The 60,948-nt window shown below is 46.8% G+C and overlaps 1 protein-coding gene across 6 annotated transcripts; it reads left to right on the top strand.

The window, feature by feature from the left end:
* Positions 1-12,292: 12,292 nt before the first annotated feature.
* On the top strand, positions 12,293-50,063 carry GCH1 (GTP cyclohydrolase 1). 6 transcript variants are annotated; one of them, XM_063948387.1, is made up of 7 exons: positions 12,293-12,447; positions 15,431-16,382; positions 29,439-29,548; positions 30,369-30,424; positions 37,145-37,176; positions 41,495-41,579; positions 48,796-50,063. In XM_063948387.1, the coding sequence occupies exons 2-7, from the start codon at positions 16,043-16,045 to the stop codon at positions 48,920-48,922; spliced, it is 750 nt and encodes a 249-aa protein (XP_063804457.1). In that variant the 5' UTR covers positions 12,293-12,447; positions 15,431-16,042; the 3' UTR covers positions 48,923-50,063. The 6 variants fall into 6 exon arrangements, with proteins under 6 accessions (XP_063804457.1, XP_063804456.1, XP_063804459.1 ...); XM_063948386.1 differs by lacking the exon at positions 12,293-12,447 and adding an exon at positions 12,827-12,930; XM_063948389.1 differs by lacking the exon at positions 12,293-12,447 and adding an exon at positions 12,836-12,918.
* Positions 50,064-60,948: the final 10,885 nt, after the last annotated feature.

Below are 60,948 nucleotides of genomic sequence, written 5' to 3'. Positions count from 1 at the left end.
CATGACATTTCAGTTACTGCTTATTATATCATCCCCATGGTATACAATGACATTTCTCTGTGTTGTTTTTTTTAAACATATTTTTATTGGGTTTTCTTACAGGATAACAACAATAGTGATCATAACAATAAAAGAGAAGGAAGATTAAGATTAATGAAAAGACAGAATTCATCACGTTAGTTATCATTAAGCCTGTCCAGACTTCAGGTGTGCAGGATTCAACATCAAATGTGATGATATGACATCAATTATGAACATGTCAGAAAATGTGACAGATGATTAAATACAATGTAGCAATGTTACAGAGATGGGCCCTCATTCCGAGTTGTTCGCTCGCTAGCTGCTTTTAGCAGCATTGCACACGCTAAGCCGCCGCCCTCTGGGAGTGAATCTTAGCTTAGCAGAATTGCGAACAAAAGATTAGCAGAATTGCGAATAGAAATTTCTTAGCAGTTTCTGAGTAGCTCGAGACTTACTCCTACACTGCGATCAGTTCAGTCAGTTTCGTTCCTGGTTTGACGTCACAAACACACCCAGCGTTCGCCCAGACACTCCCCCGTTTCTTCAGACACTCCCGCGTTTTTCCCAGAAACGCCAGCGTTTTTTCGCACACTCCCAGAAAACGTCCAGTTTCCGCCCAGAAACACCCACTTCCTGTCAATCACACTCCGATCACCAGAACGATGAAAAATCCTCGTTATGCCGTGAGTAAAATACCTAACTTTTGTGTAAAATAACTAACTGCATGCGCTCTGCGAACCTTGCGCATGCGCAGTAAGCGACTAATCGCAATATAGCGAAAATCGGCAACGAGCGAACAACTCAGAATGAGGGCCATGAGGTGACATTATAATAAATTTCAACAGATAATAATCCTATCTGTCTTTTTTTCATGTATGCACAGAATAGAATATTAAACATACTTCTCTTTTTCATAGAAACTTAGCATATAATCTAACCAGGGGAAGGAGGGGGGGGGGGGGTTATTTGATAGAAGATAGGCTCTGCGTTGAGGCGGTATTTCTTGGTAAAGTTAGGATGGTACGAGTGACTCAAATATTTTAATTTCAATCCAAGTAGGAGGGGGTGGGAGGGAGGAGCGTGACTCTCATCGGTGGGGAAGAGGAACAGAATACACTATGGGTTGCGCCAGGAGAATTCTTTTAGTGGATGAGGTCTGCTAATCATTTGTAATGCCACCAATCAGTGTTCTCATAGAGCTTGAAAATATTGGAACGTGTGATCTCATCAAGTGTGTCAATATATATACCCCATTTTCTATAAAAGTAAATTACCCCTTTTTCCTGGTCTGGAATTGTCGATTCTCTATCGAAATAAAGAATCTTGAGAAGCAAGGCTTTCACTTCACTTAGTGAGCGGGAAGTCGAAGAAATCCAATGTCTCATTACAACCTTTTTTGCAACCGTTACCAGAATTGTGAGGAAAGGGATCATGTTTGGTAACATACCCTGTTGTATCCAGGATTGAAAGTTAGCAAAGAGACAAGGGACTGGGTCCAGTTGAAGTTGTAATCTCAAAGTAATATTAATAAAATTTACAATCTTGTTCCAAAATGTTCTAATTTTGTGACAATGCCATATATAATGTACAAATGTCGCAGATGCAATAGCACATTTCAAGCAGTATTTGAGTTCTGAGGGCATGTAATGTCGGCGTTGCATCTGCGTAATGTAGGCTCTATGTATCACCTTAGTATGGACCTCTTGTAGTAGAGAGGAGCGTAGCAGTTTCATAGAACGGTCATAGTGTTGAAAAATAGTAGCAGTGGAATCTATCACAGGGAGGTCTTTAGACCATTGAGATACTATTGAAGTACAGATCTTGTCTTTGTAAAGTGTTAACAGAGGGAAGTAGAGGAACTTCAATCTATAGGTATGGTGTCTTAGAAAGTGTAGCAATGTTTCTATTTCATCATGAATGGAGCCAGGCGGCGCTAAGCGGTGCAAAGATGAAACAAAGTGTTGAATTTGCATATAGGGGTAAATATGTTGTGAGGTGAGTCCAAATTTCTCCCGGAGAGCAGAAAAGGTATGCAATTTGCCTCCTGGGTCAAAGACATCCGAGGTAGCTCGGATGCCTTTCAAGAAGAGCCTGTGGAAAACGGTTGAGCCTCTTCCTGGATCAAATAGGGGGTTTCCCCACAAGGAAATATGTTTGGTGTATTGATGGTTGCGTTTACATTTTTATTAATCGACAGCCGGAGGTATAAGTGTCTCTAAAGAGCGGGTTGAGGAGCAATCCGAGGGGCAATTTTGCTCTTGGGGTATGGAGGAGGGCGTTAGGTGACATCGGGTGAAATAGTCCAATTCATAGTCAGTGAATACGCTGTGTTCTGGGAGCCAATCAGAGGCATATCGGAAGAAAATCGAGTGGGTATACAGCAGTAGGTCAGGGAGACCCAGACCACCATGTCTGCGGGACATTTGTAGCTTTTTCCTTGCAATGCGTGATTTCCCTCCCTTCCAAAGGATTTTTTGAAAGTGACATTTAAGGACGAAATGTCTGCATGGGATAGACATACAGGGAGCATCTGCATTAAGTACAGCAATTTAGGGAAAATAATATATGTTTTATGACTGCCACCCTACCTAGCAAAGATAAAGGAAGAGACTTCCATCTTTCCAGAGTATTAGAAATACGTGATATTAAAGGAGTAAAGTTCAGTGCATAGAGATCTGAGAGTTTAGCTGGAACTTGGATGCCTAAGTATTTGGAGTGTGTACGTTTGACAGTCATGGTGCATAAAGATGGGTCTGAGTGTATAAAATCCAGGGTTCCGGACAGGGGTATAATTTCTGATTTGTCAATGTTTATTTTGTAACCAGAGAACTTACTGAATCGGGCGATGATATCCATTACTACGGGTAGGGAGTGTTCAGGGTGTGATAAAAACAGTAGCATGTCATCCGCAAATAGACAGACTCTTAGGTCTATGGCGCCTATGCGGATGCCTTGATAAAGAGGAGACTCACGCAATGTGATTGCTAATGGTTCTAATGCAATATCAAGTAATAATGGGGATAGAGGGCAGCCCTGTCTAGTACCTCTCAGTTTGGGAATAGGTTGTGATAGGTAGCCATTGCATGACAATTGGGAAGTAGAGGATAGATATAAGGTTTTAATGATCTCAATGAAGCCCTCTGGAAAGCCAAATTTTGACATGGTGGAGAAAAGATGACTCCAGAGCACCATGTCGAAGGCCTTCAAGGCATCTAGGGAAAGTATGGCACTAGGCAATGGAGAGGACGTTTGGGACGTTGAGAAAATAGCCGAGAAGACCCTTCGAACGTTAGTGACGGAGTGTCGACCAGCCACAAATCCAGATTGATCTTTGTGTATTATGGAGGGTAGGAGAATTTTTAATCTATCAGCTAGGATTTTCGTTAGGATCTTGTAGTCTAGGTTGAGTAGTGATATTGGTCTATAAGAGGAGGGGTTGCTAAGGTCTCTTCCTGGCTTTGGAATTAGTTTAATTATAGCAGAGTTAAAGTATTTAGGGAGAGTATGCGTGGTGATAATTTGATTATATAGAGTTGTTAAAATAGGAATAAGGGAAGGAGCCAGAAGTTTATAGTATTCGGTTGTTAGACCATCCGGTCCTGGTGCTTTACCTGATTTTAGGTTAGAAATTGTATTTTTGACCTCTAATTCAGTTATTGGAGCCGTGAGGAGGTCAGTAGCGGTTTGGGGAAGCGTTGGAACAGGTAGATGTTCCCAGAAGGATTCATCGGTGTTAGTGTCATGTGTTGGGGCAGAGTAGAGTGAGGTGTAGAAATCTGTCATGATCTCAACAATTTGTGCACTACGAGACTCTAAGGAGCCATCAGAAAGTTTTAAGGGGTGAATTACCGTAGGCAGGGATTGGCTGCGTAACAGATTCGTCAGGAGTTTGCTCACTTTGTTCCCAAATTTAAAGAAAAGGTGATCTTTACGGAAAGAGTATGTAGATTCCATTTTAGCAAGTAAGGCATAAAAATGGGTTTTAGCGAGGGAGTAGGTTGATTTGTTGATGGGAAAAGGGTCAGATATTAAATTTTGATAGGAGGTTGTAAGGTGAGACTGTTGAGAGAGGTAATCAGTTGCTAATTTCTTTTTCAAGGAGTGGGTGTAAGCCATACTTGTTCCCCTAAGAACCGATTTAGAGGCTTGCCAGAATAATGGAGGATCAGTGGACTGAGACTCAACGTTGAGTAACGCATATTCTGCCCAAGTAGCCTGAACCTTGTTGCGAAATTTGATAGACATGGCAAAGAAAGTGGGATAGCGCCATTGAATGTAGGGGCCTAAATCTATAGTGGTGTGTAGGGTCAGCCAAACCATGGCATGATCGGATATGCAAATCGGGGAAATCCCCACCTCTTCCATTTTAGAAAACAGAGAGGGTGAGACGAGGATGTAGTCAATTCTGGATAGGGAACCGTGGGCTGCCGACAGGCATGTGTGTACTTTGTCAGTCGGGTGATGCGTACTTCATCCATCAAGCAAATGGAGTTTATCTAATAGTATGGGTATGCCATATTTCTGAGCTGGGTGAGGTCTGTTAGAAGTACCCTGTTTATGTAGGTGTGGGGAGACGTACATATTGAAGTCACCACATATTAGCATAGGTAAATGGGTCTGTTGCTGGATGATGGTAAGAATAGTGGTATAGAATTTTTTGGGAGAAACATTGGGTGCATACAGGTTACAGATAGCATATACTGTCATACCAATTTTAGCTTCTATTAAAACATAGCGTCCCTCAGGATCTATCTTGGATGACAGAAGTTCAATAGGGACAGATCTTTTAGCTAAGATAGCAACGCCTCGTGTTTTTGAGGTGTATGAAGCAGAGTGCAATACTCGCCAGCCCAGGATTTGTAGTCGGAGCACTTCCTCGGTTAAGAGGTGTGTCTCCTGGAGGAAGGCTATATAAATGTGTTGTTTGGTCAGGTAGAGCAAAACTTTCCTTCTTTTTGAGGGTGAGTTTACACCTCCTACATTTAGTGAACCAATTTTGAGTAGCGACATCATCTATCCATAGATAAGTATGTCATGAGGGTAATCCTATCCATCTTAGAAAGAAAGATTAAAGATATAAATACAACCTCGCTAACATGAGCCTGAGTGTAAATAGCTGAGTACGGAGGAGCAAGTCGGGAGCAGACTTGTTCCTGAGAATAACAAAATGTAAACATACAAAACGTAAAACGATATCAAAAGCATCAAGCAGAGGGTGTGGGTCTCTGACTCGTGTCTTTCCGAGTCAAAATCGACCACCTCTGTGATGCGCAAACTTGGGAAGTTGGACTTCCAATGTGCGATACAATGAAAAATAACATAATGAGCTCAAGATAAGCTCCGTGACACCGCCTAGGCGTTGAGAAAGTGGCGTCTGAAAATACAGATTTATGTTGCCACCGGGTGGGGGGGGGGGGGGGGGAGGGAGGGGAAAGATGGGAAAGAGACGGAGAGGAGGAGGGGGGGGGGGGAGAGGGAGAGAGAGGAAAGGAAGGGAGTAAAATAGGGGATGAGAAGAGAAGAGGGTGGGTGCGATGCTGATTAAGACGCTGCATATATTCTGTAATTGGAAGTCCACATAACATGAAGTAGACAAATGAAGCAGTAAACAGTGTAGTCAGATATGTATAAACATTACAATGCTGCATAACCGAGTAAGAGACTATTAGGGATTGAACTATAGGGACGTATCAATCATCATCGTGCTCGGATTGGGCATCTGAATCAGTGTGCAGCTCCTCCAGGTATTGATGTGCATCGGCTACTGAGGTAAAGTCCACGTGTGAGGAGCCATTATAAAAGCGGGGCCGTGCCGGGTATAGCAAGGCAAATTTTTCCCCTTTCTTGATTAAATAAGAGCATACTGGAGAAAACTCTTTTCTAGCAGCTGTCAGCTCTGCCGAATAGTCCTGAAATAGGAGCAGTCTGTTTCCATTCCACTGTAGGGCGCCAAGCTTGCGGGAGGCCAGCCATAGTAAATGTTTGTGTGCGTAATTAAGGATACGACAGATGACCACACAGGGGCGAGCGCCAGTCTGGGTGTGCGTCGGTCCCAACCGATGCGCCCGCTCGATTACCATATCATGGCACTGATCCGATATTTTAAGCAGGTCAGGGAGTGTGATTCGTATAAAGTCATAAAGTGCCAGGCCTTTTACGTCTTCAGGGACTCCCAACAACTCGTAAATTATTTCTGCGCGATCTGTTCTCCAAATCTTGCAATTTATTAATTATTGAGTGTTGAGGTTTCCTCTGTTTAGTAGAAGAGGTTTGAAGATGCAGATGGTATTGAAGGGAAGGTATGCCTTTTTGCAGATGATACAAAGATATGCAACAGGGTAGACACACCGGGAGGGGTAAAACAAATGATTGATGACCTAGGTAGGCTTGAGAAATGGTCAAGAACGTGGCAACTACAGTTTAATGCTAAAAAATGCAAAATCATGCACTTAGGTCTCAAAAACCCAAAGGCTAAATATAGTATCAAGGGTACTATAATGGAAACTACTGAGGAGGAAAGGGATTTAGGAGTCACTATTTCAAGTGAGAAAGGCAAGTCAGATGCTTGGTTGCATAGGGAGAGGAATCAGTAGTAGGAAAAAAGAAGTGATAATGCCACTGTATAGGTCATTGGTAAGGCCCCATCTGGAATACTGTGTCCAGTTCTGGAGACCCTATCTCCAGAAGGATATAAATACATTAGAGAGTGTACAAAGAAGGGCAACTAAAATGGTGCATGGCCTACATCACAAAACTTACCCGGAAAGGCTAAAAGATCTTAACATGTATAGTTTGGAGGAGAGAAGAGAAAGGGGAGACATGATAGAAACTTTCAAATATATCAAGGGTCTTAACAAAGTTCAGGAGGGAAACATCCAGCAAGCTCCGGGCGCCATCTTGGAGGGAGCCTCCTTAGCTCCCTTGCTCTTGTTGCGGGGCATCGGAGGAAGGAGGAAGCGGTCCATGCACCGCAGCGGCTTCTGTGGGGACCACGGGTGTGGGTCCCGGCAGCGTGGAAGCTGTGAAAACAGCCGTGAAATCGGGATCCCAGCGGCGGTGTCAGAGCTGCACTAACGTGCGGCTCTCATCAGCGGGGCCGGAAGCGGAAGTCCATCTTTGTGGGTTTTTTAATACAATTTTTTGGTAAATATATTTGAATTTGCTGTTGCTACATGTAATGTATACTTGGAAGGCGTTGCTTTCACTGGGTGTTTCCTGTGTCTGTGGTATTTTCTATTTACTCCTAGCTCCATCATGGCAACGTCCTGAGGTTCAGGTCACGTGATGATGGAGGTGCAGTCCAGAGTCATCGACGGGGACCCAGCCCGGAAGGTGACTGGCGGAGTGAGCTGGTCTCTTCATTCAGGCCCGGCGACAGGGAGGTCAAAGGGGACATCCATATCGGGCCCCAATGGACTCACAGACAAAAAGCATTGCTTAAATCTGCGAGGAACAAGGCTAAGACGAAATCTAGAGTTGAATTATTGACAGTGGACATTCAAAATAAAGCCCAGTTAAAAATATTGTGTGGTTCATGCATTTAACACTAAAAGACATCATACCAGTAAAAAGGCCAAACGACTATGGCCAATTGTGGCGAGTGACCCCGACCTCAAACAGCTACGTAATACCATGATAATGCCCAGTTATACACGGGGGAGGAACATCAAAGATTTTGTGGTAAAAACAGACATAACCAACTTTTCGATAACCGCCCAAAAACACTTTTTGAGCCATGGAAATGGCTCCTTTAAACGTTTAGGACGTACCACTTGCAATGATATGTCCCCTAGTGACATTATTCTTCATCCCCTCTCATTAATTGGCCTCTGTCATTCCAAATACATAATCTACGTAATTATATGCCCATGCGGGCTCTACTACGTAGGTAAGACGGGGTGCCAATTTAAGGTCCGACTCTAAGGGCGACTCTAAATACGGGCTCTGGTGAATAACCGGTGGTACACCATATTGCTGAATTAAAACATAGCATGGCCACACTTAAGCACGAGAGCCTAACTCAGCCCTGGTCGCTTCTCTGTGAATTTGCAGAGATCTGCGGTCGGATAGTTGCCGCCCAGACAGAGTGAAAATCCGCCCTGTGCAAGTCTGCGTACGCCGTGCAAAAAGCTTTGCAAACGCCGGTCACCTGCAAATCCGTTCACAACTCACTCACCATGGAATGATGTTTCCAGTCTGTGCAGTGTGTGCGTAGCCCAGGACTTACTCCTACAGTGCCATACACACAGGCTGATCGGGGCCGGAGCTAACGTCACACACCCGCCCTGAAAACGCTTGGGAACGCCTGCGTTCTTTCTGACACTGCCAGAAAACGGCCAGTAACCACCCACAAACGTCCACTTCCTGTCAATCAGCCTGCGTTCTTCCTGACATTCCCAGAAAACGGGCAGTTACCACCCACAAACGTCCTCTACCTGTCAATCACATTGCGAACGCCTAGCGTTTAAAAAAGTCACTGGATTTTTATGCAGTTTGGCCTCACATCTGCGCTTTATGATCCGTACGCATGCGCAGTTGTTCGATAGTCGCCCACTGTGCGATTTCGCACAAAAGCGATCAGGTCTGAATTAGGCTCATTGTTTGCTGTATTTTAATATGATGTCATATTGATCACTACTGCAACGATGGAATTTTCTATTTAAACACGTTTTCTATTACGCAATATTCATCTCTCTGTATGAAGTTTAAGCGTACATTTAATACACTGATAAAGGCTGAATAAGCCCTTCTTGATAAGAGGACAGATGTAACAAGTGCAGAGAGAGTTAGATTTGGGTGGGTTATATTGTTTCTGTGCAGGGTAAATACTGGCTGCTTTATTTTTACACTGCAATTTAGATTTCAGTTTAAACACACCCCACCCAAATGTAACTCTCTCTGCACCTGTTACATCTGCCCCTCCCCTGCAGTGCACATGGGGCCTAATTCAGACCTGTTTGCTTGCTAGGGTGTTTTTGCAGTCCTGTGTTCGCCGTCTACAGGGGGAGTGTATTTTCGCTGTGCAAGTGTGCGATCGCATGTGTAGCAGAGATGTACAAACAGATTTTGTGCAGTTTCTGAGTATCCCAGGACTTACTCAGCCGCTGCGATCACTTCAGCCTGTCCGGGGCCGGAATTGACGTCAGACACCCGCCCTGCAAATGCCTGGACACGCCTGCGTTTTTCCAACCACTCCCTGAAAACGGTCAGTTGACACCCACAAATGGCTTCTTCCTGTCAATCTCCTTGCGATCGCCCGTGCAAATGGATTCTTCACACAAATCCATCGCTGAGCGGCGATCCGCTTTGTACCCGTGCGACGCACCTGCGCACTGCGGTGCATACGCATACGCAGTTTAGACCTAATCGCAGGCTGTATGAAAACGCAGCCTAGCGATCAGGTTTGAATTAAGCCCATGGTTTTGCCAATCTGCTAACAAATTTGCTGCTATGATCAGGTCTGGATTAGGCCCAAAGTCTTTTGAGGTTGCGTGAGTCCAAAGTAATAAAATTGTACAGGCTACCAAGTGAGGCCAAGTGTATGTATTGTACAGCCTGACGAAAGAGTAAAGGTGTGTACACATCCTGAGACCTGAAACGTTGTAAATCTGTGGTGGTGAGCAGCTGATTTTCTGATGTTACAAGCCCTGTGAGTGCTGCCTGTTCTATAGGAAAAGAGGATAGATATAGATAGACAGATAGATAGATAGATAGATAGATAGATAGATAGATAGATAGATAGATAGATAGATAGATAGATAGATAGATAGGAGATACAGAGATAGATAGATAGAGAGATAGAGAGATAGAGAGATAGAGATAGATATAGATAGAGATAGATACAGAGATATAGAGATAGATAGATAGCGATAGATAGATAGATAGATAGATAGATAGATAGATAGATAGATAGATAGATAGATAGATAGATAGATAGATACAGAGATAGATAGATAGATAGATAGATAGATAGATAGATAGATAGATAGATAGATAGATAGATAGATAGATAGAGATACAGAGATATAGATAGAGATAGATAGATAGATAGATAGATACAGAGATATAGAGATAGAGATAGATAGATATAGATAGAGATAGATACAGAGATATAGAGATAGATAGATAGCGATCGATAGATAGATAGATAGATATAGAGATAGATAGAGATAGATACAGAGATAGAGATAGAGATAGATAGATAGATAGAGAGAGAGAGATAGATAGATAGATAGATAGATAGATAGATAGATAGATAGATAGATAGATAGATAGATAGATAGATAGATAGAGAGAGAGAGAGAAAGAATAGTGAAGGAATAAATCCGGCACTCTGCTTTGAAGCTTTGGTACTAACTTGCTAGAGGACCAGGTTCACGACCAAATAAAATTATTTATGGTCAATGTAACAGACAAAACCAGAGCTGGTGGCTTCCAATCATACACTTTGTGTACAAACGGAAGCGACTCCTGCCCTCACCCCATATCTGAGCCCAAGGATGACATAAAAACCCAATTTACTTCATTTAATCTTTTTTTCTGAATTTCTTAGTAAGAAACGTTTGGCCTAGGGGTGCAGTGATAAAAATTCTGATGCTCTAGGGGAGCCGTGATTCAAAAAAGTTCAGGAACCACTGGTAGGGGATGTGATCAAGCCGAGAGTGACAGTTTTACCACCAGAAAGATGACATGGTAGAAATGTTGACATCATTAATGCTGACACCTGGAAAGTGTTGACATTGGCAGAATGTCTCCGTATGAAGTGTCGACACTGTCAAAATGCCGACATTTGCATTAGATTTAGGGATAGAATCAGAGTAAAAACAAAGTGCTGACATTTCAGCAATGTAGATATAATGAACATGACAGTATAGCGAGTCATACGGACATTCTGACCGGTCTACCCATTGCCCTGAGAGCAGGATCGTTAGGGATTAAATAAAACATTTTTTTTTTAATGAAACACGGTTCATTCATTATGGAGATAATATAAACCTATTGCAGGGGGTTCAGCACCACAGACAGCGCAAGCACTCATCCACCCCCGCGTCCCAGCCTCATCTGTTGTGCTGAAGACACAGGCACTCCATACCGCAGAGAGTACCGGCGTTCATACAGGTGACGCAGCACCATGTAACCACATAGGAAGCAAGCACTACATTACAGTATGAATGTTCTGCAGGAAACGAGTTGCTGAGTATCCAACGGGAATTCCGCCAAATCTGCAGAAATACATGACCAGTGCCCGTGTGGGGAGAAGTGCAGGTCGCACTCATAGGCGTCCACAGAACATTTTCTACGTGGGTGTGTCTAGCACCATCTACTGGACGTGTTGCCTATTGGCACTCAATGGAATATAAACCACCTACCACAAGGGGTGTGGCCACTGCAAATAGGGGCGTGTCAACATGGCACGCCACCTGTTTCTCATCACTCTGGGAGCATTCCTTTCCATTCCATATGCACCTTACCTATATGGTGGTTTCTCACAATGGGGAATCTCTGAAGAAATGTCTACCCTGGGCAGACAGCGTCTTCAGTCAGTAATCACCAGGGACGGACTGGGGACAGAATTCGGCCCTGGCATCCTCATGCTCGCACTCAGCAAACCGTCCGAAGCTCCTCACGCTTGGGTATTGTACGTCTAGGGGGCATGGTGGTGGTATATATCTCTGGGGCCAGGGGGTAGAGTGGGTATTGTATGTCCCCAGGGCCTGGGAGGTCGGGTATATGGGATGAAATACTGACGCTGGAATCTCGACATCCGTAGGAATGCCGGCAGTCAGAATACAGACTGACGCCTGGAATCCCCACTTGGGTGGTGGTCCGTGCCACCACCCGAGGGGGAATAGATTACTGTGGTGATCAAAGGTCGCCACCAGGCACGAAGGGTAGCGGACCCGCGCGGATATGCGCTGCACTCTCTATTTCGACCGCCAGGATTTTGACAGTCGGGATTTAATCGGGAACTCAGGGAATAGGGTATGTTCTGATCTGTCTGCCCCTCACCATGGGAGCAGATCTCTCATCCAGACCCCCTATGTGTGCATGCCCCTGCGATGTCATACTAGTAATTTCTTTCCGTGCCTCAGGGCACTATCTCAGGAACTCCCTCCCAGCTCTCCCCCCTTCTATCCTCTTACCAGCAGCTGCTGACGCAGACAACGCCCCAGCCAACCAGTGGCCTCTAGGAGGAGGACCAGAGAGGCGGCTGCATAAAAGTCGGTACAGATCAGAGGGCAGTGTTGCCAAGTCTGCTTATAACAGGTGGAATTGGGTTTGTTTGTTTGTTTTTTAAGTTGCTTTTATTTTTGATGGTTGCTTGTTTTTGGGCTTGTTCTTTTGTCTTTTTCAGTTTTATTTGTTACAGTTGCGGCAGAGCAGCGGTGGAGAATTCATCGCTGCAGGAAAGAAGATTCAGCACAGGTAAAGTGTATAAAGTGTGAACTGGGGAGGGTGTGGTTAACAGGGTGTAAATAGAGCATGCATGGGGTGTGAATGTAGGGGAGGCGGGTGTACTGGGTATGTGCTAGGGCAGTTTATAATAGTGTGAACTAGAGGAAAGCGAGGGTTAAAAAATAATAACAGGGTGATATAGATGTACATTTTTATTACAGAAAATGCCTAGTAATACATTGTATTGTCCTGCTTTACTATGGAGCTCTAGCCGCTCCACTAGACTGGGCTTCAGGGCCTGAAGGAGTTAATGCAATCAGGGAGAGAGAGGCTCTGCCTAAGCTCAGAGAGGAGGACATGGATTGGACAGTGTAGAGCCAGAAGGGAAAGGAGGAGTGTTGAATATCAGCCTGTGTGTGTGTTGAGATAGAGCAGGAGTGAGAACGAGTGTGAGGAGAGACGAGCAGGAGTGAGGACGAGTGTGAGAAGAGACGAGCAGGAGTGAGGACAAGTGTGAGGAGAGACGAGCAGGAGTGAGGACGAGTGTGAGGAGAGACGAGCAGGAGTGAGGACGAGTGTGAGGAGAGACTAGCAGGAGTGAGGACGAGTGTGAGGAGAGACGAGCAGGAGTGAGGATGAGTGTGAGGAGAAACGAGCAGGAGTGAGGATGAGTATGTGGAGAGACGAGAAGGAGTGAGGACGAGTGTGAGGAGAGAGGAGCAGGAGTGAGGACGAGTGTGAGGAGAGACGAGCAGGAGTGAGGACGAGTGTGAGGAGAGACGAGCAGGAGTGAGGATGAGTGTGAGGAGAGACGAGCAGGAGTGAGGACGAATGTGAGGAGAGACGAGCAGGAGTGAGGATGAGTGTGAGGAGAGACGAGCAGGAGTGAGGATGAGTGTGTGAAGAGACGAGAAGGAGTGAAGATGAGTATGTGGAGAGACGAGAAGGAGTGAAGACGAGTGTGTGGAGAGACAAGCAGGAGTGAAGACGAATGTGAGGAGAGAGACGAGCAGGAGTGAGGACGAGTGTGAGGAGAGACGAGCAGGAGTGAGGACATGTGTGAGAAGAGACGAGCAGAAGTGAGGACGAGTGTGAGGAGAGACGAGCAGGAGTGAGGACGAGTGTGAGGAGAGTCAAGCAGGAGTGAAGACGAATGTGAGGAGAGAGACGAGCAGGAGTGAGGACGAGTGTGAGGAGAGACGAGCAGGAGTGAGGACATGTGTGAGAAGAGACGAGCAGGAGTGAGGACGAGTGTGAGGAGAGACGAGCAGGAGTGAGGACGAGTGTGAGGAGAGTCAAGCAGGAGTGAGGACGAGTGTGAGGAGAGACGAGCAGGAGTGAGGACGAGTGTGAGGAGAGACGAGCAGGAGTGAGGACGAGTGTGAGGAGAGACGAGCAGGAGTGAGGACGAGTGTGAGGAGAGACGAGCAGGAGTGAGGACGAGTGTGAGGAGAGACGAGCAGGAGTGAGGACGAGTGTGAGGAGAGTCAAGCAGGAGTGAGGACGAGTGTGAGGAGAGACGAGCAGGAGTGAGGACGAGTGTGTGGAGAGACGAGCAGGAGTGAGGACATGTGTGAGAAGAGACGAGCAGGAGTGAGGACGAGTGTGAGGAGAGACGAGCAGGAGTGAGGACGAGTGTGAGGAGAGTCAAGCAGGAGTGAGGACGAGTGTGAGGAGAGACGAGCAGGAGTGAGGACGAGTGTGAGGAGAGACGAGCAGGAGTGAGGACGAGTGTAAGGAGAGACGAGCAGGAGTGAGGACGAGTGTGAGGAGAGACGAGCAGGAGTGAGGACGAGTGTGAGGAGAGACGAGCAGGAGTGAGGACGAGTGTGAGGAGAGTCAAGCAGGAGTGAGGACGAGTGTGAGGAGAGTCAAGCAGGAGTGAGGACGAGTGTGAGGAGAGACGAGCAGGAGTGAAGACGAGTGTGAGGAGAGACGAGCAGGAGTGAGGACGAGTGTGAGGAGAGACAAACAGGAGTGAGGACGAGTGTGAGGAGAGACGAGCAGGAGTGAGGACGAGTGTGAGGAGAGACGAGCAGGAGTGAGGACGAGTGTGAGGAGAGACGAGCAGGAGTGAGGACGAGTGTGAGGAGAGACGAGCAGGAGTGAGGACGAGTGTGAGGAGAGACGAGCAGGAGTGAGGACGAGTGTGAGGAGAGACGAGCAGGAGTGAGGACGAGTGTGAGGAGAGACGAGCAGGAGTGAGGACGAGTGTGAGGAGAGACGAGCAGGAGTGAGGACGAGTGTGAGGAGAGACGAGCAGGAGTGAGGACGAGTGTGAGGAGAGTCAAGCAGGAGTGAGGACGAGTGTGAGGAGAGACGAGCAGGAGTGAAGACGAGTGTGAGGAGAGACGAGCAGGAGTGAGGACGAGTGTGAGGAGAGAGACGAGCAGGAGTGAGGACGAGTGTGAGGAGAGACGAGCAGGAGTGAGGACATGTGTGAGAAGAGACGAGCAGGAGTGAGGACGAGTGTGAGGAGAGACGAGCAGGAGTGAGGACGAGTGTGAGGAGAGACGAGCAGGAGTGAGGACATGTGTGAGAAGAGACGAGCAGGAGTGAGGACGAGTGTGAGGAGAGACGAGCAGGAGTGAGGACGAGTGTGAGGAGAGTCAAGCAGGAGTGAGGACGAGTGTGAGGAGAGACGAGCAGGAGTGAGGACGAGTGTGAGGAGAGACGAGCAGGAGTGAGGACGAGTGTGAGGAGAGACAAACAGGAGTGAGGACGAGTGTGAGGAGAGACGAGCAGGAGTGAGGACGAGTGTGAGGAGAGACGAGCAGGAGTGAGGACGAGTGTGAGGAGAGTCAAGCAGGAGTGAGGACGAGTGTGAGGAGAGTCAAGCAGGAGTGAGGACGAGTGTGAGGAGAGACGAGCAGGAGTGAGGACGAGTGTGAGGAGAGACGAGCAGGAGTGAAGACGAGTGTGAGGCAGTCAAGCAGGAGTGAGGACGCTGGTGCTGGACTCGGTTTGGGCTAATTTTTCACTCATCAGTTGCTTTTTTATTTTTTTATTTTAGAGTTATCAACACTGCCGGAGGGGAGGGAGCGACTTGCGTGCGATTGTGTCTGCCGCTGAGTGCCTGTGCAGGCGAGAGAGCTCTGGCTGCACCCTGAGGAAGGTCTACTCTTTGCATTGCCAGCTCTGCAACCAGAACACAGACTGCCACAGTGCACTCACTGAGTGCGTCCTCCACTTCCAAGTCACTGTATTTCCTGACTGCCACAGCCCACAGACCTCCATTGCACTGTCCAGTGTATGGACCTTTCCCTGCTCCTGCTACCTGTCAGCTCTCAGCATTGGAGCCCATCCCCTAGACCTGCACACTATGCCACTGAATGGTAAGAGTGTCCCATAGAGTCTGTGCTGTGTGCAGTTGGACTGATCACCTGATGCGTCTCTCCTGACAGCTCTTTAGTTGTATTTGCCTGGAGATAGCAGGTGACATTGCCTATCGGTGTGCATCCTGATCCTATCACATGTTTTCAGGTACTTGCTACCTGGCCATGAACTTTCCTAAGTGACTGAGGAATTGTCACCTGAAGGGGGGCATCTTGTTGAAGAGTGGTTCCCAGCGGGGAGCAGAGATCACCGTTCTGCATTAAGCCACCAGTAGTACAGCTCTACAGTCATGGATCCTGCCAAGGCAAGGGCATTGCCAGAGAAGAAGCCAATGAACTGCAATGGTTTCGTGGCAGAGGAGGAGAAGAAGAAGGACTCTCCCACAGCATTGAGCCATGTGGAGCGGGGTAGATCTGGGGTCAGCACACCACCACTGGACAGCTGGAGAGAAGAAAGGACCCGCAGTGAAGAAGACAACGAGCTGCACCTCCCTTCACTGGCAGCAGCCTACAGCACCATCCTGAGAGCCCTAGGAGAGGACCCTGGTAGGCAGGGGCTGCTGAAGACACCATGGAGAGCTGCCACTGCCATGCAGTTCTTCACCAAAGGCTACCAGGAGACCATATCAGGTGAGTACTTCACCTAGGACTACCTCAGGCAACCTGTGTCTCTGCAGCGGGTGTGGGACTGCAAGTTCCAGCACATCCTGACAGCTGCCAAAGGGCACAGTTTGCCTAAGCCAGCCCCAGGGAATATACCACAGTATTAAATGAAAAGAATATAAAGTAGAATGTTATTTTAAAAGCATTGAAGGTATTTTCATGGATGTCTTGTATTGCTAGTTCATTACGTCTTGCTAATTACCATATGTGTAAAACCCCAACTATATCTTCTTTTTACTCAATATATGAATCTTGCGGTTAGTCACACAACAAGGACATGAACAGGTCACAAAGAAACTTTGCTCAGAAGTTTTGTGCAGTTGGTGCCCTAGTGTATCGTGATATTATTTTATTATTTCCTCTCCAGCAAGCGATATATAAGCTGCTATTCTATGTGTAAAATGCTGCCACTATATAGCATGGTAGTAAATATAATAGTAATTATAACATTATGCAAATATTGCAGCATGTAGCCAAGGTACAGCCCTCAAAACTTAAACACCTTTCATATATTCTCCTTCCATCATCTCTATGCTGAATGCATACTGGGCACTACTGTATGAATGGCTGACATTGCCCTATAATAATTGTGCGTCTTACATGCTAACATCACCCACCGCCATTCATTTACAGGAGAAACAAAATCATTTGTGTGGTTGGTAAAGTGCAAATAGTAGAAGAATAAATATGTTCCATAAATTAGGATGAGGACAATTATATGCTGCCCCTGCGTGTGTCTAGATTGCCTAAACCTGTGATTCCAAACCTCATTCCGCAAGGCACACTAACATGCCAGGTTTTAGTGATATCCATGCTTGAGCACAGATGATTAAATCAAAATAAAGTCACCTGTGCTCAAGTAAAAAACGTAAAACCTCGTTAGTGTGTCTGAGGACCTCATTAAACATAGAAACCTAGAATTTGACGGCAGATAAGAACCACTTGGCCCATATAGTCTGCCCCTTTTTTACCATATTTTTACCTCAAACCTTATTTGATCCTTATTTCTTTGTATGGATACCCTTATGTCTATCCCATGCATGTTTACATTGCTCTGCTGTCTTAGCCTCTACCACCTCTGATGGGAGGCTATTCCACTTGCCACCTACCCTTTCTGTGAAGTCATTTTTCCTCAGATTTCCCCTGAACCTCCCCCCTCCAGTCTCAGTGCATGTCCTCGTGTCCTATTGCTTCTCTTCATTTGGAGAATGTTTCCCTCCCAGACTTTGTTAAAACCCTTCATATATGTGAAAGTTTCTATCATGTCCCCCCTTTCCCTTCTCTGCTCCAAACTATACATATTGAGATTTTTTAGGCTTTCTGGGTATGTTTTGTGATGTAGGCCATGCACCATTTTAGTTGCCCTTCTTTGTACGGCCTCTAATGTATTTATAGCCTTCTGGAGATATGGCCTCCAGAACTAAACACAGTATTCTAGATGAGGCCGTACCAATGACCTATACAGTCAATGCCTATTGGTTGGAGGGAGGGGTGTGGTACCAACAGGCCTCTGCCAACCAACCAATTATTATGGCCTTAAATTGACAAAATAAATTGACAACAGAGGTGACGTCATTGGGTGTTATTGACATACGTCATGACGACTGTTAGGGGTAATCATTCCCATTTTTAGGATCACTTTCTCTGAATTCTCTCAGTGGACACACGTGATGCAATTAGTACAAAACAATATGTTTATTTAGATATGTTCCAAAAAGTCAGCTACGGGCATATTTATGATAATGTGCTGTCTGCACATTATAGGAAGGATTCTGTGGGGGGTCATTCAGAGTTGATCGCTAGATAAAAATGTTCGCAGCGCAGCAATTAAATGAAAAAGTGGAACTTCTGCGCATGCGTATGCGGCGCAATGCGCACGCGCGACATACTTTCACAACAGCCGATGTAGTTTTACACAAGATCTAGCGAGGCTTTTCATTTGCAATGTCCGCCGCAGAGTGATTGACAGGAAAGGGGCATTTCTGGGTGTCAACTGACCGTTTTCAGAGAGTGTTCGAAAAAACGCAGGCGTGCCAGGAAAAACGCAGGCGTGGCTGGGCGAACGCAGGGCGTGTTTGTGACGTCAAATCCGAAACAGAACAGTCTGAAGTGATCGCAAGTGCTGAGTAGGTCTGGAGCTAGTCTAAAACTGCACAATTTTTTTTTGTACCGTTCTGCGATCCTTTCGTTCGCACTTCTGCTAAGCTAAAATACACTCCCAGAGGGCGGCGGCATAGCGTTTGCACGACTGCTAAAAACTGCTAGCGAGCGATCAACTCGGAATGACCCCCTGTGTCTCTGCAAATTCAGGGATCTTTAGGTATTGGGGCTTGTAACAGCAAGTTGTGGAAAGTCTGCCCTTTATTCCGAATGGTAGCATAGAACGAAAAGTTTATGGATCAAAGATGTAACGTACACGCTAATGAATCCCATAACTTCAGGGCACGTTATGGACGTCTTTTTCTTTTCCCAAGGTCTATAGGGGCAAAAGTTTCCTTGAGGGTTTATTATGTAAATCTAAACCCTACCCTATATTTATCCACTTTCTTTTAACACCTTCCCTCATCAGAAGTTCCAGCCATGTCTGGGAAGTTGGCTGCAGTTCTCAGCCTGTGGCCAGTTAGCCCCATCCGCCATGTCCTCTTTCCAGCGCATTCCGAATGAACGGAGTGGTGCAAAAAATCTCTTGTTGTGAATACGATCAAACGTGATATTGATTTTGTGATGTGTGGCCAGAATCCGAACAGGGGCCAAAAAGACTCTGAAGCTGGCCACAAAGATGGAGGAACATCAGAAGAGTATGCGCTATATGTCTTCTCAAGAGAGTATAGACAATGGTTGAATATTCTATAGGGGATATAAGGTCTATTTTCTACATAAAGCCTTTGGAGAAAAAAGCAAAAACGCCACCTAAATGGATTTATGCTTTAAAATTTAATTTGATGTCTGGGAACGTACAATGAAAGCATTTTTAATTGAAGACTAATATTATTAATGTTGTCATAAATATCTCCAGCTTTTTACATTCTGGCCGTATATAAATTTATGGTCCATATTTCCTTAAAAGAAGATTTCCGGCGATAGGCCTTTTTTTAACCAAAGTCTTATAAGCTTTCCCTGCAGACGACATAGAATTACTCGTTTTACTCGTATTACTCGTTTTTCCTCAGGGCTCAAAAAGATTTTGTTGTGACGTGATACACGAAAGGCCCACATAACGTTGTCTATGAGAAACATTCCCACTTAGGTCAACTCCAGAAGCGTTAAGTGTCTGTCCCTCTACTTTATTTATTGTCATACCATAGCAGACTACTACCGGGAAGTGGATTCGTTTGAAATTAAATGGCAAATCTGATGGAATCATTGGGATTCTCTGTATTAAAACCGTTTCTCCAGTGCCACAGCCAGATAAAATAGTTGCTTCAATAATTTTTTTTTCCAGTTATTGGCGTCCCATTGCATATCTTCGTCGGGTTTAGATTACGTAATAATACAATAGGAACCCCCACTTTCAAAATCAGTTTGTGTGTATGGGCTGAGCGCCGCGTATATTCTCACACCAGCCGGTCTCCCATGCGCCTTACAATTGTCCCCTCCCCCATCCTCTGCCGGTTTGGCCTTCACCTTTTGACTTACGTTCCTATTGACGTTAGCTGTAAAACATATAGAAAAGCAAACATTAAAAATGAGTTTTACTTGAGGAAAAAGAATAGTTTTTCACATAAATTAAATAGGGACGGAAAATAAAAGGGAAAAACTGAACCTTCCTCGATAAATGCTCTATAGAATTGTGAAAAACGCATCAAAATCCATCCAGTGGTTCTTGAGATTATCCCGAACAAGCAGACAGACGCCTACCGGGAGACCTTTATTTTATACCATGTATACAGATAATGTGGAGGAGACATGAAATCAGGGGCGCCTCTAGAGAGCAGGAGGACCGTGTGCAGGCTCTGTCTAGCCGGAAGTGCTCCTCTCCTCTCCTCCCCTCTAGCCGGCAGCGCTCCTCTCCTCCCCTCTAGCCAGCAGCGCTCCCCTCCTCTTCTCCCCTCTAGCCGGCAGCGCTCCTCTCCTCTCCTCCCCTCTAGCCGGCAGCGCTCCCCTCCTCTCCTCCCCTCTAGCCGGCAGCGCTCCTCTCCTCCCCTCTAGCCGGCAGCGCTCCTCTCCTCCCCTCTAGCCGACAGCGCTCCCCTCCTCTCCTCCCCTCTAGCCGACAGCGCTCCCCTCCTCTTCTCCCCTCTAGCCGGCAGCGCTCCTCTCCTCCCCTCTAGCCGGCAGCGCTCCTCTCCTCCCCTCTAGCCGGCAGCGCTCCCCTCCTCTCCTCCCCTCTAGCCGGCAGCGCTCCTCTCCTCCCCTCTAGCCGGCAGCGCTCCCCTCCTCTCCTCCCCTCTAGCCGGCAGCGCTCCTCTCCTCCCCTCTAGCCGGCAGCGCTCCTCCCCTCTAGCCGGCAGCGCTCCTCTCCTCTCCTCCCCTCTAGCCGGCAGTGCTCCTCTCCTCCCCTCTAGCCGGCAGCGCTCCTCCCCTCTAGCCGGCAGCGCTCCTCTCCTCCCCTCTAGCCGGCAGCGATCAGCGCTCCCCTACTCCCCTCTAGCCGGCAGCGCTCCTCTCCTCTCCTCTAGCTGGCAGCGCTCCTCTCCTCCCCTCTAGCCGGCAGCGCTCCTCTCCTCCCCTCTAGCCGGCAGCGCTCCTCTCCTCCCCTCTAGCTGGCAGCGCTCCTCTCCTCCCCTCTAGCCGGCAGCGCTCCTCTCCTCCCCTCTAGCCGGCAGCGCTCCTCTCCTTCCCTCTAGCCGGCTCCTCTCCTCCCCTCTAGCCAGCAGCGCTCCTCTCCTCCCCTCTAGCCAGCAGTGCTCCTCTCCTCCCCTCTAGCCGGCAGTGCTCCTCTCCTCCCCTCTAGCCGGCAGGGCTCCTCTCCTCCCCTCTAGCCGGCAGCGCTCCTCTCCTTCCCTCTAGCCGGCAGCGCTCCTCTCCTCCCCTCTAGCCGGCAGTGCTCCTCTCCTCCCCTCTAGCCGGCAGTGCTCCTCTCCTCCCCTCTAGCCGGCACTGCTCCTCTCCTCCCCTCTAGCCGGCAGTGCTCCTCTCCTCCCCTCTAGCCAGCAGCGTTCCTCTCCTCTCCTCCCCTCTAGCCGGCAGCGCTCCTCTCCTCCCCTCTAGCCGGCAGCGCTCCCCTCCTCTCCTCCCCTCTAGCCGGCAGCGCTCCTCTCCTCTCCTCCCCTCTAGCTGGCAGCGCTCTTCTCCTCTCCTCCCCTCTAGCTGGCAGCGCTCCTCTCCTCCCCTCTAGCCGGCAGCCCTCCTCTCCTCTCCTCCCCTCTAGCCGGCAGCGCTCCTCTCCTCCCCTCTAGCCGGCAGCGCCCCTCTCCTCTCCTCCCCTCTAGCCGGCAGCGCCCCTCTCCTCTCCTCCCCTCTAGCAGGCAGCGCTCCACTCCTCCCCTCTAGCCGGCAGCGCTCCTCTCCTCTCCTCCCCTCTAGCTGGCAGCGCTCCACTCCTCCCCTCTAGCCGGCAGCGCTCCTCTCCTCCCCTCTAGCCGGCAGTGCTCCCCTCCTCTCCTCCCCTCTAGCCGGCAGCGCTCCCCTCCTCTCCTCCCCTCTAGCCGGCAGCGCTCCTCTCCTCCCCTCTAGCCGGCAGCGCTCCTCTCCTCTCCTCCTCTAGCCGGCAGCGCTCCCCTCCTTCCCTCTAGCCGGCAGCGCTCCTCTCCTCCCCTCTAGCTGGCAGCGCTCCTCTCCTCCCCTCTAGCCGGCAGCGCTCCTCTCCTCTCCTCCCCTCCCCTCTAGCCGGCAGCGCTCCTCTCCTCTCCTCCCCTCTAGCCGGCAGCGCTCCTCTCCTCCCCTCTAGCCGGCAGTGCTCCCCTCCTCTCCTCCCCTCTAGCCGGCAGCGCCCCTCTCCTCTCCTCCCCTCTAGCCGGCAGCGCTCCCCTCCTCCCCTCTAGCCGGCAGTGCTCCTCTCCTCCCCTCTAGCCGGCAGCGCTCCTCTCCTCTCCTCCCCTCTAGCCGGCTCCCCTCCTCTCCTCCCCTCTAGCCGGCAGCGCTCCTCTCCTCCCCTCTAGTCGGCTCCTCTCCTCTCCTCTAGCCGGCAGTGCTCCTCTCCTCCCCTCTAGCCGGCTCCCCTCCTCCCCTCTAGCCGGCAGCACTCCTCTCCTCCAGAGAGGTAAGTATTAAAAAATGGGTGCAGGGTGTGCGTTGTGTGCCCGCCCCTGGACTCTGGGGGCCCATGTGCACCGCACCCACTGCACCCATTGTAAGTACGCCAGTGCATGAAGGGCAGCTTGCAACTTCTGCTCAGCATGATGGGATCTGTAGTACCTTGTGTAATAGACAAATAACCCGTTTGTACAGGGGACTTTGTACATGCTGCCACACTACAATCCCCACCGTCTTGTAACCAGTGTCTGCTTTGCAGAATTCATAGTCACTCGTCAACCTCCTGCAGGTTGTAGACCTCTGCCCTTGATCAATAGACTTTACTCATACAAGATCTACATCAGAGCTAGTTACATTTTAACCTAACAAATCACAAGCGTGAGCCGGTGATCGATACAGTAACGTTCTAGGGCTGTTTTGTATAGATTTCGATAAAAGTAAACATTACTGCATTATACGGGTGACAAGTGACACCGTCCGCAGGATTCTGAAGGCACGGATCTAGATGCAGGGATGGTCCAACTCTGGGCTTAAGTTTACGCTGAAAAATAGTGTTGCACACAAAGGGGGTAATTCAGACCTGGTCGCTCGCTAGCGTTTTTGCAGCACTGCGATCAGGTCAGAACTGCGCATGCGTATGTACCGCAATGCGCAGGCGTGTCGCACGGGTACAAAGCGGTTCGTTGCTCTGCAATGGGTTTGTGCAAAGAATCCATTCGCATGGGCGATCGCAAGAAGATTGACAGGAAGAAGGCGTTTGTGGGTGTCAACTGACCGTTTTCTGGGAGTGTTTGGGAAAACGCAGTCGTTCCCAAGCGTTTACAGGGCGGGTGTCTGACGTCAATTCCGGCCTCGGACAGGCTGAAGTGATCGCAGCGGCTGAGTAAGTCCTGGGCTACTCAGAGACTGCACAAGATCTTTTTGTACCCCTCGGCTGTACATGCGATCGCACACTTGCACAGCTAAAATACACTCACCTGTAGGCGGCGACTACCTGATCGCAGCAGTGCAAAAACCAGCTAGCGAGCGATCAGGGCTGAATTACCCCCCAAGCCCTGTACTGAGACCAGTCGCAGATGTATCAGATGTACAGCACATACGCTTCCAGACAATGGCTATTAGGCATCAGTATAACTGCTAAGACAGCAGAAACAAGTCTCTCATTTATAATAATAATAATTGTAAAACAATATGGTGCCATAGGCGTCCTGTGATACCTCAGCGGTATCTCTGTGTAGTGCTGTAGGTAGCAGGCTGGGGACCAAGCTGGGAAAATGACATTAGACAGGCAGGGGGAGGGAGACGTGCTCTGGTGAGAAGGGAGGGGGTAGGTAGGAATGGTGTATACAGCAGAGAAAGGAAAGACTGTGATTTGGATGGACACACATGAAGATGTTAGTACATACTATAGCTCCTTCCAAACAGCCACCACTAAATATATATACAGTAGACATCCACAGGTGCGGCATTCGGATCAGTGGCGAATTCCACTGATACAATAGCCATAAATCAACGTTTCAGTATACTGGGCCTTAATCAGCTTTAGTCGCAAAATGACAAAATCACAAATCGGGCAATTATCGGCAGACTGCGCATGCGCTGCAAACGCATTGCGCGTGCGCGAAGGTCGAGATGCAATCGCAGCCTTAGTGAAATGCGATAACAATTTGATTGACAGGAAGTGACCGTTCGTGGGTGTTAAGTAACATGGCGTTTTTCGGGAGTGGTTGGAAAAATGCAGGCGGGTGATGGCTTTGCTGGGCGTGTATCTGATCGCTTGCGATTGAAAACATGGCGCAGGTGTGACTTCATTCTCATTATTCTGAGTATCCCTGAGTCATCTGCAACTGTCTATGGAACTCAGATTTTACGTTTGCGTCGTAATTCTGCTGATGCATACGCAGATTTGCAGTTGCATCAGTAAGTGTTTTTTTTTTAATCTTTGTGGGCGGATCTTCACATGCGATTTTCAGCAGTAGCGGTTTTGAGACGATTGCAATTAATGTCTTAATAGCGATCTATGGTGAATTAGGCCTTTGTATACTATTTTCAGCATAGTATTAATTATACTGATATGTTGATTTAAGGCTATTGTGTACAGTACCGTTTCTCACTGATCTGAGTGCTGCATCCTAGGTCTCCTATTTATCTATTTGTGATGGCACCAAATCCAGACATATATTGATTTCTAGGAGTATCTATCTATCTATCTATCTATCTATCTATCTATCTATCTATCTATCTATCTATCTATCTATCTAATCTATCTGTCGCCAATGGAGTGGGAATAGATCCTGAGCCTGCAAGGTGACGGCATTCTGGCGGGCGGAATGCCGCTTTCGGGATGTTGACAGCTGGCATGTCATCTGCTGGAAATACATACGGAACCCATGGCACGGTAGCCACATGACTAGCGGAACAGGAGAGTACTGGACGGAACAGTTTTCTGTTACATACAGAAGAATCTGCTTCATTAAAAAGCTGCGTCCAACAGACGTGGGCAGACTGTGGAGGTCTGGCTTTAGTAGAACTACTGAACTCAGCATACGCATTCCTAAATTCATTTTGCTGATGAAAGAGGCAAAATCTTTTGCATTCTGTGCTTGAACAGAAAATGATTTTAAACTATACCTACTCCCCAACACTTTGCCTTACGGGTATTCTTTTGGGGCTCACATTGCTCAGACACTCCCAGGGATGTGTTTCTACAGAGAGAGATGTATGTAAATCCCCCCTCTCTCAGATCCTGCATCAGCCCATCCGTCTCTCCGCGCGCCCTTTCATCCTCCTGTCACTTCCCAGGCAGCCTTTATAAATGGCTTTGTGTGCTCTGTGCCTGGCACCTGGTGTTTGGCTAATACTGAGAGATGCCGTATTTCTGGCTGGATGTATGCAGGTGGAAGCTCTTAGCACATCCTGATAACCAGATCAATGGGTGACGCAAGCAGCGACATTATCCATTAACAAGCACGTGTCCTAACAGCATTTCAGTACTAATCATTTCACTTTCATCTTAAAGCATGATGGACGCCATCTGGACTTCTGCCCTACGGCCAATGGGGCCTGCCAGACGTGATTCTCATCCCTGCATCCGCATCCCTTCCATTGTTTGGGAGAACCGTAGTATTGCTCAGTTTTCCGGGTGGACTATCAGAAATCCGGGAGACACGCGGATTGTCGGCATTTGTATCTAAATGATCATTTCAGTTGTATCCCACTGCTTAATGTATTGCCCCTCTGCATATGAAGATGGCGGAAGCCCATTGTAGCCTACGGGCTACTCATACCAGATGCAGCTGGTAGAGGCTTCCCCCAGAACCCGGATGTCTGATGTTCCTCCGCCATTGATACCTTTTCATTGGCCGGCCACACACAGCGCATAACTCCACCGCCCCAATACAAGACTTAGGGTGACATTTACTAAGCAGTGATAAGAGCGGAGAACTGAGTCAGTGGAGAAGTGGCCCCATCAACCAATCAGCGGCTCTGTATCATTTTATAGTATGCAAATTATAGATGTTACTTCAGTGCTGATTGGTTGCCATGGGCAACTTCTCCACTGGATCACTTCTCTGCTCTTATCACTGCTTAGTAAATGTCCCTCTTAGGGGTCTATTTACTAAGCCTTGGGTGGAGATAAAGTGGCCGGAGATAAAGTACCAGCCAATCAGGGCTTAGTAAATAGACCCCTTAGCCACTGCTCCCCTTCCATGACTGGCCTGCCATCTTCCAGGTATGTTCATCGATGGTACAAACTGGAGAAGGCTTCTTGCTATTTTACAAAGATCGATTTCCATGCCTGATACGTCACCGGTTTTGGATCGAATTTAGAGACCTGTTGTTTTAATAGAATCAATGAAAAAACAGCAGCGATATAATTCCGTGTTCCCTGGCGCCTCTTGCTTCCTGTGCATGCAAAGGCGCATCTCCCGCTCCAGTGTGCATGCATTCGTATCTACTGTAACAGCGCAGGCGCAATATAAATGTAATACCTAACGGCGCATGTGTCAAAAATAAAAGCGATCTTATAGAAGATTGATATTATGTTACCAATCTTATCTTCTGCATTAAACACAGACCTGGCAATCCAGAATCTATCCAAAATATTGATGCAGGGACCCCTAATTCACTATCTCTACCCCAGTGGTACCGTTGATGGTGAACCAGTCAATGGTCATCCCTAATTACCTTTACTGGACAGCCCTGCTTCTCATTACATGTTTTATTATTATTATTATTATTATTATTAAAGTCCAAGGTGTATGCAGTGCAAAACTGTCCTGAGGGCTTGGGACTTTGGACCCTCTCCAAAAGGAGACGGGCCTGTTTCTCCCCATCCCCTCAAAGATAAAAGGCCCTTCACTGAAGCTACGGGAGAACCCTTGACATCCTCGAACCCCCGGAGCCAAAAGGCCACTAAGGGGGCAAGGGTCTTTCAGGTTTCCCTTTACATAAGGCTCTGGGTCACAACCTTTTCACCCCAGTGTTGGCTGAAGCTTCCCCCCTGGGGAATAGAGTCTTCAGCTATCCCTACAAGGAGAGAGCCTCAAGTAACTTGGAAAAAGGGTGGCCCATAAGGGTCTCGCCCAAACCCCCTCAAATGTGAGACAATCATGGGGGGAAAAAAAGTGTTGTAAAAAGTGCAAATAAATAAATAGACCCCAGACTTTCGTTCAGGAGTATAAAAAATTGCCCTTGCCCCGGCCAGATGCCTAGGCCAAAGGAAATATAGTGCCACCTGAATAAAAACGTAAAATAAAGTACCATACTAGTGCAGAGGTGTGCTCCACCAATAATGCATTTCCAGCCTCAGGTTTTGGGTAACTGGCCTCTTTGCCAGGTGACGGCCCATTCCAATAATTATGTTTATATGCAACCTTTCACCTCTTCCCAGAGAGATCATAGAGATTGCAGATATACTTCTAAGGCGTCACGATTATCTGCAAATCCAGTGTCTCTGAAATGTTACCGAATGCTGATGACATTACAGAAACGGCATCTGGCAGTGGTCTGAAGCCTCCTTTAAAAAGTAGGAGAGGAGGAAATATTCCACACTTTAGGGAAAACACGCAAACCATCGAAGGAGGGACTTCTGAGATATTCCCTTATTTTGCAATAGTTGTTTTCAATTACTATGTTAGAATAAAAATAAAACTTTGCTGACATTTATAGGAAAGCATCCCATTAATTCACAAAGAACCAGTGATCTGGAGGCACGAGGCACAAATGGTGTCTTCTGGCTACAAGGCGGCTCATTGTTTTTTTTAAACACTGTTAGTACATCTCGCCCAATTTTATTTAATTTTACTTCTTGACGCTGCCGTCTGTGACATTCCCAGAATCCCCTCTGCACTTCCCCTTATCCAGCCCGTACGACAGGCGACATTCAAAGTGTGATTAACTTAATGAGAGAGAGCAAATGACGCAAATTTGCGTTACCACGGTTACCTGTGCGAGGCAGACAGGACACAGGAAATTAAACCGTCCTGTTATCACATTCTGTGCTGTATATAGATCCCATCGCAGAGGCAGGAAATAACAAGCTGCCGAAATAGCCATAAAATATCAAGAGTCAATATTGTTCCCTCGCTCCCCCCTCCGTCCCCCTCCCCAAACCAGAATCCAACATCTGTTCTGTGCAATTTGCTGGCTGGGGGGACTGTACATAAACAGGGAGGATGGAACCGACAGCAAGGGACACCATCGTCATTCTGGCCTGGATGGATGACATGAGATGACAAGCGAAGATCGTTATAATTGAAGCCATGCTGACAAATGAGTATACAGGAGTATTTTTGTATTTCTAAACGACATGAATATCCTGCCATGCAATACATCACTGCCTTACTCTACATACAGATTGCGTAAATAGCGCACGTTCTACAGCAGAGGACACTTAGGGGTAAATTTACGAAGGTGGGAGGTTTTTTAAGAACTGGTGATGTTGCTCAAGGCAGCCAATCAGATTTTGCTTAACATTTATCTAGCTGCTTCTAGAAGATAATGGATTCCATTCGGACAGTCGTTGGGTAAGATTCTCATTAGGAAAGAGCTGTACAGTTCTGTGCTGGAAGAGGGGTTTTGAGGTGCTTTAAAAAAAAATTAAAAATTCTATTACAGCTATTGTTGAACTTCATACTCAGCAGAGGCCATGTCCCTCCTGGTGCTTGTAGTTCCACAAGCGCCTGCAAACACAAACAGTCCGGCTGCCCAAGGATTCTGTGGCATATTGCCTCTCCAGTAATACTTATTTCTAACAGTGACCCCCCAGCACCCTCCAGTGCTAACAGGAGTGAGGGTACAAAGCCTTGGTAGCACCAATTCTTCTAGGAACCAGGCATAACTAAGCTCCCCCTTATTGCCATACCTCTCAAATAGGATAATTCACCATAATGTGCTGTAGCCACCCCACCACAACTAGCCATGCCCCCTCACCCCCCAGTATACAAGCCCACACAATAAGGTGGCCACCCTTGGTGTTACCCATCATGGGGCTGGTTGGCTTTTGGATTTGAAGCTTGCTAGTTCTAAAAAAAAAAAAAAGCAAATCATCAATGTCATCTCAACCCTCCCCGGGCCCCTCGTGCAGAACATCTTCCAGGGGTCCATGTAGTTATTGATAATGATTGTTGCATCCTTACACCAGAGTTTTTCCATCACTTTCATTGTGGGTTCCAGCACAACATTAAGACCTCATTGCATGTATACAAACACCCCCACCCCACAAATGTAAGACACCTTGCCCTTTATGCCTGCTACGTTTGTCCCTGGTCACGGGTGAGGTATGGTGGGCGGGTGACCTTTGTCATAAATGGCCTCTGCTCTGTCTGCAGTGTCCACTGTCCAGTTAGCACTGATAATTTCTCCAATTCCCCTAATCTCTTGCAGACGTGCTGAACGACGCCATCTTTGATGAGGACCACGATGAGATGGTGATCGTGAAGGACATCGACATGTTTTCTATGTGTGAGCATCATTTGGTTCCCTTCGTTGGAAAGGTAAAATTTAGGCACCAGAAGGTTTGGTACCTTTGGAGTGGGTAACGCAGCTCCGTAGACGCACCCACCTCTCCCCAGCCCCCTCAAAGCGACGTGATTTAGTAGACCCAGTCACTTATGGCAGCGAGGTCAGAGAAGACTAGGAACATCCCTTGGGAATATTTCAGCCAATATTTCAGCATCCTTGTTGGATTTGTACCAAACAATCATCTGACAGGATTTTTGGTCAACAGACTCCAACTCTTCCACGGTTTCTGTCAGGGGCTGTTAGGCCCAGATTTATCAAGCCTTGGAGAGTGATAAATTGCACCAGCCAATCAGCTCCTAACTGTAATTTTTTCAAACCCAGCCTGTAACACGACAGTTAGGAGCTGATTGGCTGGCACTTTATCGCCGTGAAATTTATCACTGTCCAAGGCTTGATAAATCTGGGTCTGAAATCCTCCACTCTCACCGCTCCTGACGCTGTGTTCTAAATCCTTTTATCCAACAGACAGAGCCTGGGGATGTGCTCTGAGGTCAGTGTGAATAAAGCCGGGCAGACCTGGTATCGGGGCTGCCAATTATTGTGTCTCATAATTCTCGCTGCACAAATGCACAGGCCGGCGGCGTTTTTATTTATTGCATAGAATTAGAAGCAGAAAGCAGGTCGCCGGGTTCTATTCTCTATAGAACGTGTTACAGTATAATGTACATCAGTCCCTCCGCCTGTTATGTCATTATTGCTCCTCTTTCCACCCATCTGTATCTTTCTATATGGCCGCGTGTGTGTTATGGTAGGTTTGTGGCACATATTCACCGCCTGTCTCTGTCTCCACAGGTGCACATAGGCTATCTGCCAAACAAGCAAGTGCTGGGGCTCAGCAAGCTGGCCAGGTGAGTGGGGACTGCGCATTAAATACATTTATCAGACAACGGGGAAAGCCGGCTAGGAGCCCTGTAGTGACAAGAGGCAGCCGGGGACGGTGGTCAAGATGAATAGATGGCTCCTGAGTAATAATAAGCAGTGATATTGATTATTATATAACAGAAACCTGCTGGACGGCACTAAGGAGCAAAACTATATATATGTATGTACAGGAGACATAGCCTGTCAGAACCCAGAGCAGCCTGCCAGAAGATGCAAGATGGCCGCCACCCGCCTGAGTCAGCAGCACTGCAGTCAGGGACATGCAGGCGATGGGCAAACAGTATTAGTTCCCACAGCGCCTGCACCTCGCGACACTGACTGGTGCCCTTTCTGCCCCCGTACCAGCATGCGCCATTATGTGCCCCATTACCCATGTGTGACGCTGACCCAGTCCCCATTACCCATGTGACCCCCGCATTACCTACTCTGTGGCTCTATGACAGACGATTCGAAGTGTTGATTATTTTGTTTGCTAATTAACATGATAGCGAATTAATTCATATTGTAGCCTATGTTTCTTTGTTTAGCCAACCCAATCAAAATCGGTTCAGTGGATCTCGAGTTTATTGCGAACATACAGTACATACAAACAAACGATTTTATATATTTATAAACAATAGGCTTTAATCCACGGCACACCACCATCTGCGGTGCTGAGGTATGTTATCACACCATTTAAATAAAAAATAAAAATAATAATAATATTAATTATATATATATATATGTAGAAAATGAAGAATAGCGCCTAGGACAGTCCTAATAAAAACACACGAGTAAAGAAATACGTAGAATGAATCTACCTAAAATCATTCAACACCCCCCATCGATCAGTGGGTGGCAGCTCCTGCCCAATAGTGAGGTAAAAATGTAGAAAATGGAGTGCAAAGTGGCGCCTACTGGTGTTTAACGTAAAGTAATTTATATGTGATAATTCACCATGTGAGATGTGGAGAAAGTGAAATATTTAAGAGAACAACTTATCTCTACGCACGTCTTCAGTTCTGATGACACTTTGAAGCATGTAAATGAAAAAAGACAAGAGAGGAACATAGGGGGTGATTCCGAGTTGTTCGCTCATTATTTTTTTCCGCTACGGAGCGATTAGTCGCAAACTGCGCATGCGCAATGTACGCAGCGCGCCTGCGCCAAGTAAATTAGCTCAAAAGTTTGGTATTTTACTCACGGCGTAACAAAGTTTTTTCATCGTTCTGCTGATCGTAATGTGATTGACAGGAAGTGGGTGTTTCTGGGCGGAAACTGACCGTTTTCTGGGAGTGTGCGGAAAAACGCAGGCGTGTCAGGGAAAAACGCGGGAGTGTCTGGAGAAACGGGGGAGTGGCTGGGCGAACGCTGGGCGTGTGTGTGACGTCAAACCAGGAACGAAACTGACTGAACTGATCGCAGTGGCAGAGTAAGTCTCGAGCTACTCAGAAACTGCTAAGAAATTTCTATTCGCAATTCTGCTAATCTTTCGTTCGCAATTCTGCTAAGCTAAGATACACTCCCAGAGGGCGGCGGCTTAGCGTGTGCAATGCTGCTAAAAGCAGCTAGCGAGCGAACAACTCGGAATCACCCCCATAGTGTATACTGTATAAAACAAATGCTCCTAATTAGGAACCCTGCTGGTCCCAAAAATCAAATGAAAGCATGGTTATATAAAAAGTAAACAAATGTAATATACAGTCCTGAGGCAAATGCAGGTAGCAAACGTACAGGATAAAAAAAACATAAAAACAGCTTATCTGTCCACTCTGGGAAGTTCATGGCTGAGCAGCAAGTTCCTTGTCCCAACGCGTTTCGTCCTATTGCAATGGACTTCATGAAGTTATTTGCAATAGGACGAAACGCGTTGGTACAGGAACTTGCTGCTCAGCCCTGAACTTCCCAGAGTGGACAGATAAGCTGGTTTTTTTTTGTTTTTTATCCTGTACGTTTGCTACCTGCAGTTGCCTCAGGACTGTATATTAAATTTGTTTACCTTTTATATAACCATGCTCTCATTTGATTTTTGGGACCAGCAGGGTTTCTAATTAGGAGCATTTGGTTTATAAAGTATACACTATGTTCCCCTCTTGTCTTTTTTAATTTACATGCTTCAAAGTGTCATCAGAACTGAAGACGTGCGTAGAGATAAGTTGTTCTCTTAAATATTTCACTTTCTTCACGTCTCACATGGTGAATTATCACATATAAATTACTTTACGTTAAACACCAGTAGGCGCTCCTTTGCACTCCATTTTCTACACACACACACACACACACACACACACACACACACACACACACACATAGTAGAAAAACAAAAAGGCATTGGAACGCAGTAAAGTATATATGTTCAGTACGTGTACAATATGTATAGTGCCAATAGGGAATCATCGTCTTTACTATTTGTCACTTTACACCACGGAAAATGCAATAAATTAAATGACACATTTTCCCAGCTTTATTCACACATCATACACTCAACAGAATCTTACTAAAATGGCATTAGTAAATGACCTGGTTTGGATAAGTGTTTATACGTACCCTGAGAAACCATTATAAACTTTCTCAGTTATAACCAATGAGCTACCAGATGACAGAACATGCCAGTTGGCCACCACCTGACAACAACTATAATGGATCTGATCCCACTACCAGTAGTGCCTGATAGTGCAAATAATTCACCATAGATGGACAGGTGCTTTCTAAAAGTGCTCCAAGACACCGCTGTGGAAAGGCACAAGCTAGGAGAAGGAAACAAAAACAATTTCAAGGGCTCTTACTCTCCCTCTATGCAACGGGCAAAGCATTATTAAGTGTGGGCATAATGAATGTCTGTATTTTGACCGTCGGTGTTGGCGCAACCAACAGCAGAACTTCTCATTAGATAAAATGTGTAAATATAGCTGGAATAAATTAGATTTCATGTACAGATGGGTCCACATTTATCTTGACTTCTCTGCTGCGCCTAGGCACACCATGGTATATTAACATAAACCCTTCATCTATTGTTCTCAGCTGCAATACAATACAGAGAACAATACATCACGGGATTAGGTCATTACAGCAGGGGATTAAGTCTGATTGACCTGGCTCAATTAATCCTATTAAAGGCCAAGATGAAGATGGACCCATCTGTATGTTATTTTCCAGGGTGCAATGTAATGTAAGGCCTTTGACAAGTTATGATAATTATCCATATGCACTCTGGGGGCCATTCCGACCTGATCGCTCGCTGCAGTTTCTCGCAGCGCAGCGATCGGGTCAGAAATGCGCATGCCATCCGTTGTTGCCTAGCGATTGCCTCTGAGGCAGAGGCGGTCGCTGGGCGGGAGGGGGCTGGACGGCGGCGTTAAGCCACCATTTAGGGGGCGCGGTCCGGCCATCGCAGGCGTGGCCGAACCGTTGGGGGGGCCATGACGTCACACGCAGCCGCTGCAGGCCGGTGAGCGACGAGTAGCTCCCGGCCAGCACGGTAAAGCTGCGCTGGTCGGGAGCTACTCTTGAAGTGCAAAGGCATCGCCGCTGTGCGATGCCTTTGCACTTCTGCGGGGGGGAAGGGGGGGGGGGGCGGCACTGACATGCGGGACGGGATAGTCCTGTGCTGGGCGCCCCCCCGCATGTCAGTGTGAATGATCGTAGCTGTGCTAAATTTAGCACAGCTACGATCAACTCAGAATGACCCCCATGATTTTGCCCAACTGCTAACAAATTTCCTAATTCTACAATGTCTGTCCTGAGTCAGATCTGCATAGCGGGACCCTTGGACATAACTAGCGTCATTCTTGTTCTGATTAATACCTAGTATGGACCTGTCCAACACCTCCCCATCTCTAGGTGCAAATCTTTCTATCCCCACAGACTCTGCTATTGTGGTCACCCTAAAGAGAGCTATTCTCCGGAGGGGAGAAACAGCCGGGCACGTCGGAGGGTGGGCCTGAGCGTCTAGGACAGTATACCTCACCCCCATTACAGTAAATCACACAAATTACCTTTTAGTCCACCCCCTCCGGCCTCCATACAGACTTGCGATTTTCTGAAGTTGCTCTATATTCTGCCCACTTCACTAGAAAGTGGGTGGGATGCAAGAGGCATACCCACTCTTCTGGGGGTGTGGGGAACTACCCAAAAATTGGGGGTTACGAGTGTCTTCCAGGAGAGTAGGTAAGTATAGAGTGAGCCCTTCGTTTATTTAAAAGACAGTGGTGGCAGCCGTAGTCATGAGAATGCGTCCTATCAATTTATTAGGAACCAATTTCATCACTGTCAATTCAGCCTATCAAATAATCCCGAGCCATGCCCTAGAATAGCCTATAGAGCAATATTCTATACAGAGAGGAGCCATTTCATCCTGCAGCACCACCCACTGGTCTGAAGTGGTATTGCAGCACGGTTGTTTCATTCCCAGACGAGTTAAATTTTTGACCCTGCGAGAATTTATTTCACACTGTCCACAGAGACTTCCACCATAGGAGAGTATACACTGACATTATCCCTTAACAATGGTTTATAAAGGATTACTTGCAAATATTTTTTTAATTTATTTAATTCTACATTTTATCCTTCACAGTGTAGACCTTTTATTTCCAATTACATTTGACATTTAATACCACAGAGGTTCCTGGCGATGAAACTAGCAGGAACATTTATTGTGGATTTGATGGAAAAGTAAAAAATAAAATAAAATTATTTTGAAATGTAATAACCAAGGGTCAGATATCTGTAATGCGTATTTACACAGACATAGGAAATGCGTACACTAGGCGACAATGGTGGTCATTCCGAGTTGATCGCTAGCTGCATTCGGTCGCTGTGCAGCGATGAGGCAAAAAATCAGCACTTCTGCGCATGCGTATGCGGCGCAATGCGCACGCGCAACGTACTATTACAACGACCGATATAGTTTCACACAGGGTCTAGCGAAGCATTTCAGTCGCATTAGTGGCCACAGAGTGATTGACATGAAGTGGGTGTTTCTGAGTGGTAACTGACCGTTTTCAGGGAGTGTTCGGAAAAACGCAGGCGTGGCTGGGCGAACGCAGGGCATGTTCATGACGTCAAAACAGGAACTGAACAGTATGAAGTGATCGCAAGCGCTGAGTAGGTATTGAGCAACTCTAAAACTGCACAAAAAAACTTTGCCGCCGCTCTGCGATCCTTTCGTTCGCACTTTTGCTAAGCTAAAATACACTCCCAGAGGGCGGCGGCATTGCGTTTGCACGGCTGCTAAAAACAGCTAGCGAGCCAACAACTCAGAATGACCACCCCTAACCCTTAACATAACCCTCTACTGTTGACACTGTGAATTGCTGACATTCTGGCGTCGATATAATGACTACATACCCCTAAACCCACAAACTTTCACTACACCGCACCAACCGGACAGATAGAAAGTCTCTGATAACTGCGCCCAAAGCACAACAAGCTGCAAAACATATCCATCGCTGTAATTAGCCGCACGCCGGCGGAAACTGCTGCGCAGGCGACAGAGTAAACGGGTGTTTCCTCACAGCACCTTTTACTTCTGCCCCCCCTTTCAGCGCAGCATGCTGTTACCCAGGTGCAAAGTTACTTTATTTCCAGCTGAGAATCAGGCCTGTGTCTGCCAGCGGTACGCATTAGAAAACGAAAGCTATGCCCGACTGGTTTCTGTAGGTTAAGCACCTATTATACACAGCGGCTTATGCGTAGTGTTCAGCTCACATGATTAATCTGTGTCACTCGGCTAGCCTGGCGTGGGCATAATCTGTGGTGACTCAGTTTATTGTTCTATGGAACGTCCCAGCTGACATCACAGAGCCTTGCGTCACCTGCCAGCTCACTCAATGACAGGCTCCAATAAGGGATGAGGTACTTTGTTATTTATCATGTCCCCCCTGTCACCTTCCCAAATAATCTGACAGGTACCATAACCCATTCAGAGACATTTTTAGGTAAAGGTCATGCTGTACTATGCAGCACCCTCTGGCAATATTATCTGTATGGTTTGAGCTTTGGGGAATGTTCTGGTTATGAATTGACCTGGTTGGGAAGAATACACTGTGCTGGGTTACACTGTACAGCAGATTCTCAGTGCATCCCTTTTTACAGTGGACTTAAATGATGATTTAAATCCATTATTCCCCAGAGAGGACAATTTAAATGCAGTTTCTGAGTCTGGACTTACTCAGCCGCTGCGATCACTTCAGTCTTTTTGGTCTCAGAATTGACGTCAGACACCCGCCCTGCAAACGATTGGACACGCCTGCGTTTTTCCAAACACTCCCAGAAAACGCCCTCTTCCTATCAGTCTCCTTTCGATCGGCTGTGCGAATGGATTCTGCGTAAGATCCATTCCGAGACCGGACAGGCTGAAGTGATCGCAGCGTCTGAGTAAGTTCTGGGCAACTCAGAAACTGCACAAAACTTTTTGTACCGCTCGGCTGCACAGGCGATCGCACACTTGCAAAGCGAAAATACACTCCCCAGTGGGCGGCGACTATCTGATCGCAGTGCTGCAAAAAATAGCTAGTGAGCGATCAACTTGGAATGACCCCCTTAATCCCCTGCTGTGTTGTTCTGTCTGTATGGTATTGCAGCTGAGAACATTAGATGAAGGGCTGATGGTAATAAACCATGGTGTGCCTAGGCGCAGCAGAGAAGGCAAGATAAGTGTGGACCCATCTGTAACTAACCTTTGTTTCTTTTTCTTTTTTTTTCTAAAGGATTGTGGAAATCTATAGCCGGCGGCTGCAAGGTAAGGGCTGGACACTGTGTTTAATTGCTTTTGACATCCCTAATACACTGGCAGCCAGTCACTCAGTTGTTCTAAATATCACCGGCCCATGGATAGCGACATACAGTGTGTCCGTGTGTGTATAGTGAGTCAGACAGAATCGTCTTATGATAAAGGTCACCATTGCTGCCGCTGCAGAGTATCTCGCAGTATATTACCTAGTGCGGACGCGGCGTCTTCTGCTGCAATGCCCTTTATGTGGACATGAATTATTCCGACAACTGCCCTTTACATAATGACTGGGTACAGGCGCACTAGTAAAGATCACGGGGGCTTATGGGAAGGTCCCGCTGTTGCACGCAGTCAGCCCGGGTGCCATTATTGTAAAGGTTTAGGTAACTTTCTGTTATCGCATGTCATCCCCTGTATGCCTCTGACCCCCACAAAGTTTTACGCTGGACGGGGATTGGATCATTTGTAGCCAAACAGATCATTGGAATGCTGACAGCGGCATAAAGTATTTTATGAGATGAGATAACAGATTTTGTGACGGCTAGCAGAAGTGCAAAAAATCCTATATTATAAGAGGCTAGCGCTGCTCCTCACCTCTAAGGGGAGAATTCAAGTGTTTTCAGCGCCGGCGGCCACTAGATGGCACCCAATGGAGCCATTCAAGCCGGTGATGACATTACTGTTCCGTCATTTTGAAAGGCTGAGAACTATTCTGAATTACAGTATAACCTCAGAAACAATTAGGATTTTTATTGTTGTAAAAAACAAATCATATATATTTAAAAAAAACAACAACAACAACAACAACAACAACAACAACAACAACAACAGTACAGAGCGTAACGGGGGCTCCCAACCGCCCCATCCCCCCCCCCAACAGTGGGTGAATTGGCGGCACACTGTCCAAAAAGAGTAATTGTCCCGAAAAATTGGGACGGTAGGAAAGTATGCATGATGTGAGGTGGAGAATGGAAGCAGCAGGAAGCCACAGACTGAGAGTTATATAGTGGGAGGAGCAGGGTCCCCAGCAGCACAGAGTATATCAGGAGATGAGTGATGTGTCAGTGAGAACAGGGCTGCATGTGACAGGGGCAGTGACATGATGTGAGGAGGGGAATGGAGGCAGCAGGAAGCCGCAGACTGAGAGTTATATAGTGGAAGGAGCAGGGTCCCCAGCAGCACAGAGCATATCAGGAGATGAGTGATGTGTCAGTGAGGACAGGGCAGCATGTGACAGGGGCAGTGACATGATGTGAGGAGGGGAATGGAGGCAGCAGGAATCCACAGACTGAGAGTTATATAGTGGGAGGAGCAGTGTCCCCAGCAGCACAGAGGATATCAGGAGATTAGTGATGTGTCAGTGAGGACAGGGCTGCATGTGACAGGGGCAGTGACATGATGTGAGGAGGGGAATGGAGGCAGCAGGAAGTCACAGACTGAGAGTTATATAGTGGGAGGAGCAGGGTACCCCAGCAGCACAGAGTATATCAGGAGATGAGTGATGTGTCAGTGAGGACAGGGCTGCATATGACAGGGGCAGTGACATGATGTGAGGAGGGGAATGGAGGCAGCAGGAAGCCACAGACTGAGAGTTATATAGTGGAAGGAGCAGGGTCCCCAGCAACACAGAGTATATCAGGAGATGAGTGATGTGTCAGTGAGGACAGGGCTGCATGTGACAGGGGCAGTGACATGATGTGAGGAGGGGAATGGAGGCAGCAGGAAGCCACAGACTGAGAGTTATATAGTGGAAGGAGCAGGGTCCCCAGCAGCACAGAGTATATCAGGAGATGAGTGATGCGTCAGTGAGGACAGGGCTGCATGTGACAGGAGCAGTGACATGATGTGAGGAGGGGAATGGAGGCAGCAGGAAGCCACAGACTAAGAGTTATATAGTGGGAGGAGCAGGATCCTCAGCAGCACAGAGTATATCAGGAGATGAGTGATGTGTCAGTGAGGACAGGGCTGCATGTGACAGGGGCAGTGACATGATGTGAGGAGGGGAATGGAGGCAGCAGCCACAGACTGAGAGTTATATAGTGGGAGGAGCAGAATCCCCAGCAGCACAGAGGATATCAGGAGATTAGGGATGTGTCAGTGAGGACAGAGCTGCATGTGACAGGGGCAGTGACATGATGTGAGGAGGGGAATGGAGGCAGCAGACACAGACTGAGAGTTATATAGTGTGAAGAGCAGGGTTCCTGGCAGCACAGAGTATATCAGGAGATGAGTGATGTGTCAGTGAGGACAGGGCTGCATGTGATAGGGGCAGTGACATGATGTGAGGAGGGGAATGGAGGCAGCAGGAAGCCACAGACTGAGAGTTATATAGTGGGAGGAGCAGGGTCCCAGCAGCACAGAGTATATCAGGAGATGAGTGATGCGTCAGTGAGGACAGGGCTGCATGTGACAGGAGCAGTGACATGATGTGAGGAGGGGAATGGAGGTAGCAGGAAGCCACAGACTGAGAGTTATATAGTGGGAGGAGCAGGGTTCCCCAGCAGCACAGAGTATATCAGGAGATGAGTGATATGTCAGTAAGGACAGAGCTGCACGTGACAGGGGCAGTGACATGATGTGAGGTGGAGAATGGAGGCAGCAGGAAGCCACAGACTGAGAGTTATATAGTGGGAGGAGCAGGATCCCTGGCAGCACAGAGTATATCAGGAGATGAGTGATGTGTCAGTGAGGACAGGGCTGCATGTGACAGGGGCAGTGACATGATGTGAGGAGGGGAATGGAGGCAGCAGGAAGCCACAGACTGAGAGTTATATAGTGGAAGGAGCAGGGTCCCCAGCAGCACAGAGTATATCAGGGGATGAGTGATGTGTCAGTGAGGACAGGGCTGCATGTGACAGGGGCAGTGACATGATGTGAGGAGGGAAATGGAGGCAGCAGCCACAGACTGAGAGTTATATAGTGGGAGGAGCAGAATCCCCAGCAGCACAGAGGATATCAGGAGATGAGTGATGTGTCAGTGAGGACAGAGCTGCATGTGACAGGGGCAGTGACATGATGTGAGGAGGGGAATGGAGGCAGCAGACACAGACTGAGAGTTATATAGTGTGAAGAGCAGGGTTCCTGGCAGCACAGAGTATATCAGGAGATGAGTGATGTGTCAGTGAGGACAGGGCTGCATGTGACAGGGGCAGTGACATGATGTGAGGAGGGAATGGAGGCAGCAGGAAGCCACAGACTGAGAGTTATATAGTGGGAGGAGCAGGGTCCCCACCAGCACAGAGTATATCAGGAGATGAGTGATATGTCAGTGAGGACTGGGCTGCATGTGACAGGGGCAGTGACATGATGTGAGGAGGGGAATGGAGGCAGCAGGAAGTCACAGACTGAGAGTTATATAGTGGGAGGAGCAGGGTCCCCAGCAGCACAGAGTATATCAGGAGATGAGTGATGTGTCAGTGAGGACAGAGCTACATGTGACAGGGGCAGTGACATGATGTGAGGAGGGGAATGGAGGCAGCAGGAAGCCACAGACTGAGAGTTATATAGTGGGAGGAGCAGGGTCCCCAGCAGCACAGAGTGTATCAGGAGAGGAGTGATGTGTTAGTGAGGACAGGGCTGCATGTGACAGGTGCAGTGACATGATGTGAGGAGGGGAATGGAGGCAGTAGAAAGCCACAGACTGAGAGTTATATAATGGGAGGAGCAGGGTTCCCGGCAGCATAATCCTAATGTTGTGTGGCAGTTGTGGTGACAGACGCAATTTATATGACATTAAGTTTGTACATTTTAACTTGTTTATATATTTTATCATACCTCACTAAAGTTGCCTGGACCATGAAAGAATCAGAAAGTGGGTGTGGCAGTGTGGGTGTGATTGGGGTGTGATTTGCAAGAACAATAGGTGGGGTTTCTGTTGTATTGTATTAGGTTGGACAATTTACTCATAAACCAACATTAGAGTCTGCAATGCTACATAACAGGCATAGGGAAATTGTCTTAAACATGTTTCCCTTTCTACTTTATGGAATTACAGTATATGGATGATATATTTCCAGCTATCCTGTATTTTGATGGACACCATCACATGTTTGCTCAATCACAAAATCTCTGGGCCATGGAGCTCACGCTCTGTAAAGGCTATGCAAGTGCAATTCTCCCTGTTAAAGCAACACTGCCTGTAATACAAAGTACAAGTCACACCTGACACAATTTTGCTAAGACGCAGAAGAAGTGAAGTGTCATGTATTTGATCCCTTTCTTTTCGGAGACATTATTTTGACTGATAGAACAGAAATACGTAGAACATGTGACGTATCAGGTTGGGGATTTAGCACAAATCACATTGTTATTCTTATGTCATCAACAGTGCAGGAACGCCTTACTAAACAGATCGCCATTGCGATTACAGAAGCCTTAAAGCCTGCCGGAGTGGGAGTGGTCATCGAGGCTACGTAAGTCTGGCTGTCTCTTTATTTCTATCCCCTGAATGAGATGTCGGCATTTAGGGGTCTATTCATGAAGCAGTGAAAAGAGTGGAGAAGTTGCCAATGGCAACCAATCAGTGTTCAGGTAACATTTATAAAGTGCATTCTATAAAATTATACGTAGCAGCTGATTGGTTGCCATGGTCAACTTCTCCTCTGGCTCACTTCTCCACACTGTTCACTGCTTCATATAAAGACCCCGTAATATCTAACCGACGTTGCATAATGTTTCCAAATTCACAAGGCATTCCCGCTACGCTGGCCACGAGTGCAAGCATTATGGATAACGTATAGTGTAACGAACTCGCCCGACGATACACAGATGATATCGCAGACCCGATGTGCTTTGCGAACCCAAGTGCTGGTAGTGATAACTATCCATCCAAACTGAGAGGTGTTGGAGATTGGGCGTTCATACCCACAGTCACTGAGCTCCGCCCCTTTCTATTGGATTGCAGAGAGGGACCCCAATCTGTTCCCCTGGCCCCTGCAGAGCAGATACACAACCTGAAATCGCCTATGTGCAGTATCACTGCCGGGAGAAACAATGCGGATACCACTGAGTATTGCTCCAGTGACTTTAGGTCATGAATATGAATTGATCCCACTTCACAATCAGGTTCTCCTTCCAATAGGACGGAGCGGGGGTCAGTGGGCAAATGCCATCTGAAGATGGCAGTTGTTCCTGCAGGCAAGGACTGAAAATTCTCAGAAGACTTATGCTGGGCATACATTATACAATTATCTGTCCAATCAGCCGAATAACTGCGGATCACCCAGAAACCTGTACAGTCAGGGGCGTAACTACAACTTTGTGGGCCTTATAGCAAAATTTGGTTAGGGCTCCCATTCTACATAGAGGGGAGGTACAGGGTGACACACACACACACACACACACACACACACACACACACACACACACACACACTGGGGGTGCAACGTGTCACAAACACACAGGGGCTGGGGGTGTACTGTGGGTCATACATGAGGGGGTAGGGGGGTACAGGGTGTCATACACAGGGGTATGGGTTTTACAGGGGGTCACACTCTGGAGGGCGGGGGGGTCCGTGGATACAGTGGGTCACAAACAGGAGGCGGTAGGAGGGTACAGGGGATCACACACCGGGGGTGGGGTGGGGGGTTAGGAGGGTACAGAAGGTCACAAACGGGAAAACGGTATGGGTGCACAGGCAGGGCCGGATTAAGCCTTAGGGGTGCCTGGGGCACTTTAGACAGGGGGGTCCTGATGGAAGGGGGGGGGGGGGGCTGTATATAAGATTGTGCATACCTCCCAACATGACCTAACTTCCCTCTTAATATATGGTTGGCGTCACCTGTGTTGAACTATTTAATTGATGAGAAAGGTGTTTCAACACAGGTAATAGCAATCATAAATTAAGAAGGAAGTCCAGGTAGAGAGCATTTTGTCCCTCCTGGAATGGGTCGGGTTGGGATGTATGGATTGTGTATATTAAATTTAGCCGAACGGTGTATATTAGATTTTTACCATTAGTTTAATAATGCCTGGGTACTGTTTATAGCTCCACCTAATTGAAAGAGAACTATTTTATAAAATGTTCTTGTAGTTGAACAATTAAACAACCTTAAAACACACATAGAAAAATAAAATCTATAAGTTATCTTGTCACATGCAAAAATATAATCAGCCTCTGTACTTACACACTGGGACTGGACTCAGGAGGACTCTGTGTGTGTGTATAATATATGTGTGTCTTTAGACCCTAATTCATAGCAAGTTACATAGGACTCTAACACCCAGGTGTCGAGAGAGCTGTACGTGACCCACCCTCCTATCTCTCCTCTGATTGGGAAGCTCCATTTATAGTTCATGAAATCTGATATTCCTGTGTCTCTGTCTGCATTGCATTCTGTCCTGCTCACATTCTGGCTGTTTCATGTCAGTGTGCTTTGGCCGGGGAGCCCCCAGACAGAGGAGAGCCCTGGGTACAGTATGCCCTGCATCCCCTGGCTATGGTTACAGGGGGTCACACACTGGGTGGGGGTTAGGGGGTACAGTGATCTCCGGTCACTCACCGCTCTGTGCTCCAATCCACATCGGGGTGAGCTGCACCACAATGTAATGCCCCCCCCCCCCACACTCTAGTGCATCCACATTATACCACACTGCAGTGCCCACACGTTATACCACACTGTAATGCCCACATATTATACCACACTGCAGTGCCCACGCGTTATGCCGCACTGTAATGCCCACACATTATACCACACTGCAGTCACCACACATTATGCCGCACTGTAATGCCCACACATTATACCACACTGCAGTCCCCACACATTATTCCGCACTGTAATACCCACACATTATACCACACTGCAGTCCCCACACGTTATGCCGCACTGTAATGCCCACACATTATACCACACTGCAGTCCCCACACATTATTCCGCACTGTAATAACCACACATTATGCCACACTGTAATACCCTCACATTATGCCACACTGTAATACCCACATATTATACCACACTGTTATGCCCACACATTATGCCACACTGTAATGCCCACACATTATACCACACTGTTATGCCCTCACATTATACCACACTGTAATACCCACACATTATACCACACTGTAATACCCTCACATTATGCCACACTGTAATACCCACACATTATACCACAATGTAATACCCACACATTATACCACAATGTAATACCCTCACATTATGCCACACTGTAATACCCACACATTATACCACACTGTAATGCTCCACATTATACCACACTGTAATACCCACACATTATACCACACTGTAATACCCTCACATTATGCCACACTGTAATGTCCACATATTATGCCACACTGTAATGCCCACACATTATGCCACACTGTAATACCCACACATTATACCACACTGTAATGTCCACACATTATACCACACTGTAATACCCGCACATTATACCACACTGTAATACCCACACATTATACCACACTGTAATGCCCTCACATTATACCACACTGTAATGTCCACACATTATACCACACTGTAATACCCACACATTATACCACACTGTAATACCCGCACATTATACCACACTGTAATTTCCACACATTATACCACACTGTAATACCCACACATTATACCACACTGTAATACCCGCACATTATACCACACTGTAATACCCACACATTATACCACACTGTAATACCCACACATTATACCACACTGTAATACCCTCACATTATACTACACTGTATTACCCACACATTATACCACACTGTAATACCCACACATTATACCACACTGTAATACCTATACATTATGCCACACTGTAATACCCACACATTATACCACACTGTAATACCCTCACATTATACCACACTGTAATACCTATACATTATACCACACTGTAATACCCGCACATTATACCACACTGTAATACCCACACATTATACCACACTGTAATACCCGCACATTATACCACACTGTAATACCCTCACATTATACTACACTGTATTACCCACACATTATACCACACTGTAATACCCGCACATTATACCACACTGTAATACCCACACATTATACCACACTGTAATACCCACACATTATGCCACACTGTATTACCCTCACATTATACTACACTGTATTACCCTCACATTATACTACACTGTATTACCCACACATTATACCACACTGTAATACCTATACATTATGCCACACTGTATTACCCTCACATTATACTACACTGTATTACCCACACATTATACCACACTGTAATACCTATACATTATGCCACACTGTAATGTCCACACATTATGCCACACTGTAATGCCCACACATTATGCCATACTGTAATACCCACACATTATACCACACTGTAATGCCCACACATTATACCACACTGTAGTGCCCACGCATTATACCACACTGTAATGTCCACACATCATACCACACTGTAATACCCACACATTATACCACACTGTAATACCCACACATTATACCACACTGTAATACCCACACATTATACCACACTGTAATACCCTCACATTATACTACACTGTATTACCCACGCATTATACCACACTGTAATACCCACACATTATACCACACTGCAATAGCCACACATTATACCACACTGTAATACGCACACATTATACCACACTGTAATACCCACACATTATACCACACTGTAATACCCACACATTATACCACACTGTAATACCCGCACATTATACCACACTGTAATACCCACACATTATACCACACCGTAATACCCGCACATTATACCACACTGTAATACCCACACATTATAACACACTGTAATACCCTCACATTATACCACACTGTAATACCCACACATTATACCACACTGTAATACCCGCACATTATACCACACTGTAATACCCGCACATAGTACCACACTGTAATACCCGCACATTATACCACACTGTAATACCCTCACATTATACCACACTGTAATACCCGCACATTATACCACACTGTAATACCCTCACATTATACCACACTGTAATACCTATACATTATACCACACTGTAATACCCGCACATTATACCACACTGTAATACCCACACATTATACCACACTGTAATACCCGCACATTATACCACACTGTAATACCCTCACATTATACTACACTGTATTACCCACACATTATACCACACTGTAATACCCGCACATTATACCACACTGTAATACCCACACATTATACCACACTGTAATACCCACACATTATGCCACACTGTATTACCCTCACATTATACTACACTGTATTACCCTCACATTATACTACACTGTATTACCCACACATTATACCACACTGTAATACCTATACATTATGCCACACTGTATTACCCTCACATTATACTACACTGTATTACCCACACATTATACCACACTGTAATACCTATACATTATGCCACACTGTAATGTCCACACATTATGCCACACTGTAATGTCCACACATTATACCACACTGTAATGCCCACACATTATGCCATACTGTAATACCCACACATTATACCACACTGTAATGCCCACACATTATACCACACTGTAGTGCCCACGCATTATACCACACTGTAATGTCCACACATCATACCACACTGTAATACCCACACATTATACCACACTGTAATACCCACACATTATACCACACTGTAATACCCACACATTATACCACACTGTAATACCCTCACATTATACTACACTGTATTACCCACGCATTATACCACACTGTAATACCCACACATTATACCACACTGTAATAGCCACACATTATACCACACTGTAATACGCACACATTATACCACACTGTAATACCCGCACATTATACCACACTGTAATACCCACACATTATACCACACCGTAATACCCGCACATTATACCACACTGTAATACCCACACATTATAACACACTGTAATACCCTCACATTATACCACACTGTAATACCCACACATTATAACACACTGTAATACCCGCACATTATACCACACTGTAATACCCGCACATAGTACCACACTGTAATACCCGCACATTATACCACACTGTAATACCCTCACATTATACCACACTGTAATACCCGCACATTGGCCCTCATTCCGAGTTGTTCGCTCTGTATTTTTCATCGCATCGCAGTGAAAATCCGCTTAGTACGCATGCGCAATGTTCGCACTGCGACTGCGCCAAGTAACTTTACTATGAAGAAAGTATTTTTACTCACGGCTTTTTCATCGCTCCGGCGATCGTAATGTGATTGACAGGAAATGGGTGTTACTGGGCGGAAACACGGCGTTTCAGGGGCGTGTGGCTGAAAACGCTACCGTTTCCGGAAAAAACGCAGGAGTGGCCGGGGAAACGGTGGGAGTGCCTGGGCGAACGCTGGGTGTGTTTGTGACGTCAACCAGGAACGACAAGCACTGAACTGATCGCACAGGCAGAGTAAGTCTGAAGCTACTCTGAAACTGCTAAGTAGTTAGTAATCGCAATATTGCGAATACATCGGTCGCAATTTTAAGAAGCTAAGATTCACTCCCAGTAGGCGGCGGCTTAGCGTGTGTAACTCTGCTAAATTTGCCTTGCGACCGATCAACTCGGAATGAGGGCCATTATACCACACTGTAATACCCTCACATTATACCACACTGTAGTGTCCACACATTATACCACACTGTAATACCCGCACATTATACCACACTGTAATTCCCACACATTATACCACACTGTAGTGTCCACACATTATACAGCACTGTAATACCCGCACATTATACCACACTGTAATACCCACACATTATACCACACTGTAATACCCTCACATTATACCACACTGTAATACCCGCACATTATACCACACTGTAATACCCACACATTATACCACACTGTAATACCCACACATTATACCACACTGTAATACCCGCACATTATACCACACTGTAATACCCGCACACTTGTGTGTACGCACAGCAGGCAGTTACAGCCTCAGAGTGAGTCACTCCCAAGAGGCTGCGGCTGATCTCCATGGTCAGAGGAGCATGTGACGGGCTCCTCCAATCAGAGCTCAGCACATGCTCCTCTGACCCCTCAGCGCAGTCTCATGAGAGTTATTGCCCAGTAGTGCACTGCCCCAACCGGACCATCCCATTACCTGCCCGCAGCCGCCGCCGGATAATTTCTACTGGGGGGCAGTGACAGGGGGCAGGGGGTGCTCTTGGCCCTTTAGTCAGTCCGGGCCCCATAGCAGCTGCATCCCCTGCACCCACAGTAGAAACACCACTGTGTAAGGTGTATTAGAGCCACCGGCCACATTATCAGTAATGTCTGCTGCTGTGACAGAGTATGCCCAGCATTACATATGAACAATTTGACAGGTATTCTATAAGTTAACTACAACATTGTTTCAATGGGTTGGGTTTGATTTGCCGGCGGTTGGGAAGCCAGCGGTCAGAATACCGGCCGCGACATCCCGGAAATCGTAATCCAGACAGGGGAAGGTAAGTATACTCCCCCCCCCCCAGCCCCTTAACCCTCCCTCCTCGTAGCCTAACCTTAAACCCCCCCTCCCTTGCTGCCTAACCCTTGGCGGTGGTGCCTAAACTTCTCTTTAAAAGGTGCTATAGCATATGTGATACCCATGCATGTTCCAGATGTATATAACAATCGATGTTGTCTTGTTGTGTTTAGACATATGTGTATGGTAATGAGAGGGGTCCAGAAAATGAACAGCAAGACTGTGACCAGCACTATGCTTGGCGTATTCCGAGAGGACCCCAAAACCAGAGAAGAATTCCTGACGCTCATCAAGAACTAATTCCAGTGCCAAAAAGAGTCCGACGTTTACTGTAGAGATTGTGCCGCCTGCTGGACCTGTCTGTCCGTGTCTACATCTGGTTAAACCGCCTTCGCTTAGTCTATTGTACAACCACGTCTAGGGAAACCGTGATTCATAATAAGCGTTTTTGTGTAATGTTTAAGTGTTTCGGTGTTTACATTTCTGAGGTGACCTATCAGAGGAGGGCCGGTAACTAGATCAGGTGGGGGGAAGGGGGGGGGGCAAACACAAGTATATATGGGAGGTGCAGCCTCACTCATCCACATGTTTACATTAAACTGGTCTCATTTGGAGGGCACTATCGACTATCTGCTAGCTGCTGTACCCATCTGCTGGATAATCTTGACGGTTCCAATTCCCCTTTCCGTGATGCCCACAGGGGTGAATGTGCTGTGCGATTTCTTGTATGGCCAACTGCTGAGGCCTCAGACATGATCCGTGGCATGAGAAACCTACAGGTGAGGCAAAGCCTCCATAGTGGAGCAGTGGTGGGTAAGGAAAGGCCTTCACAGAGAGTTGAAGCTCTAACAACAGTTAATATGATGGATAACAGCCCCACCTCTCTCATCAATATAGCCAGAAGCCACATAGGGGGGCAATTGCCAGTCCTCACCTTTAAAGTACTGGTATGTGAACAGTGTTTGAGGGAAAATCTCATCCATGGAAAATAATTTTAGCTGAAAGCACAGCGAGCCTTTTCATTCCAGTCATACATGTGTATATGCACAGCTGTGAGGTAAATACGTTCAGCAGACATCTCCGAAGAGCCAGTGCGTACTGTATCTCATAGCTAGTTGATGTCTCTGTGACCTATCACATGTTCCGAGCCTCACTACTTTATTGTTCTGCTTAAACAAACACGTCAGGACATTTATCATCTTAAGTAATTCCCTCACTTTATCATTGCCATAAACGCAGACAACGCCCCGCCGCTGTTACAGTGACTTGGTGAATTTGTTGGCAGAAATATTTTTGTCAAATCGCAAAATGGCCGGCTCCACTTTGCAACCAAACACAAAATGGCCAGTACGACTGTGCAACCAACCACAAAATGGCCAGTACCACTGTGCAACCAACCACAAAATGGCCAGTTCCACTGTGCAACCAACCACAAAATGGCCAGTTCCACTGTGCAACCAACCACAAAATGGCCAGTTCCACTGTGCAACCAACCACAAAATGGCCAGTACCACTGTGCAACCAACCACAAAATGGCCAGTTCCACTGTGCAACCAACCACAAAATGGCCAGTTCCACTGTGCAACCAACCACAAAATGGCCAGTTCCACTGTGCAACCAACCACAAAATGGCCAGTTCCACTGTGCAACCAACCACAAAATGGCCAGTTCCACTGTGCAACCATCGACAAAATGGCCAGTACCACTGTGCAACCAAACACAAAATGGGTAGTTCCACTGTGCAAACAACCACAAAATGGTTACTTCTACAGTGCAACCAACCACAAATGGCCAGTTCCACTGTGCAAACAACAACAAAATGGCTACGTTCCCAGAGTGCGAGAAAGCAACAGTATAACAGTTTGTGCTTGTAACAGGGCAATATGAAGAGATGGATTTAAAAAAAAAAGACAAAACCAAAAAATACATTTGTCATTTCAGCAATTAAGGGTGGAATTCAATTGCCCACAGTGATTTACCGTGGTCTAATTAATCCCTCAGGGCTATACAATTAGCCATGAAGCGGTGGAAGCTATTTTCAGGGATTATTGGGGTTATTCAGAGTAACCAAAAAGTTAGCTGCACTGCAGGTGGGGCAGATGTAACATGTGCAGAGAGAGTTAGATTTGGGTGGGGTGTGTTAAAATTGAAATCTAAATTGCAGTGTAAAAATAAAGCAGACAGTATTTACCAGGCACAGAAACAATATAACCCACCCAAATCTAACTCTCTCTGCACATGTTACATCTGCCCCACCTGCAGTGCACATGGTTTTGGCCAATTGCTAACATTTTTGGTTTGCTATCAATTCTGAATAACCCCTTTTGCCAGATTACTAGGCTTTTTTCGCAAATTAGGTTAGCAAAAACACTGTGAATTTATCATAGATTCTATGGGCCAAATGTAATAGAGCGAGAGTTTCAAAAAGTGAGAGATTTGGTAAGGTTTTGCAGTTTTTTTTTAAAGTGGAAATCATTTACACAGCAAGATCAACCTGGTTTTTCAGTGTAAATGATTGCCACTTAAAAAAGAAAAACCTCACCAAATCTCTCACTTTCTGAAACTCTCACTCTATTGCATTTGACCCTATGTGTTTTAAAATAGCTATTTTTCAGGCAAGGAAAATGGGGGCTACTGTAATTGTGTAGCCCTAAAAAAAAAAATTTAGACAAAATATTGTGGGTAATTGAATCCCCCCTTAATATTTGAATAGCTTTATGTATTTTTGTGGTTTTCTTTTCATTTTTCTTTTGCATACAACCTTCATTTCAGAGCCACAGTGTTTCATTCTTTAAAACAGTAATGACTAGTAAAACATGGAATTCTGCCATCAGTATACTCTGCATTTCCCCACACCGTGCCGCAAAATGGCGACTTTCGCACAGTGCGTCCAGCAATATCCGGCAGACGGTAGTGCTGTAGATTGAGGGTGGGGGATGGGCTGGGAAGTGCTGTGGGGATATATTTGAAAACAAATGTTAACCTTGGTATTTGGAGATGGCGTGTAGTAGCTTCTAAGTTATAAATGCGAGGTGGCCTTTATTTAAATTTTTAAATACATATCTATATATTCCAGTATATATCTATTTTTTATCTCCAGACTAATTTTATTCTGCCTCTGCAGTGTTAAGTAGTAAAATATTTATTTGCTCCGTCTATTCTCTTATTGGATGGAATGTATTATTGCAAGCGAGTTTGGAGATGTGACATTATAAAACTACTTTCTGTCACTGTAAGAAATGTCAATTACATTATTATTCTTACGTGCGATTTCTGTCCCCCTCCAAATTCCATTACCTGTGTGTTACTAATGGGATACAAACACATTGAGGTGCTTCTCTATGTGAGGGCATTTGAGAGGGGATGTATAAATGTATGTGACCTGAAGGCTACAACAAGATAGCTGCCATCTAAATAGATATTTGTAAGTAGTGTTCTGGGGTGTGTTGTTGTTTCTTTTTGGGGCGGGGGGGGGGGGGGGGGGATTCACATATGAAGGCACTGAACAATTCAGGCATCGCCAGATGGGAGAGGAAGTTATAAACCATAAATGTTTATTCAAAGAAGAAAATGTAATTTATCAATGTGCTATAAATGTGTATGGGACCTGTGGCAGTGACGCACAATGGTGCAAATGTGTTGATCTGATCCCAACTGTACTGTATAAATCTTATGTTCAGCACAATTAATAAAGCACAGTTAATACCAACAAGTGTTATGTGTACACATTCTAATGTAATAGTGGGGCCTATTTACTAAGAGAGATAAAGTACCAGCCAATCAGCTCCTTACTGCCATGTTACATGCTATATGGAGCCCATTTATCAACGAGTGATAAAATGCATTGTGGATGATAACTGGTGCGCCAGCCAATCAGCTCTCAGCTGTCATTTTTAGGAGCTGAACATATGACAGTTGAGAGCTGAAAACATGACAACTGTGAGCTGATTGGCTGGGGCACCATTTATCATATGCAACGAGTTTTATCACTTGTTGATAACTAGGCCCCTGTGTTTGAGTGCTTAGTACATAGACCCCAGTGTCACTATGAAGTTACTTTCCATCTGATTATGACGTGATGTGATTATTCAGTAAAACAGATCATTCTGCGCAGACTGTATAAATTATTCCCTGTGTACGTGCATTTATTATACTGAGTGGGCGCTGCGGCCGTGATCTCTCAGTTTCGGGGATTTAGAGCCGTCTCCATTTATTGAATGGCAAAAAGCAATATTACTGGTTGGAATCGTCCCATACCTTTAATCCAGCCAAGGTAACTCAGCGGTTGCCCTGTAATGGCGTGTCTGCTCCTTTACACTCCCTATGTTTGTGGATCTGTATCTGGTCCTGTAAAACTAAAGTCAAGTGTTTATTTGCAGGTATACAGCATATTACGTTTGCACGTTTGTATACTAGAGTGTTAAGGTTGGTGTTCTGTGTAATTGACAGACTTTGCACAAACCTCATTACCTGCCCCATAAACACATTGCTGATATGCTGCTTCCAGTCCATGCAGAGACACCACTGTCAGCCGTATTGTGCAAACTACAGGGATCCCGTTTATAACCCAACAGTTTGGATTTCCTGTGACCTTCCGAGCCATAGAGGACAAAAGCAGATCCAGGTGTGTCAGATTTCTGCCATGATATTTTAAAACAGGAATGCTAGGTATCACTACCAGCCACAGGACACAGACCCGCAAACAGTCATACATCCCGCTGCCAGCCACAGGGCACAGACCTCACCGACAGTCATACATCCCGCTGCCTGCCACAGGGCACAGACCTCACCGACAGTCATACATCCCGCTGCCAGCCACAGGGCACAGACCTCACCGACAGTCATACATCCCGCTGCCTGCCACAGGGCACAGACCTCGCCGGCAGTCATACATCCCACTGCCAGACACAGGGCACAGACCTTGCCGACAGTCATACATCCCACTGCCAGCCACAGGGCACAGACCTCGCCAACAGTCATACATCCCACTGCCAGCCACAGGGCACAGACCTCGCCGACAGTCATACATCCCACTGCCAGCCACAGGGCACAGACCTCGCCAACAGTCATACATCCCACTGCCAGTCACAGGGCACAGACCTCACCAACAGTCATACATCCCACTGCCAGCCACAGGGCACAGACCTTGCCAACAGTCATACATCCCACTGCCAGCCACAGGGCACAGACCTCGCAGACAGTCATACATCTCGCTGCCAGCCACAGGGCACAGACCTCGCCAACAGTCATACATCCCACTGCCAGTCACAGGGCACAGACCTCGCCAACAGTCATACATCCCACTGCCAGCCACAGGGCACAGACCTTGCCAACAGTCATACATCCCACTGCCAGCCACAGTGCACAGACCTCGCAGACAGTCATACATCTCGCTGCCAGCCACAGGGCACAGACCTCGCAGACAGTCATACGTCCCACTGCCAGTCACAGGGCACAGACCTCGCCGACGGTCATACATCCCACTGCCAACCACAGGGTACAGACCTCATCGACAGTCATACATCTTGCTGCCAGCCACAGGGCACAGACCTCACCGACAGTCATACATCCCGCTGCCTTCCACAGACCTCACCAACAGTCATACATCCCGCTGGCAGCCACAGGGCGCAGACCTCACCCACAGTCATACATCCCACTGCCAACCACAGGGCACAGACCTCGCCAACAGTCATACATCTCGCTGCCAGCCACAAACAACGGGCGTAGAATTCTCATCTCTGACATGTACTTAGCAAACCCAGCAGCCGATGGTTGGTTGCATCATGGGAGAGATTGAATTTATACCAATTTATCGCCTGGGAATCCCTGACCAGGCGTCTGTGTCTCCCCTGCGTTTGCACTTCTCTATATCTCATATGTATTAAGAAAGAGAACTATAATAACCCACAGCGTCTTTGCGCCTCGTGGCGTTAGTCACAACCGGTGACATACACAACTCCAGGAATTAGGGGGGGAGGCTGCAGCAGACTATGACCTGCAGATAACACAATCAGCTAATGTGTGATAACACAGCTGAGAAGTGTCAGCAAAGGGAACAGGGTGATCGGATGTTATTTTCCTCTTTTCTCCTATTGTAGTAAATGCAGTTTCTTTCACTTTCTCCCCAACTGCTTTGTACTGTTTGGTGCAACTCTGGGATACGATTCTTTAGAATAGAAGGAAGATACAGATCTGCTGCTTGTCATACAGACGCTATGGCACGTTGTCACCGTACACACAGGTGGCATCTGGATGTATGCGTGCTCTTTCCGTGAGCTGGATTTTTAATGCACACACCATCCAATCACACAGGCTTGACTTAGAGCGAGGACTATGCAGCTGACGCACTGTCACACTGCGCAGATTTGCTTGGCAATGCCAGTTATAACTGCTTGCACCAGGATGGTTGGCGCTAGCTGGAATGCTCATGGTTAGGCCAGGTAGTGTCTTTGACACTTGACAGGTCAAAGACACATTTACATCGGATGAAATACATGAAATTTGGCTTGAGTGCCAAGAGGCCACCTCTGTCCAATCAGACCATGATGTATCTTTGGAGAGAGATAACGTGGAGAACCAATCAGCATCTCTCATTTTTAAGAATGTGCTAGATAAAATGACAGCTACATACTGATTGGTTGTTTTTGACAAATTGTCCACTTTATCTCTGTCCAAGCCTTGATACATCTCCCCCGCTATGTATCAAATCGTCCACAGACCCAGCCACACTGTGCTGGAATCCTGGGGTTTGGGATTTGCTCAGGACGACTGGAGCAAAGACGTTTGCAGGATAAACCACAATGGGAGATGGGGCAAAAAAACGATTCGCTGCGACGGTTCTATAATCATTGGCTTGGCGTGATACGCGGCCTAAATATATTAAGCCTTAACAAGAGATAAAATGGAGACGGATAAAGAGAGATACATGACTAGCCAATCAGCTCCTGTCATTTTTCAAACACAGCCAGTGACATGGCAGCTACGAGCTGATTGGCTGGTACGATCGCTCTTTGGGGTCTATTCATGAAGCAGTGAAAAGAGTGGAGAAGTGAGCCAGTGGAGAAGTTGCCCATGGCAACCAATCAGCTTCTCCATACAAATGTATAGTATGCAAATTATAAATGTTACTTCAATGCTGATTGGTTGCCATGGGCAACTTCTCCACTGGCTCACATTGCTGGGTAGTAAATGGGATGCAGCAGATCCACCCACGATCTGAAAAATCGTGAGTCTCATGCAGTTTCTGGGGGAGTAGGTCAGTATGGTTACAGGTTCTAAACAAATACATCTGACAGCAAAGCAGGAAGGCGCTGGGGACCGCAGGTTAAGGCTCCAAGGCCGCTTGTTGACGTTATGTGCAGGGGTCTACGCAGTGACTGCTACAGATATTGGGTTTATTCATGAAGCAGTGAAAAGAAAAGTGAGCCAGTGGAGAAGTTACCCATGGCAACCAATCAGTGTTGAGGTAACATTTATAAAATGCATTCTATACAATTATACAGAGCAGCTGATTGGTTGCCATGGGCAACTTCTCCACTGGCTCACTTCTCCATTCTTTTCACTGCTTCATGAATAGCCCCCATTGTGCATTATGGTTCTGCAAGTTACAAGTGAGGATTGATAGATTATCACCGTCCTTGGTCACCTCTATAATCACTGTTGGCTCAAAACTTCATCAAGATGAAGGCTCTGGGTGTAATTGTCCAGAGGTTGTTTGAGGCTAATGGGCCCTACAGACTCGGTGACCCACTGCCGAGCTGCCGACTGCCGATACGGCAGATGGGCGACCCGGCGGCGGGGGGGGGGGGGGGGGAGTGAAGTTTCTTCATTCCCCCCCCCCCCGTCACCTGGCTACAAAGCACTGCATGCTAATATGGATGAGATTGTCCATATCGGCCTGCATGCATAAGCGAAGGGGCACCAACGATGAATGAACGCGGGGCCGCGCATCGTTCATCGCTGGTGCCTACACACTGAAGGATATGAACGAGTTTTCGTTCATTAATGAATGAGAACGTTCATATCGTTCAGTTATATCGCCAAGTGTGTAGAGCCTATAAGTAATAAAAAGCTTTCAGCGTTGTGCCACATAATAATGTGCTGTGTATCACCCCACAAACACAACATGTACAGAGTTATCTATAACCAATATACAGTCTGTGTATCACACTGAAGTCATCTGTCAGGAAATAACAGAATGGGACAATGGGGCCCAAACAGAAAACCTGTGAGCTGCGAGAAGCCGCAGGATCTCTGGGATTCAGCCGCTAGATTCACAGCGCCAATTTGTTTTAGAAGTCCAAACCAATCTGGTTTCCAGAGCAGAGAAGGAGAGAGGGATGGAGTCTCTCTCTACAGCAGCGATCTGCAGACGCATTTCACAAGCGCAGCCATTTGAACATTTAACAAAAACCCTTTATATGGTGGATTCAGATTGTTATTGGTGTATTAGTGCTTATTATACACCAAAGTCGGTGTGCCTACCCGGTGCTGTGCTGTCCATGTCAATGTGCCTACCCGGTGCTGTGCTATTCATGTTGGTGTGCCTACCCGGTGCTTTGCTGTCCATGTCGATGTGCCTACCCGGTGCTGTGCTATTCATGTTGGTGTGCCTACCCGGTGCTGTGCTGTCCATGTCAATGTGCCTACCCGGTGCTGTGCTATTCATGTTGGTGTGCCTACCCGGTGCTGTGCTGTCCATGTCGATGTGCCTACCCGGTGCTGTGCTATTCATGTTGGTGTGCCTACCCGGTGCTGTGCTGTCCATGTCGATGTGCCTACCCGGTGCTGTGCTATTCATGTTGGTGTGCCTACCCGGTGCTGTGCTGTCCATGTCGATGTGCCTACCCGGTGCTGTGCTATTCATGTTGGTGTGCCTACCCGGTGCTGTGCTGTCCATGTCGATGTGCCTACCCGGTGCTGTGCTATTCATGTTGGTGTGCCTACCCGGTGCTGTGCTATTCATGTCGATGTGCCTATCCGGTGCTGTGCTATTCATGTCGATGTGCCTATCCGGTGCTGTGCTATTCATGTTGGTGTGCCTACCCGGTGCTGTGCTGTCCATGTCGATGTGCCTACCCGGTGCTGTGCTATTCATGTTGGTGTGCCTACCCGGTGCTGTGCTATTCATGTCGATGTGCCTATCCGGTGCTGTGCTATTCATGTTGGTGTGCCTACCCGGTGCTGTGCTGTCCATGTCGATGTGCCTACCCGGTGCTGTGCTATTCATGTTGGTGTGCCTACCCGGTGCTGTGCTATTCATGTCGATGTGCCTACCCGGTGCCGTGCTATTCATGTTGGTGTGCCTACCCGGTGCTGTGCTGTCCATGTCGAGGTGCCTACCCGGTGCTGTGTTGCCCATGTCTGTGTGCCTACCCGGTGCTGTGTTGCCCATGTCGGTGTGCCTACCCAGTGCTGTGCTGTCCATGTCGGTGTGCCTACCCGGTGCTGTGCTGTCCATGTCAGTGTGCCTACTCGGTGCTGTGCTGTCCATGTCAGTGTGCCTACCTGGTGCTGTGCATGTCGGTGTGCCTACCCGGTGCTGTGCTGTCCATGTCGGTGTGCCTACCCCGTGCTGTGTTACCCATGTCGGTGTGCCTACCCAGTGCTGTGCTGTCCATGTTTCCTGTATATTTTCTTCCTTAGGTAATATTTTTATTTGAATGACACAGGTTCTGGGGCTGCTGACTTCCTGCCTGCACTTCACCTGGTTGTACTCAGCCCCAGAACCTGTGTAATCCATGTGTGTCCCGGTGTAGGGGGACAGTATGGTAAGGCGTACTATAAGTCTGTGGTAATTGACAAGACATCTAATTTCCAGCTAGCAGAATGAGTTTGTATCACACCCAGATATATATACACCCGCTAACTGCACCGGATGCATTGTCTCTTCAATTATAAGCACAATTATCCAGATTGTTCAGATATACTGCAGACATATATGATGATGATGATGATGATGATAACCAATGCATCCCTTAGCAGTCAGCTGTTAGAAACACAGCTACAAGATATAACCAGTGAGTGAGCAGACTGCAGCCCTATACATATGTATAATGGTGTTCCTGTCTCTCACAGCTGGACATTTCCTGTCAGGACTCCGAGAGGAGCTACAGGAAGATGGCCGCTCCCGGGGGAGACGCTGTGATGACAGCCTCTGGGAGCTATTACTGAGCTATAATGGACAGTAAGAGACACTGGGTCTCACCAGGACATTTCATAGTCCCTGCACCTTCACTCGTGCATTACACAGATCACCACGGCAACACCATGAGGATGACGTGCAGGATGCCCAAGAATCAAAATATAGGAACATTTCATTTTGCCAGCCAGAAGAGAGTCACAAGGGTTTATGTACTAAGCCTTGGAGGGAGATAAAGTGGACGTAGACTGGCAACCAATCAGTTGCTTTGTATAATTTTATAGTATGCAAATTATAAATTTTACTTCAGTGCTGATTGGTTGCCATGGGCAACTTCTCCACTGGCTCACTTCTCCACTCTTATCACTGCTTCTTGAATAGACCCCAAAGTACCAACCAACCAAGGGGTTCCAGTCTATAGATAGACCGTTAAAAGATAGACAGTAATTAGGTAGACACTATATGGTTGACAGTCAAAAGTCAGACAGGGGCGTAGCGAGCCAAATTTGAGTTAAAAATGTTTAAAAACACAAAGAACAAAAACAAAAATATTTTTTTTGTGTCTGACTTTTGACTGTTGACCATATGATGTCTACCTAATGACTGTCTCTCTTTTAACTGTCTATGTGCTATACTACACCCGAACCAAGACCTAAGTGTCATTTTTCAAACACAACCTGTAACATGTCAGAAGCTGGTACTTTATCTCTCTCCACTGTACCTCTCTCTTTATCTCTTGTTTTTTTTAATACTTAAATACTTTTCATTGACAATTTTCAATTTTTATTAGCTGTCAGTCAATATACAGACAGTTGGAGACACTGGGGTCTATTCATGAAGCAGTGAAAAGAGTGGAGAAGTGAGCCAGTGGAGAAGTTACCCATGGCAACCAATCAGTTTTGAGGTAACATTTATAAAGTGCATTCTATAACATTATACGTAGCAGCTGAGGAGATGTTTCTCCAGCACATACATGTATCAGTAAAATGACAGTTGGAATCAGAATGAAATGTGATAAGAGACTAGCTTCCACCACTATCTCCGTCCACTTTCTCTCTCTCCAAGGCTTAGGGAGATATTCAATTACCCGCACCGACTGCGGGTGTAAAAGTATCGTCGGGGGGGCTATCTAATTAGCCCCGTTAAGCCGACGTGTGCCGCGGCTAATCGTGGATTTTGTTTCACCTGCCTCCAGCACTCCCGATATTTCACCCGAAAACACACAGGTTTCACTGAACCTGTGTATTTTCGGGTGAAAAAGCACTTTTTAACGGCCGGTCAAATCGAATAGGCCGATCGCAAAACTCAAAGAAACATCGGGAGTTTTTACTCCCGATGTCTCTTTGGGGGATAATTGAATATCCCGTTTAGTACATAGGGTGCCTAACTAACCTGTGGCCCTCGGTCATCACTGGAGGAAGCGCCATTCTGGATCACAGAGCCGATACGTATACACCCATCAGGATGCAGGCAGCGTTATAAGATTGCTCCGGGCATATGTGCAGTAACAGCGCAAAAGAGGATTTATTGACATGAAATACATAATTTTACTCAAACGTGACAAATAGAAATTAGATATAACGTGGTCAGGGGCAAACGCAGGATTTCTGGAGGGGAGTTTATACTGCATGTAGTGGCTGCAGGCTAGGGGTGTTTCAGGGTAACTGGATCCCCCCCCTGAATTTATCCATGCTGGTGCACAACTGTCTAACCTCGATAAAAACTAGATAAGCGCTATACAGTTTGGTCATTGGCCCCGATAATAATTGTTTAGTGTGCACGCTGCACCAGGGCCTGACGGTCGGTCCAGATCATGTAGAATAACACCGGGGCACCCTCCTCTGATTATAACTAAAAATCCCCCATAATCTAGCCCCATGCGGTAACTGTTACGTATTTAATTATATTGTTGAACACACACAACACGTTATAGCTTCAGAAAGTAAAGTTGCTAATGCCAAAGCATTAACACACTACTTACTGTTTTCCAGGAATGAAGGGGGTGGGGGGTTTAGGTGTTGTACCCTATGGCAGCCATCTGTGCTCCAAACACAGCAACTAATCAGAAACAGCTGTCTGCTATTATATCGGCTTGTTCCTACGGCGCCATCTAGCGGTCATTGGTGTTATAGGCCAGATGTGCTAAGCCTTGAACAAATGATAAAGTGGAGAGTGATAAAGTATC

This window comes from Pseudophryne corroboree, chromosome 12 (assembly GCF_028390025.1).
Source record: "Pseudophryne corroboree isolate aPseCor3 chromosome 12, aPseCor3.hap2, whole genome shotgun sequence".
Taxonomy (NCBI): Eukaryota; Metazoa; Chordata; class Amphibia; order Anura; family Myobatrachidae; genus Pseudophryne; species Pseudophryne corroboree.
The sequence above is the reverse complement of the archived record's forward strand: the minus strand, read 5'-3'. Positions and strand labels throughout refer to the sequence as shown.

What these genes read in the sequence shown, in the direction of transcription:
- GCH1 (XM_063948387.1), top strand. Translation starts at nt 16,043, where the DNA reads ATGGATCCTGCCAAGGCAAGGGCATTGCCAGAGAAGAAGCCAATGAAC. An exon ending in GGGCTCAGCAAGCTGGCCAG is followed by an intron (nt 30,425 to 37,144) that starts GTGAGTGGGGAC and finishes TTTTTTCTAAAG; the next exon opens with GATTGTGGAAATCTATAGCC. An exon ending in GGAGTGGTCATCGAGGCTAC is followed by an intron (nt 41,580 to 48,795) that starts GTAAGTCTGGCT and finishes TGTTGTGTTTAG; the next exon opens with ACATATGTGTATGGTAATGA.